This window comes from Danio aesculapii, chromosome 21, assembly GCF_903798145.1.
Source record: "Danio aesculapii chromosome 21, fDanAes4.1, whole genome shotgun sequence".
Lineage (NCBI taxonomy): Eukaryota > Metazoa > Chordata > Actinopteri > Cypriniformes > Danionidae > Danio > Danio aesculapii.
In genome coordinates, this window is record NC_079455.1 from 6,312,674 (window position 1) to 6,384,762 (window position 72,089).

Consider the following 72,089-nt stretch of genomic DNA (forward strand, 5'->3'; position numbering starts at 1 on the left):
CAAATAAATATTTTTTCTTGTAAAAGAACGTACAATGGTTTTAAGGAAAATGACTCAGTTTTTAACCATCCTTCTGGAGAAAAATCAACATGTTTGACTTTTTTGACAGAACTCGGGATCTTTCTTGCTTTATTGTGCTCCCTGCAGTTAAAAATACCCTCTTTGAGTTGCAAAAAGCAGTTAAATGAGATAAAGTTTATGATTTTTCATTAACGCATTCACACAAATGAGTTAACTGTGTTTTGGGATTTAACTGTGTTTTTCAATACAGTTTTGGAGCATCTTGCAATGTAAAAATAAGTTGTTTTTTATAATTTGTTAATGAGCATAGTTTATTATTAGGCTATTAGGCTCTTTTTGTAAATACAGTAATGTAAAAGCATTTTAATGTTTACGATTTATTTAGGCTATAGTAAAAAAAAAACGCTGTTTTCATAGTAACCGAATGTGTGTTTATTTAACTTTAAATACTAATATTAATACAACTAATTTAGGTGATTGACTGCTGACATAACGACTTGGATGATGTAAAGTTAACGTTAGTAGATAGGGAGTCAAAACTTTGCATTGCAGTTAATGCACTTTTAAAAGATAATTTTTCTTAGCCAGAAGAGTGGATAAAGTAGTATTGAAAACAAAAATTAACTTACAATGAAAAAGAGTTCGAGGCAAAAGCTATTTCAGATGATCAACAGCATCAATAGAACTTAAACAAATTAAAGCTCCTAATCAACAAAAGATGCTTAAAGAATCAAACTAAATATATATTTATAAAGCCTCACAAAAACAAAGCCTCCACACACACACAAAAACACACTGTTCTAGTGGAGAACTGCTGTTTAAATGCCCACTGTTTTTCTCGTCCTCCAATCACGGAGTGGTTCATAAGTGGCAGCAGGTGACGGTCAAGTTTTCCTTTTATCAATATTTCCCAAATTATGTTTAACAGAGCAAAGAATTTTATCACAGTATTTTTTTTTTCTTCTGAAGTCTTTTTTTTTTATTATTTCGGCTAAAATAAAATCAGTTTTTATTTTTAAAAAAACATTTTAAGGTCAATATTATTAGCCCCCTCAATATATAAATATTTTTATTGTCTTCTGAACAAACCTGACTTCTCTTATTAACCCAACATGCCTAATTAACATTAGGCAAGCCTTTAAATTTTCAAGCTGAATATATTAACCTAAAAAATATCTAGTAAAGTTGTACTGTCATCATAGCAAAGATAAAATAAATCAGTTATTATTAGAAATGAATAATTAAAACTATTATGTTTAGAAATGTGTTGGAAAAAATATTTCCATTAAACAGAAATTGAGGGAAAATGTATACAGGGGGCTAATAATTCTGACTTCAACTGTATATTACAGTGTTTTGTTTTGTGTTTTTTTCACATTGCATTTCTCCTTCTACATCTTCCACTTGGCCTAAATGTACAGTAACTGATCCACAAATGTGTGGCGAGTATTCCCAAAGCAACAACACGATTTCTCCCGCATGAAGCACTCACACAAACCCTCATTCAGTCTCGGCCGGTCATGTAGTTCATCACGAGGGCATCAGCAGATGACAGGCTGCAGTACATACAGTAACTTAATCCTCCGACAGCATACATTCATTCAGTCTGCAGACCAAAAGTAGCGAAGGTGGGCTAAAGTTAGCAGGAGGGGGAGGAATGAGTTTCGTTCACGGTTCAGACACTTGCCAGGAAGCAGAAGCGCAGCTCAGTATTGCAGATATGAAAGAAGAGTTTTGAGTCTGTTTGCAACTGTTTTCCTCTCCTCCCACTTCACTCCACCCATCAAAGGAGTGGGGGACGGTGAGAGGACTAGTACAGCTAGTCAGCACTATGATTAAGTCTAGTCAAGACCTGTATTGCCGGAGAGGAGGAAAGGCAAGGTAAGTCATAGTGAACTTTTATAAAATTATTGGTTTTCTGCGAATTTGTTCGTCTTTTGTTTTTCCACCCAAACATGGCCTCAAAAGCCGCGGAGGTTTAGTCATGTTGGTACACGCTCGGTGCATTTCTTTAAAAAACAAAAACAGGAACCTCTTTTGTCAACAGCCTGTTTTTAAGATTACCATAAGATAGCAGCATTCTTGAAGTAAAATATGGGCTACTAACTTTGTTTCTTTATCTTATAGTGTACGTTACTTTAAATGCTTGGTTCTGCTTTCTGCGTTATCACCAAAAGCGTAATTGTATTTGTGTCTACGTAAATACTGAAAGAAATTCAGACTGTTTAACATCAGTTCTGACTACTCCCACTTCTCTATCGAGAAAGAAGTCATGCTGGAAGAAGATAAAGTGACATTTAGCCTAATAAACAGATTATACAGTCACATATTATAGAAAAGGAACTAAATTTCATTTGTACTAAATTATAACTTTTAAAATGCTGTGTAGACTTTGTGGATAAAATAGGCAGAAATATATTAAACTGGATAGAAAATGTCATTAGCAAACATTTAAAGACACAACATGTAAGATTGTTTTTTTATTAAAATATCCAAAAAGAGCAATGTTTTATATTTTGCCAAATGTTTAGTAGAATGTTCAAATTCAGAGAAATAAGCTATATTAACTAGTGGCATAAACCGTATCCTGTGTGACAACATCCTAATAACATCACACACCCTCATTTTCCGGTTTGGTTTTATAGAGAACAGAAAAACACCACAGTCGCCTAAATATGTTGTGTATTATATTAGAGGGCACAGAGAAACATTATAACAGACCCCCAAATGTATTTAGTATGATAAAAAACATATGAGAAATATATGAGCAATTCCAGCGGTATGGAAGTAAAATTTGCAGTAAAAACTCAAAAAACATAAATTCACATAGAAAGTATACGTTAACATTAATTTGAAACATCTGTTTGTTTTCCAGAACAACTGACTACAGAGTTAAGAGATCAGAAAAATATCAATCTGTAAACATGTTTTGTACTTTAAATGAGGAAAATAAACATGCGTTATGGATGTGACCAAAAAATTATGCGAGTTTGCAGTACACAACAACTCACAACAACTCCACAACCCAAAATAAATAATGCCAAAAGGATAAAATATATGTCTCTCTATAGAACCAAAATGATTGAGTTTACTTTATTTGATATTTTTTGCATTTATGAGGAAAAAGTGTTGTCATGGATGTGACATCTCTTCGTTATGGATGTGACCGATGTGAAATTGCCGCTTGTGTGACTTTGGTAAATCAAATATAATTGTTTGAAAACATCGGCAGAGACATTTTTTTATATTTCTAAAGTGCTGTAAAATACATAATTTTTTTAAAGGCAAATGCTCATATATATATATATATATATATATATATATATATATATATATATATATATATATATATATATATGTTTATGTATGTATGTGTGTGTGGGTGTCTGTGTGTGTGTGTATATATATAAAACGTAACTAAACGTAACTTTATTACGGACTAATAATGAGTTAATGAATGCGCTTATCATGAACTAACTTGAGTTCATGTTTGAATAAGAGCTACCTTAATTACTTGGTAGTACATGGTTGTTTGTTTATTAATGTATTAGTTTATGCTTAATTTAACCATCATGAACTCATAACATGTTAATGTAAAATTATATCATGACTTTACTTAGAGGGGCACATCATCATTAACCTATTCTAAAACTACTCACAAATTCCTTATGCACATCCGTCTACTGCGTTTACACTGAATAACAAAAGAAAAGTGTTCTGTCAACATCAACATGGACAGTTTAAACACAGGAGGTCATGATGATGTGCCCCTTCAAGTAAAGTCATGACATAATTATGCATTAATAGTTTTATAGAAAATAGACAAACACCACAGTCGCTTAAATTTGTTGTGTATTTTATTACCTGATGTGTTGCTATTTTCAGACGCAACCTTAATTTTGTCACTTTCTGCCACGTTGTTTAAATAGCAGCAAATAAATCCATTTGCAGCACTTTGCGGACTCATGGGTATTTCGGTCTAGAAAAGAGGTGTGTTAAGGCGCATTGTTGGGCCATTGCTATTTCAAAGAAATTAAATGGACTGTACAATAGACCAACTGAAAGCAGGTCTAAAATTCAGCGCAGAGCGCGTTAGTTGTGCGCCTCGCTTAAACATTGCTTAAAAAAAAAATTATTATTTTCCACATAAATATAAAAGCCACTGCCTCCATGCCTTCTTCATCTCGGGGGGCTTTTCTCAGTTTATTCAGGACAACTTGCTTTTGTATTATGTCATTATTATTAGCAGTGTTATTTATTATATGCATATTTATATTTGTTTTATTAAAAACAAGATTAGATTTGTTCATTTTGTACCATATGGGGCATAGAAAGTGTGTTTGGATATATCTCAGTTTTTTGACTACACTTCGTTATTCTTGTGCATTTATTCGTTTGCATTTATTTCGTTTTTAATGCTGGAAATTAGAACTGAATTTAGAAATAGTTTTGAAACAAATCTTTGTGTTTCACAAATTAAATTAATTTTGTAGGCTAATGTATTTCTGTACGTACAACACCGTTTCCTTATCCACGAAAGAGAGAAAGTGAAAGTAAAGGCCGTTTGGAGGAGACTCCTTCTTTATCCTTGTGCTGCAGATGGTCTGTTTAACTGTTTTCTCGCTAGTGAAGCGTTCAGTTTTTACACTTACAAAGTCCGCCATGTAAAGGGCAAATGCACCATGGCTCGACGCAACTGACTCTTAAAAGGAATGGGAGATGAGACTCTGATTGGTTTTTTCTCAAAACACACTCAAAATTCATTAAGAGAATAAACACAACCCTGTTAGACCATGCGCCGTGGTGCAGAGCATATTTTTCCATCCTTAAAATAGCAAAAGTGGATTCAGACATGCCCTTAATGCTTTTGCGCACTGTGCTTTAGACTTTGTGACTAGATCGTCAAAATAGAGCCCTTTATTATAATTGTAATATTACATCACCCAAAAAATTATATACCTACAGTTGAAATTTTTGTCTTCTTCAAATATTTCACAAATTATGTTTAACAGAGCAAGTTTATTTATTTATTTTTATTTTTTTACAGTATTTCCTATATTTTTTTCTTCTGGAGAAAGTTTTTTTTTTTCAGCTAGAATAATAGCAGTTTTTACTTTTGTAAAAACATTTTAAGGTTAATATTATTACCTCTCTTAAGCAATATTTTTATTCTACTGAACAAACCACTGTTATATAATGACTTCCCTAGTTACCCTAACTTGCTTATTACCCTAATTACCATAGTTAAGCCTTTAAATTGCACTTTAAGCTGAGTACTAGTATCCTGAAAAATATCTAAAAAAATATCATGTACTGTCATCATGACAAAGATAAAAGCAATCAGTTAATCTAAGTTAGTTATTAAAACTATTATGTTTACAAATGTGTTGAAAAAAATTCTATCTGTTAAACAGAAATAGGGGGTGGGGGGTAGCTAATAATTCAGGAGGGCTAATAGTTCTGACTTCAACTGTACTTCTAATTCTTGTTGTGAGTGCTGACTTTTTATACTATCTACCATTCTAAACTGTTGCCTGCATAAAAAAGCCTCAAACTAAACCGGCCAAAAGTATAGTTGATGAAAAGAAATAATCACTTCATGACTTTAGACACTTCTTTGTTAACACAGTGGCATAATACGGTGAAATAATTTTTGTTTTGCTCCAATTCTAAACAGAATTAGTTTGGGTAAAATATAACCTCACTGGTGGTTTTAGAGTGATAAGTGTTAGATATACATTTCTAGAGTTAAACTGTGGTCACACAGCACTTTTCACCCCATTGACTTTCATTCATAAGCATCTAAACGTGGCAGACTGTAAGCAGATGCTCATGCAGCAGGTTTCACATGCCGCTGTCTTCCAGTTCAAGTTCAAGTTTGGTGAACTCTGACCTTGGATTTTGAAGGCATTTTTTTTTACACTTCTTTGTTTACATACGATTGCTTTGGGTTTAATTGTCTTGAAATGGGTTAATCCTTTGGTTAACTCTGATAATAATTTTGCAAAGCATTGTACTTTTTATATCTAATAAGATACTTCATGGGCATGCATTAGGTATGCTAAAATTGACCATAGTGTATGTGTGCGAATGGGTGTGTGTATGAATGCTTCCTAGTGATGGGTTGCAGCTGGAAAGACATTCGCTGCGTAAAACATATGCTAGATAAGTTGGCGGTTCATTCTGCTGTGGCGACCCCAGATTAATAAAAAGGACTAAGTTGAAAAGAAAATGAATGAATGAATGAATAAAGATGCTGCATTGAGTACACAGTATGATTTTTGGCTACACTTTAAAATAACAGTACATGAATAATGATGTATTAATATGTAAACTAAACGTAACTTTATTACAGACTAATAATGAGTTAATGAATGCGCTAATCATGAACTAACTTTAACTACAACATGAGTCACATGAGTTCATGTGTGAATAACAGCTACCTTAATTACTTGTTAGAACATGATTGTTTGTTATTTAATGTAGTAGTTCATGCTTTATTTAACCATCATGAACTCATGACATGTTAATGTAAAATTATATCATGACTTTACTTAGAGGGGCAAATAATCATTAACCCATTCTTAACTACTCATGAACTCCTTATGCACATTCGTCTACTGAGTTCATGTTGGCTACATTTAGCTTAAACATAAATGTTAATTAATACATTAACTAACGACATGTACTAACAAGTAATTACAGTAGCCATTATTTACAGATGAACTTATGTGACCCATGCTGTAATTAAAGTCATTCATGATTAGCACATGCCTTAATTAATCATTAATTCATAATAATGTAATGTTTACTTTACATATTAATACATCTCTATTAATGTACTGTTATTGTAAAGTGGAAACCAATTTTTGTTCTTGGAAATGTAACTAGGTAAAAGGACAAACACAAGATCTCCAAAATAACACTTTATTATATGACTGAAGTATAGTAATGCTGCAGCACTAAACAGCACTTTCTTGTTATTCTGCTTTGCAAGTGTTTAAGACTTTATTGGTGTGTGTGTGAGTGTGAGCGCACAAGTGTGTTTGTGTGTTTAATGTGCATGTGTTTCCGTGAGAGGCCTGTGTTATGTTGAATGGAAGGATGGAAGAGCAGATAACCGCCAGCTGGAGAACACATGACCGGCTGACATCCTGCTTAGATGCCGCAGGAACAGAAAAGCCCCTGAATACTACAAAAATGCTTTACTTACTAAGAGATTTTACCTTTTTTTCTAGTCAAAATATCCAAAAACTTAAACCAAGAAGCATTTTCTTGACAAGCAGAAAAAATATTGTTTTGTTTTCAGAAATAATGAGTATTAATTAAATGAGTTTTTCCTTTCAAAATAAAATCTGCCAGGGGTAAACAAAATAATCTTGTTTTTGTTTTGAAATCAGAATGTTTTATTCACCCCTGGCTAAAGCACTTTTAGCTTAGCTAAGCATAATTCATGGAATTGGATTAGACCATTAGCATCTTGCTCAAAAAAAAAAAATTGAAAATATGATTAAAATATTTCTTATTTAAAGCTCGACTCTTCTATAGTTATGATATTACACAGTACTCTTACCTAGTTGGGGCCTATTTTCAGGTGCTGTGTAAAATCATTGTTGCTGCACCATGGTTGCAACAGGCGCAAAGATCTTTGATTACTATGCCAGAATGAGAGTATAGTTCCTAGTAGGGCTGCACAATATATTGTTTTAGCATCGATATCGCAATGAGCGCATCCAAAATAGTCACATCGCAGGATCTGCAATGTTAAGGCGGGTTTATTGTTGAGCAGGAGCCATAATAGAGCAAAATTTTAAAAAAAGGTGTTTTTGAGGCCTGTGACTGTATGAACACTTTACAAGAGTCGATTCCTCGAATCTCAACGGACCCATTACTAGGCATGGGCCGGTATAAGATTCTGACGGTATGATAACCTTGCATAAAAATATCATGATCGCCACTGGCTTGCATGGTTCAGGATCTGTAGAGCTGCACATTGTTGGATTTGCTCTTCAGTGTTTGGACTCACAGTAGTGATTATTAAACCACACTGAACTGAGCTAAACTGAACTGAACTTAAACACTACAGACTGAACTACACTGTTCCTATTTACTGTGACCTTTTATGTGAAGCTGCTTTGACACAATCTACATTGTAAAAGTGATATAAAAATAAAGGTGAATTGAATTGAACTGATGGAATTTTGATTGCTGCTTTAAAATATATTATTTTTAAATATCTGGGTAAAAACAGGGTTTCTGCAGGTTTCCTCATGTCAAATTTAAGACTTTTAAGACCTTTTTAAGACCATTATCAATAAAATTTCAGACTATCACAGGGCAAAACGCTAATAATTTTCTGTAATAACCGATGAATTTTTTTTTACTTGCCCAATTAAAATTAAAATTCAGTTATTTCTTTGCCACGTATTTTAAATAATGTGTAAAACAAGCAAACTCTAGTTATATACATATATTGTTATTAGTGTAATCTGTCTTTTAAAATAAGACAAGTTTTAAAAACTATAATAAACAAAATTTATGAACAACATGAATTACATTTTTTAAATTGTAATAATTTTGTTTCCTGATGTTCAATAAAATATTTTTAGAATTTTGAGGTCTTAATCAAGGTTAATATTTATTTTGATGGTAACTACAACTTTTACTTCTAGATTATTTGAAAATGCTATATAAAAAAACAGTAATTGTTTGGTTTCATTTGTTTAATCAACACTCACAATGAGATACTAATCTAAAAGTCTTCTGAAACTCAAACCAAAACAGAATATTTTTCACAAATGCTATGTAGCATTAACAATATTAAATTAAACACAATCAGAACGACTCAAAGTTTTAAAAGCTATAATAAACAACATTTATGTACAACATTATATAAAACATCATGCATAACACATGAAAACATAGATAACTTTAAAACAAATGTTATTGTAAGGATGTAAGGAAGACAATTAAACCATATTGCTAAATAGTTAATAAATGTTAATTTTGTTAAACATTTTTTGAGATGGATTTGTTGGTTGTACTGGCAACAGCTTTACATGGACAATTAGTGAAAATTATGCCCTGTTTAAATGTATTTAAAACCCACAGCAGCATATTTCACAGAATTTTTTAAGGCCTTAAATTTAGTTTTTGAAATTTAAGACATTTTAAGACCCTGCGGACACCCTGAAAAAACTAAAACTTTTTCCCCTTTGAAAACAATATATTTCATTTTGAGAAACATTTTAAATATTTTGAAGCAGTAAACATGTCAGGCTGCTATATTCATTAGTTTAAAAAACACAGATTTCTTTACAATTTAAAATAGCATCTTTGGATATTTTTTTCTGCTGGAAATACTGTTTTCTTAAAAAGCTGACAAAAAAATGTAATAAAAAATCTTACACATACCTTAGGAACGGTTTTAAAACGTTGACTTTTCCAAACCGCGGTATACCTTAAAAACGGTTATCGTCCCATGCTCTGTTTTTTCAAACCCTCCTAAATGAAGCAGTTACATTCTACAGTTATAATGCTCATTCTCGAGCACGATGAACACCGAAGGCGCCCGTTTCAATGCATGTTCACAAGTTTTACGCTTTTGCTTTTGAATTTTGTGACGATGGACCTTCTAGGCTATTATAAACCTAGGCAAACCTTTTTGCATTTTGGTTTTAAAGATGATCGGCCTGCGATGTCAAGTTTGTTGTGTTATAAATGAAATATAGTATATGTGTGAGAATTTGGAGCACATCGGATAATATTTGCATATTGATATCTTACATTAGCACTGCAAGTAAAATTATGATGTTATGTTATTGGCTGCTGCTATATGCTCAAGTAGTTTTTATTTAGCCCATGCCAATTTCACAAATAAATGAAAAAATAAATGAGTACACACTAATCATAATGACCAAAGTAGCCAAAATCTAACAATACATGTGGTTGTGGTTTTGTTTTGGGCCTGAACGCATGCACTTTTTTCATCTCGAATATTCATTCTTCTTGTTTATTTTGTAGATCACTACATAAAATAATACCAAATGAAATTTGTTTCAAAAAGAGGATTTTTAAATAAAAATATAGCCAAGGCTTGGTATTTAAAAACAGGTCTGACTCCTTTTCTTCCGGCTTATGAGGTGCCATTAACATAACCTTATTGAATCAACGAACACATTGCACAAAACAAACAGTGATATTTTAAAGTACAGTAATAGGCTATTTAAAAGTACCCTTAAAAATAATCACATTTACTAGCAGTATGATATGTTTTGAGGCACAGTCTGTCACGCTGCTTTTATTTTTTATTTTAGGTTTGCTAATGCATAAATTATTTAAGGTAAACATTCCGTCTAGGGGGTTTAATATTTAACTGGTCATTAAATCAAATTGTTCAAAAATCAAAATCTGTTGCCGTTAAAAAAATAAAGACATGAACAACCGCAGATTTGCCTTGCATGTCCGTCCGCTACTCCAGATTATTTCGTTTTCTTTGTTAAGGAATCATTTCAATAATAAATTGATGTTTTAACTTTTAAAATATGACAGTTATATAAAATAATCTAAAATATCTAAAATAGTCTAATAGACAATTAAAAAATGCTGTTAACAAATGTAGGCTGATAACTATTTTATTTTGGCTGCTGATGATTTAAACTGCTGGTTTGTCTGACCAGAGGAGAACTGGCCGATGTAAAGCTGCAATTGACGCAGTATCATTGTGTAAAGTGCAATACGAAACAGCATGTTTAATCCTTACGCTATTTTAAATGAATGGAGTTAATTCTGGAGTCGATTCCACCAACTCCAAAATTAGGAGACGAGAATCGGACTCCAAAAAAAACCCGGAACTGAACACCCCTAATTGTACCTTTGGTAACTTTAAATGTTCTTTTGAATGTTTAATTTCATTGAAATATTTATACAATTAAGACTATGCAGTACTATTTTACATTTGATTATTCAATTACTGTACCTGAATACTGTTGGGACTCCTCAAAGCTCAGTTTATTTCATACAGTAGCTTATGCTCTTTTGTATGTATCTATGCTTGTAGATGGTTTATTACACTTTAAACATGATTGACCCCCTTACAATATAACCCTGATCAACCTAAGTTTATAAATTCTTTCCAAATTGAGCTATTCAAGTTGTCTGTTGAAATTGTATTTATATCGCAATATGTATTGCAGAAAAAAAAATATTGCAATGCTAGATTTTTCTAATATCGTGCAGCCCTAGTTCCGAGTCATATCAGCTTAGTCACTAGCAATTTTTCATTTTCCATAGATGTTAGTACACAATGTAGTTACAGAAGAGTCAAGCTTTAACACTTTAGAAATTATGAAAATGAGTGAAATGCTTATGCTAAGCTAAGCTAAAACTGCTCCAAAAAGTGGAGTGTTCCTTAAAAAGGAAATCGAATATACGACATGATGCCGTACATTTACTTGGCTAAACCATCTTTTTTTGCCTAATTGTTTTATTCTCCTTTGTCTTTGTTAGGTGTTGTGAATGTAATTCTGTTCTTGCTGACTGGTACTATGAAAGAGATGGACAGTTCTTCTGTAAGAAACATTACTTGTCTCGGTTTGGGGAGCAGTGCTTTGGCTGCAAGGAGTCCATCAACACTGGTCCCATTATGGTAAGAGTACAACACTGACAAACGATTAGTTCACCCAAAAAGTAAAACTCTGTTATGGCACATTTCCACTGAGAGGTACAGTACGGTACGGGTCGGTACGGGTCACCTTTATCAAGCTTGCATTTCCACTGCCAAATGGGTACCCTTTTGGTGGGTGGGATGTATGACAAAAAGTTTTAGACACTCATTTTTACTCGAGTAAATGTCACAGTAAAGCCATGCGGGTCCTTCACATATCATATAAGAAGCACTTCTCACAAAACAGATGCTTTATACACATAAATACTTGTGTATAAATGTTCATTACTAACCTTTCTGTAAACGTAATTTGATTAAAACTGCAGATCAATGATGTGTGAAATAGTCTACTGTAACGTGTGCAATTACATAAAATAAATAAATAAATGCAACATATATGAACACATACAGACCCTTACAGTCTCCGATATGTTACCAATTACAGAAAAACTACACACAGCGTACATTTAGTCCTTATTTGGGTTCAAAAACAACCCGGAATATAGCCCACAGCCAGTGCAAACCTCTCATATATGTCGTTAATCTTCACCAGCACATGTTGTCTCTTGTTAGAAAGTAATTTCGTCATTCCAAGTTTATAATGGTCCAAAAATGATAATAGTTAAACATGGCAATTTGTTTTAGGTTGCAGAAAGCATCATTTGCTGCTGTTTTTCCGGCTACTCCTTTGTTTTTTCGCGCTTCACTCTCGTGTTTGTTTCAGAAAGGATCGGATATCAGAGTGCTTCCATGATGACGTACACGTTATTAATATGAGCTCAAGAAGTTTGTTATTTCAAATATAGATGCGCGGCGAGCTCTCTGGAGAAAGTGAAACCGCTCGCACTTTTAGACTCGTAAAACAACAGCACGACACAGCAGATTTTGTTCTTCTTGGCTTTGTGGCTGTTCATCAAGACGACGGCAAGGTTTGTTTGAGCTTGGGTCGACCATGGCTTGTTATTATATGTATATATTATTACAGTGTAATGTCTCGGCTTTGTTTTTAAAAATGACGCTTCATTTGTTTTCATTCTCCTGCTTCTGTGAGTGACGTATCTCTGTAAACCAATAGAGTTCATCTGCGCGTCTAACTCTGCCTTTGGGTACCCTTTTTTGTGCTAGCTACCCTTTGCAAAGGGTGACTAAAAAGTGGTATGGTATGATTCGCTTTTAGGTAACCTTTGTTGTACTGTACCGTACCACTGGGACAGTGGAAATGGGCCATTATTGTCAGAACATTCCTTATGACTTTCACAAGACGCAAGTTGTTCTCTTCTGGCTGTCATTTTCAGTCTCACAAAATTTGTCTTGAAAACATCACTGTGGAGTGTTTGTTTTATTATTTGTGCAAATAGGAGAAAAATTATTTGTGGTAGGCTACTCTACCATTCACTGCTCTCTTAAATTTAACAAATAATGATGATTTCCACTGCTGAGATACCCGTAAATGTGAAAAGAAGCCATCATAACAAGCTCCATTAACACTTGTGTGCCAAAAAAATGTAAAAAAATTGCAGTTTGCTAATGTTCTCTTTTCAGCCGAGTCAGGTCACAATGTGTGTTTACAACAGGCAGTATGAAGTAGGGCTGCACAATATACAGTTGAAGTTTGAATTATTAGCCACCTTTTGATTTTTTTTTCTTTTTTTAATATTTCCCAAATTATGTTTAACAGAGCAAGGAAATTTTCACAGTATGTCTGATAATATTTCTTCTACTGGAGAAAGTCTTATTTGTTTTATTTCAGCTAGAATAAAAGTTTTTCATTTTTTAAGAACCATTTTGAGGTCAAACTTATTAGCCCCTGCAAGCTTTTTCGACAATCTGCAGAACAAACCCTCATCATATAATAACTTGCCTAATTACCCTAACCTGCCTAGTTAACCTAATTAACCTAGTTAAGCCTTTAAATGTTACTTTAAGCTGTATAGAAGTGTCTTGGAAAAATATCCAGTAAAATATTATTTACTGTCATCATGGCAAAGATAAAATAAATCAGTTATTAGAAATGAGTTATTAAAACAATTATGCTTATAAATGTGTTGAACAAATCTTCTCTCCATTAAACAGAAATTGGGGAAAAAATAAACAGGGGAGCTAATAATTCTGACTTCAACTGGATAGTTTCAGCATTGATATCGTTGTGTGAGTCCGCAATAGTCACATCGTAGGACATGCAATGTTAAGTTGGGATTGGTCCCTTCTCACCCTGCAAATGGGAGGGAGCCCAGGGCTCGAGGATCTTATGCCAAACAAGCTTTATTATCAATAATCAGCTAAGTGTGAACTCTTGAAGTGAAGTTTATTTATAATCTAATTTTGAGAGGATCACTGTTCTTTGTCTTGAAGAACCCCACCCCTACTTCCACTCCTTTCCAGATAAGTGACACGGTGGCCCAGTGATTAGCACTGTTGCCTCACTGCAAGAATGCCTCTGGTTAAAGTCCCTACTAAAACAGACAGAATTTCTGTGCAGAGTTTTGGGTGTTCTCCCCGTGCTTGCGTGGGTTTTCCCCGGGTTCTCCGGTTACCTCCCACAGTCCCACATGCACCCTAAGTAAATTGAACACAAAACTGAGACACCTCTCCTCTGTCATTCATATCCATCATTTAGCTAGAAATAAGCCGGGGGAGTTCATCGGGATCTACCTGAGCTCAAACTCCCCTCTCGCCCTGAAAACGGGAGGGAGCCCAGGGCTCGAGGATCTCATAAGCTCAGGGCTCTCTACCGGGACAGCATGTCAAACAAGCTTTATTATCAATCATCAGTAAGTGTATACTCTTGAATTAGGGTTAAAGCGAAACTGTGTTGAGCTGCCCCCCCCCCCCCCCCCCCCCCCCAGGAACTGAATTTGAAACTGTACCATAGAGTTAACCTGTTAAGTTTTACCCTTTTTATACTCTCATTCTGGCTTGATGATCAATGAACTTTGCTGCTGCTCCATGGCTGCAGCAGGCCCAATAATATTACAAATAAAGAATATTATTGATGGTATAGCTCAACTGTTTAACTTAAACGGTCCCACTGAACAGTTACACTAACAAGACTTTTCCAAAGAATCTCTTTTCCCAAAAGCAATCCAGCATTACCAGAACAAAATATGACATCTTCAGTGTGTGTCATTTAATCTTTTTGAGAAAATCCCAACAGGAACACCGAGCATGAATGCAAAGGAGCTTGAATGTAGAGGATTGCATGCATTTCTTTAGAGATTGCACACTCAAAAAGCTATTCACCCACTAAATGGAGACAGTAATGTGATCTGTGTTATCTTGGGCCGATTAGCTGGAGGTTTTGGGGTTTTTTGTCAGCGTTTCCTGCATGACCTGAGGGCAGGCGACCCTCCCACTCACAATCTCGCTTCCTTCCATTGTGCCGCTTCACTTTTATAGATGATGTCATCTGCCCATCCCGACTTTCAGATGAAATTGAATTCAACATAAAAGATTTTACAAAATATACAATAACTCTGCTTCTTCCTGTCATCTCTGCAGGTGGCTGGGAACAATAAATACCACCCGGAGTGCTTTCTCTGTGAAAGCTGTGACGTCTTTATTGGAGATGGTGATTCTTTCACTTTAGTGGATTATACCAATTTATACTGGTCAGTTCTTATGCAAATATTTGCTCATCTTGGGGTGGAAAAGCACCTTTATTTTGACTGGTTTATGATGTTCTTCTTCTCTTACAGTGGTCAATGTCATTACCAGAAGTTGTCGACACAGCATTTGGCAGCAAAAGGGTCACGGCTTCCTCATACGGTGACATCAATGTCATTCCCTCCCTCTGCAGAAAGCAGACGAGGTTTATTCTTTACTGTGGAGAAGAATGACAAAGAGCATTTGGTCACTGTGTCTCAGTGAGTCTTCATTTAGGGTGTTTTCATACATTCAGTGTGTTGTTTACCACAGACTCTCTCTGAACTGAGCATTTAAATCAGTGAATCGTTACGCTCTCTGACCAGATCATTTGAATCAGATAGACAATATATATAGACTCGCTCTGACAATATAATTTAAATCTTCGAGTTGTTAACTGAAGATTCTTTCTGAAAGGATCCTTTGAATCAATCACTTATTTTTTACTGAAGACTTGCTCTGATCAGATCATTTGAATCAGTGGTCCTGTTTACACATAGATGTCTTTACACTGTGTGACAAGTGGACAAGCTCAAATCATTTCACACCCTATTTACACCTGTACTTACCATGTCCACTTGTATCACTTGAATCAGTAAGTCATTAACTGTAGACTCACTTTTATTAGATCATTTGAATCATTGAGTCATTAACTGTTGACTCATCACTCTTAATGGATCATTTGAATCAGTACATCATCAACTGTAGACTCACTCTAAACGGATCATTTGAATCAGTGAGTCATTTACTGTAGACTCACCCTTAATAGAATTTTTGAGTTAGTGAGTCAATAACTGTAGACTCACTCTTAATATATCATTTAAATCAGTGAGTCATTAACTGTTGAATCACTCTTAATACATCATTTGAATCAGTGATTCATTACCAAAGGTGCACTCTTAATTAATCATTTGAATCAGTGCATCATTAACTGCAGATTCACTCTTAATGGATAATTTGAATCAGTGAGTCATTAAATGTTGACTCACTCTTAACAGATCATTTGAATCAGTGAGTCATTAACTGTAGACTCACTCTTAATGCATCATTTGAATCAGTGATTCATTACCAAAATAAATTATTATTTGCACGTAAATAGACGTGTGAACATTTTGAGTTTACTCGCTTCATTTGCGCGTCAAATACGCTTCATTCGGAATCGGGTCATGGGCAGGGCTTCTGTCTGCCTGGTGACTGTAGGCTTGTTGCTAAATGGCTAGCATGAATTTTATTAAGGGAATAACTGTGTTTATGGGCTTTATGAAGGCAGAAAAACAGCGTTGATATGTTTGGAGCCCTGTCTGAGTTGGTTAATGCGGCGTAAATGTCCTCTGAAGTTCAGATTTTCTAACTTGTTCAATTCGTGCGAAACGCGCGTTAAGCGCGTCAGTCGTGCAAAGTGCTCTACTTGCGCTGCGTCATTCGTGCTGCAGCATTTGCATGTATTGTGTCGCAGGATGTCTATTCGCGTCTTTGCATTGACTTAACATGTAAATCATTCACGCTTGACACTTCTTCTGCGTCTGGTGTGAACATAGCATAATAATTTCATGAATCAATGCTATTAAGTCTCTGAGCAACGGGACAATTTCTCCAGTGCAAAATACATTTATGAAAAATAATGGATCCAAAAAACTGAATTTGTTTTGGATCGTATAAAGTTTAGAAGTACATTTTTCATAAAATAAAAATACTATGATAAAGTATAGATATTTAAATAATAAATGCATTTGGTTACAATACAACCCAACAAAATAAAAATACAATCCACCACTTTTTTGTATATTTAAGTTTAATAACTTAAATAGGTTAAAACTGAATGCTAAGTGAACACATAATTAATGTATATGTTCTTTCTTTTGTTTCAATAGAAACAAATACAAACAGAAGCAAAAGCACACAGACATCATACCTAAACTAAAAACAGGAACCACCAAACAAGACTGTTTAAATAATGCTGGTTATTTTTCTTCCTAAAACTTTCCATGTGGGACAGGCTGGACTTGCATGACCTGAGTGCTGAAGTTAAACCCTTGATCCATGTTGGAGACCGGATTCTTGAGATCAATGGAATCTCTGTCCACAACATTCCACTTAATGAGGTCAGTTGACAAAGAGTAGTTTTAGCTCAGATTAGATAATAATACTGATAAACTGGACCACATTTGACCATTGCTCTTTTTGTCTCTTTATTCTTAATAGATCAATCTGGTGATTCATGATACAGAGCACTTGCTACAAATCACTATTGAACACAACCCTAAAGACCACATGAAACAGGAGGACCTGTCTGGCCTGCTGGGAGAAGAACTGGACCAGCCTGGAAAACTAGGCCTCTTTCCCCTTCCCAACAACAGACAAATAAACCATCGATCCAAAAATATTTTGTAAGTAAAATAAACATTGAACACATCATTCTTTTTCTCAGGAATTTACTTATAGATTCCGGTAACAATCAAAGTAATTCATACATATAAAGAAAACAAAACAAATTAATGTAGTTAGGAAATTAAGTTGTGTGTAATAAAATGAAATGACACAGGGTAAAAGTATTGAACACATGAAGAAAGGGAGGTGTAAAAAGGCATGGAAAGCCCAGACAGCATCTAACATTTCTCAGTAGTTAGAAAGCAACCCTGCCCCTCATCAGTGTGCTTTCAACTGGCTTCAAAAAAGAAAATAAAGCTGTAAGAATGGCCCAGCCAGTCACCTGACCTGAATCCAGTACAAAATAAGAACTAAAGAGCAATGTTTATAGATGAGATTCACAGAACCGCCAAAATTTGAAGACTCTTTCGAAGTCAGGGAAAAAAAAATCACACCTGTGGAAATGTAAATTAAATAAAAGTAAATAAATGTGTACTGTTACTTGACTGGTCAGTGGAAACAAGACATTATAGTCAATAGAATTTCCTCTGACCATCAAAATAATTTTATATTTTGATATATTACACAGCTGTCTTGAATACTTGATTCTGATTGGCCAGTCGCTACATTTCAAGATAACATACTAATACAACAGTGTTCTGCTTCATGCCATTCTGCGGATAACCATGTCAGGCTTTATTCTTTGATTACAACAGCCTGAATGTACTTTATCCCTTTAATTAACATTAAAAGGATAGTTCTGTCATCATTTACTCACCTTTAACTTGTTCCAAACCACTTTGACTTTTTCTGTTGAACAGAAGTGAGGATTTAAATTTTTTTTAAGCTGAAAATCTTTAACTATTGTTTTCCATAATCTTTGTTTTTCCTACTATGGCAGTCAATGGTCACAAGTTTTAAGCAGGGTGCGAATTTTTCATTAGCTAGTCCCTTTATTACTCAGGGGTCGATACAGCGGAATGAACCGACAACATTTTCAGCATATGTTTTACGCAGTGAATGCCCTTCCAGCTGCAACCCATCAGTGGGAAACATCAATACACATTCATTTACACGCATACACTACAGACACTTTTAACCTACCCAATTCACCTATACCGCATGTCTTTGGACTTGTGAGGAAAAGCAGAGCACCCAGAGGAAACCCACATGAACACAGGGAGAACATGCAAACTTCATACAGAAACGCCAACTGACCCAGCCGAGGCTCGAACCAGCAACCTTCTTGCTGTGAGGCGAATGTGTTACCCACTGCGCCACAGTGCTGCCCTGTTTTAATTATTAATATTTAAGATGCAGATCAGAGCAACCTATTTCTTAACTATTAAAGGGCAGGACCCCCCTCCCCCCCTACATCTAGTGTTGACATCCTTTAAGGCGAATCAAGCATTAATTAGGGGGGGTCTGTCCCCCCCAAACTCCCCTGTAATTAGCACCCTGATTTTAAGCTTTCTTCAGAAAATCTTCTTAAGTGTTCAACACAGGAAAGAAACTCATAAAGGTTTGGAACAAGTAAAGGGTGAGTAAATAATGAGTACATTTTCATTTTGAGTGAACTATCACTTTAAGCATATAGTCTCTCTTTTGTCCACTCAGTCTTCTCTATGTCTGTCTTTACAGGCGCAGTTGCAGTATTGATAAAGTTCCATGTTTGCAACGACACGCTGCACTTCTTTCCCACAGAAGAGACATTAATCGTTCAGAGTCTTTGCGTTTTGACGCTAATGACAAAACGCAACGAATCTTCCGACCTTCCGACCTAATATATGGGGAAATTTTGGGAAAAGGCTGTTTTGGACAGGCCATAAAGGTAAAGCAATGAGTTAGACTGATAAACACTTTATTTAATAAACTAATATGACAGTAAGGAAATAACTGCTTTCTTTGCACTGTGAGGTGACACATTTGGAGACAGGAGAGGTCATGGTGATTAAGGAACTTCTTCAATTCGATGAAGAGACTCAGAAAACATTCCTGAAAGAGGTTTGTTCTTTTTTCTAAATCAAAACTTTCCTAAAATAGTACATTTTCCTTTTGCATATCTGAAAGATTTCACATACAGATGACTAATCTGCCAATACAAAAAAAAGCTGTATTCTGAATGCCAGGCCAGTTGGTGGTGATGTCATTTTCCTTACCCTGTGGAGTGACCACTTAGAAGCAATCAGGGTGCATCTAACAGTCAAAATCATAGACTGTAAAAATATATGGACGTAGTATCCGTAATGTCATCCATAGGCTTCTGAACAATGCAAAAGAAGCTACAAGTAGGCGTGGCCAACCATCGCTATTTTGTTCGGCAGATTGGTAGTCTGAGTTAAATGAGCCCAACCTTAAGTCTGTATGATAGTCTGGCTCAAAGTTATGAGGTCACAAAATTTGGTCCAATGTTAAGTCAATTGGCCGTTTCTGAATTTTCCTTGTCAGTTTTCGGAAAACCGTAAGTCGGATCAGTTGGAAAAGATATAGCAACTTATTTCAGTATAGTTTGGAGGTTTGGAGTTTGTTGGTTGTAGTATGAACGCTCTAGGAGGAGATGCATTCTTAAAATAGTCTAAGAAGAAGAAGACGGAAGAATATTCAGTTTATGTAATATAACGGTATGTTGGCTTTCTCAAGCCACCATAATAAAACTTCAATAGGGCAGCCGAGATATGGAGCTTAAAATATGACAAACCCATCTGAATTGAAAATGTGTTAATTTGATTTATTGACAATTGTAATTTAATAAAACTGTACATTATAAACCTTAAAAAAAATAATTTCTTCACTTTAATATTGAACATCTGAACTTTAAGAAAAGTGACTTTTTAAGGCAGATTTTCATAGACTGCAGATATACAGTTTGTAAAAATACAGTTTCAATTCTTAAGCTGTCTCAACTTTTAAATGATTAACATTCAAGTTAAGAAATTCAAATTCAAAACAATTTTTTTTAATACCATATAATATTTAGTTTTATTAAACTACAATTGTCAATAATTCAAATTAACACAATTCAAATTCAGATTGTTTTGTCAAATTTTGAGCTCCATAGCCATGTTTGTATTCATTCTGAAATGCCCTTTAGAGGGCGATATTTGTAATGCACCACTAGTCCCATAGTCTTAACATTGTTGCTTGGCTGGAAAGTACTTGCAAATGCCTGTAGACTACATGTAAAATACAGTATGTGCATGATTTCAACATTTTCACAAATTCACATATTCACTGTAAAAAAAAAATGCTACTGTCATGTAAATAAACTTGCAAATAAAATGCAAAACCTTTACAGTGTTTTTAAGTTGAAAATGATGTTGCGTTGTTAGAATTAAATGGATTGTTTACTAATCATCACATATACTGTATTTGTCTCCAGGTCAAAGTAATGAGATGCCTTGAACATCCAAACGTCTTAAAGTTCATCGGGATTCTCTACAAAGACAAGCGGCTGAACCTCATCTCTGAGTATGTGCAAGGGGGAACGCTGAGGGACACCATCCTAAAAATGGTTTGATCATCTGTTTTTTTCCTTCATTATTACACAGTATATTATAATATTATCTATAATAGTGATATAATAGTATATATCAGGGGGTTTTAACACACTGCAGCTCGTGCGATGATTGCAAGTGGCTCACCAAAATCTACATTTCATCCAGTCAGGTTGAACCAACATACAGTAGTATACCAGTTTATCACCCACTCCAATTCTCCCAATTCATATTTAGTTTTAAATAGTATTTTTTTTTACATTTATAAACAAGCAGATATGATTATAATATAATGGATTAACACAAACAGCAGGAGAAAATCAGTACACTTTCAGCAATGAGCGTTCTTAGCCCTTGCGTTCCTCTTTTCTCTAGGGTCATTAACGTTAATTTTAATGGCAACAAACAGTAAACATCATCACTTGCCTTTTTTCCTGTACACCAAAGCCAGATTTCTAGCCCAACTACAGTACAAAACCCATCTATTTCAGCAAAATGCCAGCTTTAAATGCGTGCTGTACAGTTGAACCTTACTGTCTTTAAAAATGTAACTAACAAGCCTACGTGAGTGAATAATGTGTACATATAATATGGCAACACAAACAGGAGCATTAAAAAACAACTGCATTAGTTCAAAGTGAGCTTTTTAGATAAAGACACACACTCTACGCTCCATAAGAAATGTTTAATTATCAAATTACATGCTTTTTATGTTACAGACTTATTCCAAAATGGATTGAATTAATATATTTCCTCAAAATTCTACACAAATACCCCATAATGACAATGTGAAAAACGATTTTGTTGCAAATTTGTGAAATTGTTGCAAATTTATTACAAATAAAAAAACTGAAAAATCACATGTACATATGTATTCACAGCCTTTGCTCAATACTTTGTTGATGCACCTTTGGCAGCAATTACAGCCTCAAGTCTTTTTGAATATGATGCCACAAGCTTGGCACACCTGTCTTTGGGATTTTTTGCCCATTCCTCTTTGCAATACCTTTTAAGCTCTATCAGGTTGGATGGGAAGCGGCTGTGTACAACCATTTTGAGATTTTGCCAGAGATGTTAAATAGGATTTAGATCTGGGCTCTGGCTGGGCCACTCAAGGACATTCACCGAGTTGTTGTGAAGCTACTCCATTAATATTTTGGCGGTGTGCTTTGGGTCATTGTCCTGCTGGAAGATGAACAGTTGCCCCAGTCTGAGGTCAAGAGCACTCTGAAGCAGGTTTTCATTCAGGATGTCTCTGTACATTGCTGCATTAATTTTTCCCTCTGTCCTGACTAGTTTTCCAGTTCCTGCTGCTGAAAACCATCCCCACAGCATGATGCTGCCACCATCATGCTTCTATGGTATAAACCTGGTGTTGAGCGGTGCCTAGTTTTCTCCAAACGTAATGCCTGGCATTCACTCCAAAGAGTTTAATTTTAGTCTCATCAGAGCAGAGAATTTGGTTTCTTATGGTCTGAGAGTCCTTCAGATGCCTTTTGGCAAATTCCAGACGGGGAGTAGCTTCCGTCTGGCCACTCTACCATACAGGTCTGATTGGTGGATTGCTGCACAGATGGTTGTCCTTCTGTAAGGTTCTCCTCTCTCCACTAAAGAACGCTGAAGCTCAGACAGAGTGACCATCGGGTTATTGACACCTCCCTGACTAAGGCCCTTCTTAGCTTAGCTGGTCGGCCAGCTATAGAAATAGTCCTGGTGGTTCCAAACATCATCCACTTACGGATGATGGAGGCCACTGTGCTCATTGGATCTTTCAGAGCAGCAGAAATGTTCTGTAACCTTCCCCAGCCTTGTGCCTCGAGACCAGTCATGTCTTGGAGGTCTACAGATAATTCTTTTTTTTTTTTTTCTCTTCACCGCTAACCGCTTTTTTTTCTCTTCACCGAAGTTTTTCCCTCTCCTCTGTCGCCTCTAGTTTGCATGGTTTGGGATCGGTAGAGCTACGCATCGTTGGATTTGCTCTTCAGTGTTTGGACTCTCAGTAGTGATTTTTAAACCACACTGAACTGAACTGAACTGATCTAAACTGAACTGAACTTAAACACTACAAACTGAACTACACTGTTCCAATTTACTATGACCTTCTATGTGAAGCTACTTTGACACAATCTTCATTGTAAAAGCGCTATACAAATAAAGGTGAATTGAATTGGGTTCCTTTGTCTTTATGCTTGGTTTGTGCTTTGGCATGCACTGTCAACCCTGGGACTTTATATAGACAGGTGTATGCCTTTTCAAATCATGTCCAATCAACTAAATTTACCACAGGTGAACCCCAATTAAGTTGCTGAAACATCTCAAGAATGATCAGTGGAAACAGAATGTACCTGAGCTCAATTTAGAGCTTCACTGCAAAGGCTGTGAATACTCATGTACATGTGATTTTTCAGGTTTTTTACTTTTAATAAATTTGCAACAATTTCAAAAAATCTTTTTTCACATTGTCATTATGGGGTGTTGTGTGTAGAGTTTTGAGGAAATAAATGAATTTAATCCAATTTGGAATAAGGCTGTAACATAAAAAATGTGGAAAAAGTGAAGCGCTATGAATACTTTCCGGATGCACTGTATATAGCATTTTCACGCACAGAATCACAGAACTACAGTAATTGAGTCTTTCTTGAAATATAATAAAAAAAACTTCAGTCACAGACTTTTGTCTCCCAATCTTTTTTTTGTAGGATTATTCTTAGCCTACTTTGGAATAACAAAACCATTAATTTTAATTAATGGTTAATTTGACAGTTAAATATGTATGCAAATATATGTTTGAGCTGATAACAGTATTCTATCATGCCAAGCACTGTTTTCCATCAAAGAAATGTGTTCTTTAATTCTATTCTTTTCAAATTTAAAGAACAACATAAAAAAGAGACAATTTGAGAGATTTTATCAATTTGAAAGATTCACCAATCGTGTCCTTTTCAGTTTTTAAAAGACCCCTGATTTGTATATTATTTGGATAAAATATTTTTCTTATAATTTTGATATATGATTTCATTTCATTTGTCGAAATCTAGACCTCTGATCACCCTTGGAATCTTAGAGTGAGCTATGCTAAGGACATCGCTGCTGGAATGGTACGTAATGAAGATTGTTTGTGGCAAGCTGTTTTTACATAACTAACATATTTTCATGCTATATATTACTAGTATCAGTAGTATAAGTAGTAGTATATTTATTTATTAGCTGCTTGCTTATACTAGTAGTATTTTATAAATTGACACTAGTAGGAGAGAGCAGGAATAAAGCACCATTTTTAACAGATAATGTTTCAGATGTTTTTGCTGTGGCTACTAACTCTGGTCCCATTTTGTTTTGATGGTCCGTTTTTAAGTTACATTGCATCTACATGCCAACTAATTCTCATTAGATTATGAGTAGACTGTTAAGTTGGGGTTAGGGTTAGTGTTAGTTGACATGTACTTGCAAAGTTACTTATAGTGAGTTAAATGTCTCATTAGCAGCAGTGTACATCAGATAATAGGCAGACAGTCTACTAATACTCAAATGAACCATGAAAATAAAGTGTTACTTTAATAATAATATAATTTTTATTATTATTGGCAATATGCATCCATTTGACAAGACATCTGAATTTGAAACGCTGCAAACTCTAATGTGGAAGTGAAAATAAGGTATGGCTATTAGTAGTGGGACAAAAATAACAGTGTTACTTTCGTCCCCACAGGAACTTTTGCCATTTAAACCTCCCTTAAGACATTACAAACTTAAGGATGTGTTATGCACTTAATAACCTGTTGATTGAGCATGATTTTGACACATAAAAAGAGAAACAAAACTTGTAATAAGGAAAAAAGTACCACTACAATAATTCTGCACTTAAAAAGTCAAATTCGGACCTAAGCCCGGACACTGTCCCGAAATCAAGTTAAATCTGGCAGCTCAATCCAGGGTTGGATACAGAATGTGCTGTTATAGCCTGGAAAGCAAATATTGTCAGGGCTTTGAGAAAATTGCATTGTTAGTTTTTTTTTGTGTCCGCGATCTAATAGACACTGGTATAAATTGTATTTTATACTTATCTAATAGATAAAAGTAGCAATTATTAATTAGATACTATTTATTTTTTATGTAGCGACTAGTAACCATTCTACTTTAAACAGATCGTTTTTTTAAGGATCTGTCATTGAGATATCAACTGTCTAGTTTCGCAAGTGCAGCTGTGACTAGTACTTATACTGGTAGATATTTATCATTCAGTTTTTTTTGTGCATATTTAATTTTGTTTTGTTATAAGGGGACAGTTCACCTAAAAATGTTAATCATTTTTTAGTAATTTTTAGTTCACCTCCACTTGTTCCAAACCTGTTTGGGTTTTCTTTTCTTCCATTGAATGCCAAACATATATTGAAGAATGTAAAAAAAAATTAGGCATTGACTTTTTATCAATGTATAAATGTACTAGATACTTATTCATTTGATAAAAGTAGCAATTATTAATTAGATACTAATTATTATTTATGTAGCGACTAGTAACCGTTCTAGTATTGCTTTAAACAGATCGTTTTTTTCACATTGAATATTTTAAGATATATCAATTATTAATTAGATATTTTTAGCTTTTAAAAAGATACTGTACAAGTTTATATTTGATACACACTAGCTCTTACTCATTAAATATAGATAGATAGACAGACAGACAGACAGACAGACAGACAGACAGACAGACAGACAGACAGACAGATAGATAGATAGATAGATAGATAGATAGATAGATAGATAGATAGATAGATAGATAGATAGATAGATAGATAGATAGATAGATAGATAGATAGATAGTCACATCAATATATCACTGGAAGATTTCAGTGGCTGAAAAACACTTGTCCGTATAACCCATTCGTAACAACATCTACATCAGCTTTGTATGAAGCTAAAATAGTTTTAAACCAGAACATTACCTGTCTAAAAGAAATACTTCAGCCATGGTTTCGTCCTTCCTCCAGCATGCAAAAGTAACTCCAATGTTGATTCAGTATTTTCAAAAATTTTGATTCAGCATGTTTTTACCTCTCTCTCTCTCCCTCTCTCTCTCCCTCTCTCTCATGAATGTGCAGTGCGTGTACGCACAAACGGCGGATCTGCATTTTAAACAGCTGCGCAGTTGTTCAAATCTACCTTTGTTGACAGACAGTTTGAGCTACTAATCGGAATTACTTGTGGGAGAGGTCGGCCTGACACTATTTAATTGGATTAACTATTTTTAGTCTGATGCCTTACCCAGAATATAAAAATACATATAAATACATTTAGATCATTTACTTTAATCAATAATATTGGAATGTGAAGAGACACCCACTGCACTGTGAAGAGACACCCACTGCAGCTTTAAATCTTAAAATCGCTTGCCATGGTGTTAAATGTGAAGAAAAAGTGTTCTTTTAAATCGTTTAGAAACTAGCAGCACTTAACTTACCAGCATTCCAAGAAAAGATGTAAATCTTTTTGTGGAAGCTACACTTATCTTGTGCTTTATCACCATCTTCATGAATGTAAAGGCATGTCCAGACAGGGAACAAGAATCTGAAGCAAGGTTTTTTGTTAGAAATGAAAAAGTTGTTTTGCCATTTAAAAGAGTGCACACGTTCATTTATTCTCTTTGTAAAATACAGGCTTACCTACATTCAATGAATGTCATCCATCGGGATCTGAACTCACACAACTGCTTTGTCCGAGAGGTCAGAATACGGCTCAGTACTCATAAACGTAAAACAATTTTCCACATTTGAGAAGAGTAACAGCAATGCGTTTCCCCACAGAATCAGACTGTGGTAGTTGCTGACTTTGGTTTGGCACAACTTATGAAGGACGAAAAGACCTCTTCTCCTGGACAGATGTCCAAACTGAACAAGCTTGGGCGTAAGAAACGGTATACGGTGGTAGGAAACCCTTATTGGATGGCACCGGAAATGATTAACGGTAAGCCCTATGAACGCACTCAAATGCTGAAACATTTGTAAGAACTGTTTTAATTGAGAGATTTTACTTGCAGGTAAAATTTATGATGAACGTGTCGACATTTTCTCCTTTGGGATCGTGCTTTGTGAGGTAGAGTTAGTTTCTTATGCATTTCTCGACTTTTATAGTCGTTATTTTCATTTGAACCCAAGTGAACGTTTATGTTTATTTCTCTTGACAGATTATTGGAAGAGTATATGCCGATCCGGATTTCCTCCCTCGCACGCAGGAATATGGATTGAATGTGAAAGAATTCCTGGAGCGCTGCTGGTCCAAAGATTGTCCTGCTGCTTTCTTTCCTATTGCGGTTCTGTGTTGTGCACTGGAAGCTGAAAAACGGTGGGCGTCTCATAAAAATCTGCAAAACCTTGCTTTTAAAAGTGACATTGGATGCCCATTTTAAGTGAAAAGCTTGTAACGTACTTTGGTTTTTTTTTTTATTTCTTAGATCAGTGTTTTCCAACCCTTGTCCTTAAGGCACACCAACAGTACACATTTTCAACCTCTTCAAGCACATCTGAATCAAATCATCAGAACATTAGAAGAGACTCGAAAACCTGAAACGAATGGTTCAGATAAGGTGTGCCTCCAGGAACAGGGTTGGGAAACACTGGTGTAGGTAAACACCCTTTTTACCCTATCAAAAACACCTCAGTCTATAGTGAGTCCAAATGTCTCTTTAAATGCTAATGAGCTGCTGCTCTCCTGCCCCTGGCTGAGACTGCAGGATCACGACTGTGTTTAACTTACCAGTCCTTTCTTGAAGAATTAAATTGAAGTAAACTGACATGAAGGACTATTAGAAGATGTTTCCACATTATGATGACAAAATGTGAGATCATGCTGGGACGGATAATCTTTTGCTGCGTCCCAAATGGCACACTATACACTATGCACTCATGCACTATGTACTTATGCACTTACACACTCAACAGCATAGTATATGTATGTAGTTTTGGGTTAGGTGTCTGAATAACACAGTGTTGAGAACCAGAAAAGTAAGTTAGGAAAGTAACTGGACTATGGTGTTAGTAACTGTATTATGCACCGGGTTTTGGGAAGCCACTGCGATCGGATACTGTATCAAAGTGGGCAACCAGAAAGTGCTGAAGACTGTACCACTACACCCCCCCCCCTTTTTTTTTTTCAAAAATAAGAAAAAACGGGATGATTGCGGGAGGTCTGAAATACAGTGTTGGCAGGTATGCTTACCAGTTTAATAATGATTTGATCAGCTGTAGCTAGAAATTAAGCTGTTATAATCTTCTAAGGGCTTATTATGCGGTCCTGTCGCTATCTTGTGGATAGACAACATCAACTGTCTTTGGTCATCTCAGTATGGCAGGCTAATGGCCGCCAACGTGCTGTCTCTCAGAAATTATAAATATTTATAATAGGCACTATCCTAATAAATAAACTGCATAGTTGCAATCTAAACAACTACATTCAACACTAAAAAAGCCCCAAAAGTACATTATGTTGTTCAATACCTGCAATATTTGTCAAACTGTAGAGTGTCCTCTGCTTGTCGCTGTATGTGGGTGGAGTAATAACAACGAGTGAAGAGGCTGTACAAATGCTGTCATTGCAGAATATCGCACAGCTATCAGCCAATCAGATTCAAGAACCAGACAGAACTGTTGTATAAATAAATATATATATATATATATATATATATATATATATATATATATATATATATATATATATATATATATATATATATATATATATATATATATATATATATATATACATATATATATATACATATACAAAAGTGGATATGTAATTCCATGTCACCTCATTAGCTGAAATATGTCCTTTTTTTCATTTCTACAGTCCTGTTTTTGCCAAATTAGAGGAGTGGCTGGAGAATGTGATGATGCACTTGGAGATGGGACTTCCTCTGATGTCAGAATTGCTTAAGGTCCGACAATCCTTTTGGGAGAACCACAGCCAGCCAAGACCTTATGGGATTTCTTCAAAACACATGGAGAACTCAGCCTTTGGCAGAAGCTGAGGCTACACATATGGCCATACGGACATTTTCATAATGTTTAAATTCTCAGACTATTATTTACAGGGACTCTCATAAAAAAGGTGTATGATTGTTATTACACACTTTTCTCAGCGAATTCACTTTTCTGAGCCATTTTTGCTTTTTGTCTTATTTTGGATGAGAATATACACTTATTTTTATGAAATCTTTTGCTTGAAAATATTGTTTGTGGTATCTTTCATAATGCATTACAGAACATAATTTGTTTTGTAATGCAAAAAAACATTTGCACATTTTAAAATGCCACGATTACATTTATGACCATAGACCACAAAATCAGTCTTATGTTGCATGAGTTTATATTTGGGAATAGTGAGTCAAAATTATATATATGTATATATATATATATAATTATTATTTTTTTTTTCTGCCATGAATCATTCTCATGAATCATTCTCTCTCTATATCAACATGTATTGCTAACAACTTAATTGAGACCATGTTGATGGCAATTTTCTCAGTGTTTTGATATTTTTTCAAATATCCTGATCCTAAAAAAGACATACATCAATTAAAAGCAAAATTAATCAGATTATATCTCAATTAAAACTATGCTTATGGCTGATTGTGTGGTGCTGGGTCACACTTTTGGGGCAAAGTATATTTTACAAGCTATTTGTTCAACAATCTGATTAGTGATCTTAGAAACAAAGGCTTCAGATTGATCTTGAGGACAGTATTATAAATTTATAAGCAACAAAGGAGTTTATAAAAATGTATATTATCAACAATTAAGTGTATCTGTTACGTTTTAATTATATTTTATTTGTAAGAATGATTAGACATTTATTTTTTATCAGGATTATGTTTTATACATGTATGAACCATTTACACAAGACACAATCTGTGAAACTGGAAAAAGCGCCATCTGACGGCACAAATAAACGTCATGTTGTCATTTGATAATTCGACAGTTTAACGGTTTATTCAGTCACCGAATCAACAAATCCTCGTTTCACTTCGGAAATTACAATCTTGAACCCACTACAAATTTACCCTGGACAAAAAGTCATAAGCATATTATCGGTATTCTGAGCTGTACGTACTTTATAACGTTAAAGTTGAATGGATGAATTGATTTATTGACGGGAGTTCGCTTAATTTTTATGTTTAAGCTAAAATAGGATTTCAACAGTTGATGAGCAATAATGGAAGAGCACAGTGAGTAACTTGTTAGCTAATTCCAGAATGATTAATATTACTGAAATCCATCAGTATTGTAAAGATGCTTTCAAGTTATTCTCATAAAATCAACGAATGTTTGGTCTAAATGAAAATGTATCCAAACATTTGGATATCACGTTGTGACCTTATCTATTGTTTGAAACAAAATTACTATATATTTAGGTAGGGTAAGATATATAGGAAAATATCAAATGTAACGTTAGTAAAAAGACACATCCGTTTTAAGGTTCATTAGGGTTGGACTAAATCAGATGTAATTAACGTTACATTGAATATTTTGTGTCGGCCCGACCATTTTGAGGGATGTAGACAAAAACAATGGTCAACGTATTTCATGGTTTACATTTTTAATTTCTATAGCTTCTGAGAGTCCAAAAAGAGCCACAAATGTTATGATAGATGTTTTAACATTAAGTTATGATTGAATTGCCTCTTGTTACAGTTATGAAATAGTTTGATAACAAGTAGGAAATGTTCATGGGCCAATGACATGACCACATTGAAATGGTCTGACCACTGCACGTTTTAAATTAAATAAAGGTTTTACGTGGGTTTTAATATAAATGTATTTTTTTTAATGGCCGTTAAAATTAAGTTTTTTTTTCTGTGATGTCTGGCATAGAGCTGCTTTGATTATATATTAACCGTTACTGGGGAAACCTCTATTTCTGACGCTGCGGAAGCGCCTCCTGCTGGCAGAGAGTCCATTTACATTTACAATCAGCTTGTCTGCCAAAGTCTCCGGTGATAAACATTGATATTTAAACAGCATCTATTAAACACCCACTATTTTTACAAATTAAGGATATTGAACTTAAAAGGTAATATTGCATCAATAAATCAATTTTATGCACAATTTAAGTCAGAATTATTAGCCCTTCTGTTGCTATACCCCCCCCCCCTAATTTCTGTTTACGGAAAAAAATTTCAACACATTTCTAAACATAATAGTTTTAATAACTCATTTCTAATAACTGATTTAATTTATCTTTGCCATGATGACAGTAAATAATATTTGACTAGATATTTTTCAAGACACTTCTATACAGCTTAAAGTGACATTTAAAGGCTTAACTAGGTTAATTAGGTTAACTAGGCTGGGTAGGGTAAATAGGCAAGTTATTGTATAACGATGGTTTTTTCTGTAGACTATCAAAAAATATAGAGCTTAAGGGGGATAATTTTGACCTTAAAATGGTTTTTAAAAAATTAAAAACTGCTTTTATTCTAGCCGAAATAAAACAAACAAGACTTTCTCTATTAGAAAAATATTATCAGACATAATGTGAAAATTTCATTGCTCTGTTAAACATCATTTGGCAAATATTTTAAAAAGAAAAAACAATTCAAAGGGGGCCTAATAATTTTGACTTCAACTATATATAAATTAAAACTCTAGTGAATCCTTACAGTTATTTTTCTCTTTTCAATTTTGTTGATGGCTGTTAATGTAGTGTTCTTATTGCTCTTTTAATTGTTTATAATAATAATAATAATTGGTGATGTGGTGGCGCAGTGGGTAGCACGATCACCTCACAGCAAGAAGGTCGCTAGTTCGAGACTCGAGCCATTGCATGTTCTCCCCATGTTCGCGTGGGTTTCCTCCGGGTGCTCCGGTTTCCCCCACAAGTCCAAAGACATCCGCTATAGGTGAATTGGGTAAGCTAAATTGTCCGTAGTGTATGTGTGTGAATGAGTGTGTCTGGATGTTTCCCAGTGATGGGTTGCGGCTGGAAGTCATTCCACTGTGGCGACGTCAGATTAATAAAGGGACTAAGCAGAAAAAAGAAAATGAATGAATGAATAATAATAACAATAGCTTCCTTTCATAGCCCTATTTTACAGTAGGTACAAAAGTAGTTACACTGGGAACTTCAGGTCAATAACATTCCCATGTTAACCTATTAAAACTGCCATGAAATATTTTCATGCCATTCAAGCAAAAAAAGTAATTTATTACATGTAAACATGCTTCCATTTAGTTGCCAAGTGTTTAAAATATAAACTTAATATAACTTTTAAAACTTAATATAACTTTTAAAAATATATTTCTTATAATATTTTGGAAATATTAATCAAACATAAAATCACTTTGTGAATTAATTAAATTATATACTTTATAATTTATATACTATATAATTTTAATTGTATATACAGTGCATCTGAAAAGTATTCATAGCGCTTCATATTTTTCATATTTTTTGTTTCAGCCTTATTCCAAAATGGATTAAACTCATTTTATTCCTCAAAATTCTACACACAATACCCCATAATGACAATGTAAAAAAAGATTTTTTGAAATTGTTGCAAATTTATTAAAAATAAAAAAGCTGTAAAATCACATGTACATGAGTATTCACAGCCTTTGCTCAATACTTTGTTGATGCACCTTTGGCAGCAATTACAGCCTCAAGTCTTTTTGAATATGATGTCACAAGCTTGGCACACCTGTCTTTGGGGATTTTTGCCCATTCCTCTTTGCAGTACCTCTCAAGCTCTATCAGGTTGGATGGGAAGTGGCGTTGTACAGCCATTTTCAAATCTCTCCAGAGATGTTCAATGGGATTTAGGTCTGGTCTCTGGCTGGGCCACTCAAGGACATTCACCAAGTTGTTGTGAAGCCACTCCATTGATATTTTGGTGGTGTGTTTTGGGTCATTGTCCTGCTGGAAGATGAACTGTTGCCCCATTCTGAGGTAGGTGAACTCTAAAGCAGGTTTTCATTCAGGATCTCTGTGCTTTGCTGCATTCATCTTTCCCTCTATCCTGACTAGTCTTACATTTCCTGCTGCTGAAAAACATCCCCACAGCATGATGCTGCCACCACTATGCTTCACTGTAGGGATGGTTTTAGCCTGGTGATGAGCGGTGCCTGGTTTTCTCCAAACATAACGCCTGGCATTCACTCCAAAGAGTTCAACTGTAGTCTCATCAGATGAGAGAATTTTGTTTCTTGTGGTCTGAGAGTCCTTCAGATGCCTTTTGGCAAATTTCAGACTGGGAGTGGCTTCCGTCTGGCCACTCTACCAGATTGGTGGATTGCTGCACAGGACATTCTCCTCTCTCCACAGAAGAATGCTGGAGCTCAGATAGAGGGATCATCGGGTTATTGATCACCTCCCTGACTAAGGCCCTTCTCTCCCGATCACTCAGCTTAGATGACCGGCCAGCTCTAGAAAGAGTCCTGGTGGTTCCAATCATCTTCCACTTACGGATGATGAACGCTACTGTGCTCATTGGAACTTTCAGAGCAGCAGAAATTGTTCTGTAACCTTCCCCAGCCTTGTGCCTCAAGACAATCCTGTCTCTGAGGTCTACAGGCAATTCCTTTGTCCTCATGCTTGGTTTGTGCTTTGACATGCAGTCAACCCTGGGACCTTATATAGACAGGTGTATGCCTTTTCAAATAATGTTCAATCAACTGAATTTACCACAGGTGAACTCTAATTAAGCTGCTGAAACATCTCAAGAATGATCAGTGGAAACAAAACCTACCTGAGCTCAATTTAGAGCTTCATGGCAAAGGCTGTAAATACTTATGTACACATGATTTTTCAGGGTTTTTATTTTTAATAAATTTGCAACAATTTAAACAAATCTTTTTTTCATATTGTCATTATGGGGTATTGTGTGTAGAAATTTGTGCAAATAAATGATTTTAATCAATTTTGGAATAAGGCTGTAACATGAACAAATGTGGAAGAAGTGAAGCGCTATGAATACTTTCCAGATGCACTGTATTTGGATATCAGTGTGTTTTGTATATACAACAAAAAAAATAAAAAATACTTTTTTGTGTGATTGGTAAATACGTTTTTTAAAAATGTGATTTAATGTGTGCACAAAAAATAATGCATCAAAACAGATGTCGCTTCGAGACATTGAAGACTTTAATTATGATTTTTGACATCACATGCTTGTCCTCTATGGACCTATATGTATCTTTTTTTAAAGCAGTGCATCACTGATTAATTTTACAGTAACTTACTGCTGTGTTAGGACTATAAAATATTTACAATTCATTTCTATGATCTGTTTTTTTTTTGCCGCATCACCTGTCCATGAATATCTGCCCTAGCAGAGGAGGTAGGTTATACAGAATTTCTTATACATAAGATAAAAAGTACAAATTCACTATACACAAGCTGTCTGTACTCACATTCAGTTCTGTTCTTTTATAGTTTTCCATAGGTCTGCCTGACTCTGGAATGGAGAGTCTCCTCAGGGATTCAGACACTTCTCTTGAATCCACTCAGGCAGAGGACAAAGACAAAAACATCTTTCCCTCGGATGCTCTTTCCTCATCTTCACCTCTGGCTGAACACAAAACTCATTCTGCTGATGACCACAGATCACCTGTCAGAGGCAAGAGCCATTGGGGTCACTTTGACTCTTATGACGACTCAGAGGTACACATGTTGATCTTCAATAGATAGAATAAAAATTGTCAAATTGTGATATTAATGTATACATTAAAAAAACAGATGACATGATGAACTGGATTAAAAGAAAAGTGTTTTCCTCCCAGGAATGTGTTGGCATTGTGACACTGCCAAACCAAGTCAAAGATAAAGCAGTGAAAAGGGGATTTGTGTTCAATCTGATGGTTGTCGGTAAGAAACATACTGTTAACAGTTACAGACAAAAATTTTGAGATCACTTGGAAATTTAAAGTTTCTCTGGATTTATAATAATGAGTCTGAATAAAAAACACAATTTTAGTTTTTTTGTAAATTATTGATGATTTTTTTTTTGCATAAAATAAAAAAGGTGCTGTGTTTTCAGACATTTTTAGTGTTTTCAAGTGGTATCTTAATGTATTTCATATCAGTGTATATTGTTATATACTACTCTAAAAGAAGTCTCATAACTTGTGAAATAATGTACATTTTAAATCTTTTTTCAGTTTGAATGTATTTAAATGTACAGTGCATCCGGAAAGTATTCATAGCGCTTCACTTTTTCCACACTTTTTTTTATTGTACAGCCTTATTCCTAAATGGATTAAATTAATTTATTTCCTGATAATTATACACACAATACCCCATAATTTTTTTTATTAAATCACATGCACGTAAGTATTCACAGCCTTTGCTCAATACTTTGTTGATGCACCTTTGGCAGCAATTACAGCCTCAAGTCTTTTTTAATATGATACCACAAGCTTGGCACACCTGTCTTTGGGAATTTTTGACCATTTCTCTTTGCAATACCTCTTAAGCTCTATCAGGTTGGATGGGAAGCAATGGTGTACAGCCATTTTCAGATCTCTCCAGAGATGTTCAATAGGATTTAGGTCTGGGCTCTGGTTGAGCCACTTAAGGTCATTCACCGAGTAGTTGTGAAGCCACTCCATTGATATTTTGGCGGTGTGCTTTGGTCATTGTCCTGCTGGAAGATTAACCATTGCCCCAGTCTGAGGTCAAGAGCACTCTGAAGCAGGTTTTCATTCAGGATGTCTCTGTACATTGCTGCATTCATCTTTCCCTCTATCCTCACTAGTCGTCCAGTTCCTGCTGCTGAAAAACATCCCCACATCAATTTTGAGCTTTACGGCAAAGGCTGTGAATACTCATGTACATGTCATTTTTCAGGTTTTTTATTTTTTATTTATTTGCAACAGTTTCAAAAAATCTTTTTTCACATTGTCATTATGGGGTATTGTATGTAGAATTTTAAGGAAATAAATTAAGTAAATCCATTTTGGAATAAGGCTGCATCATAAAAAATGTGGAAAAAGTGAAGTGCTATGAATACTTTCAGGATACACTGTATGTTTTGGTAATACTTATGTGTATTTAAATGTCTGAAACCTAAAATAAATATTATTTGTTTGAAAACAGTGATAAATTGTGAATTACATCTTATTCTGGCTCAGGGCGAGACATATTGGGAAAGCAGACATATTGGGAAAGACAAATTGGGAAAGCTGATTATGTGATGCTCTGAACATTCTAATCACACCGGTACGATCATATGCTTCAGGGCCCAGCCTAGACTGATCACACTGGTGTGATTGTACACATCAAAGGGTTAATATTCTAATCGATCATTTGTGTTTTTAGGTGAGTCAGGCTTAGGCAAGTCCACTCTGGTTGACAGCCTTTTCCTCACAAACCTCTATATAGACAGACGCATACCAGTTGCTTCAGGTACATTATTAAAAAAATAAAAATTGTATTTATATTTATTATAAAAAAGCACTGCTGAACTGGTTAAGGAAAAGTATTCAAGAACCATGCAGAGATCTATTGTAAACTGTATTCATTTCTATGTTACAGAAAAAATAGCTCGGACTGTATCGATAACGAAAAGCACTGTAGACATTGTTGAAGAGGGTGTAAATCTAAGACTCACTGTAATCGACACTCCTGGTTTTGGTGACGCTCTTGATAACTGTGAAAGGTACTTAAGTGGAAACTGCTTACTATTTGGTAGTTATATTTATGTCTTGCTAGGACACAAATTTTTGAGTAATATGTTAAAATGGTGTTCCAAATTAAGCATATTAGCCAACCCTAACTTATGAGTTTAAAAAGTTCACTCAGGATATGTTTGAAATTGCATACTCACTTAGGTGTCATGTACACTATTTTGTTTTTGTTTTAAAACAGGTACATTAGCCCCTTTCACACATACAGACGTATATGTGGTCTATATGTGTGAACAGGCCCTTTTTGAAAATACCGGTAAATTCGTTCGGGCAATTTTCCGGAAAGAGAAGTTGTAACTGGCAATTTGCCGGAATCACATCTAGAGCATGCTGGCGTGAGACGTCTACTTTAGCTAATCAGAACACTCAGACGCATTCACATCTATGCGGTATATGAAAATTTGATTATTTTTCCTGACACATTTAGCTGCTAGATGTTAGTCAGATAACTTTTTTATGTTCTTTCTTAATGCCAACTGTGTAAAAATTAAGATAAAATGCTTATGATAAACCGCTGTTTGTTTACCTTCAAGCTTTGACGCTTGTGCACATGAAGCAGCCGGTGAGCGCTAGCACACACACACACATATTATGAACATCTCGACATGCGAAAGTGTTTCTCTATGTTTTATTCAAAGTTGTTCACTATACTTTTCCATCCACAGAGTTTGTAATGTAGTCAAATGTTTACAAATACAAGCGCAGCCATTTGGAGGTCATTTCTGGTTAATGATGTCAGAATTTACCGGTATTTTGGAATGGATATGTCAATGGTCTTTTCCAGAAAAAATCTGTAACGTCCATGCCTGTGTGAACATCGCTTTTTTGAATATACCAAATAAATTTGTTCCGGAGATTTTCCAGATATTTACTTGTATCACTGTGTGAAAGGGGCTATTGTGTTACAGTTGTTGTCTACACTACTCCAGCATCTTCGACCTGTGAAAACCAACGCAATCTCACGGCAATTTGTAACTTTTTGATTTAGTGGCTAATTCTTATGAATTCGTACAATCTAATTTGTGCAATTTAGTACGATTTGCTCATCACCCAACGATGGTTGGGTTTAGGGCCGGGGTTGAGGGCCTCGTCTCTTTTTTTTAAATTGTACATTTTCGTAAGACTGAACTCATACAAATTCGTACAAATTAGCCACTAAACTGACAGAATGTAAAATACTTACGATCTCTCATGAGATCAGGCTGGTGAAAATAGTGGAGAGATTAGAGCTGCTGGATTTACAACATGTTAATTCATCAACTTCTCCCAACATACATGAAATTATTTCAACTAGGAGTAACCGTTCTAGCAACCTATACAGTGTGTATCTGATGTAAATAAAGCACATCTTCCAGTTATGTTTAAGCAATAATTATCTCCATAGTCATCGCTTGTGTTTTAGAAACCATAAATGTTATGTTTTGCTACTACTTATGTCTATTTAAATGTCTGAAACCTAAAATAATCAATGTCATTTGTTTGAAAACAGTGATAAATTGTGATTTACATCCTATTCTTAAGCGCTTTTAATCTTAAGTGTTTAAAAATACTGAAGACTCCCTTGAAATTAAAAATGCTAACATTCCGTTTCAGATAAGACGAGAGCCAAAACATGACTTTTTTTTTTTTTAAATGGAGGTGTGGCTATCTGCAATACCTCTCTGACTGGTCTTTTGGACCAGTGTTTCTCAACTACGTTCCCGAAGGGCCACCAATACTGCATTTTTTGGATGTCCCCTTTGGTAAGAGGGGTGTGATTAAGAATATTGTGGCTAAAGCCACCTCTGTTTAAAAACCGTACATTTTTGTATAACTGTATGCCACTACACTGACAAAACGTAAAATAGTAACATTTCCTTGTGAGATCAGAAGGACCGCCACTCCAAACTTGTAAGCAAATGGTCAGACTTTGATTGAAGCAAACAAATATTTTATAGGGAATGAAGGCCCAATCCCAATTTTTGTACCCCTACTCCTTCCCCTTGGCCCTTGAAACAGAGTGTGAATAAGAATTTTAAGAAATGGGACAGCACCTGCACGTGTCATTGTGTTCAATAGATGTCTTTCAGTCTCTGCTAATGAGCTGATGATCTTAATCAGGTGTGTTTGGTAAAGGAGAAAATGTGCAGAGCTGGTGGTCCTTCAGGAATGTGATTGAGAAACACTGTTCTGGACCATTGCGTTGTGTTCTCTGATTTGTCAAGCTCCCCTTTCCATGACCATTATGCAACCAAGACAATGTAAAAATGGATGCCAGCAAAATAGTGTATGCTCAGTGATATAATAGCTATAGTTTCATATCATTTACTGCATTCATTAGATATGGGTTGAGTAAAGTGTTAATATTTGTTTTGAAAATTTTCTTTTTTTTGTGATTGAAAGTCAGGGTTATTACATCATATTGGTTTCTTAACTCGATGTCTGAAAAACAACACATTTTAGCATTTAATATAAGGTTGAGGAAATGTTACCAGTAGTTTAACAAAATACATTATTTCTGTATTTATTAATGAGGAAGCAGTTCATTATATATTTTGACTTTATATATTGTGAACTAAAATGCTAAAACTTATTTGCACATGGTTTTGATAAAAGCTGGAAGGCGGCACTTCATTATGTAAACCAGCAGATGGTGAAGTACTACAAAGATGAGGTCGGGGTGAACCGTCAGAACATCAGGGACAACCGAGTTCACTGCTGCCTGTACTTCATCTCTCCTCACGGTCATGGGTAAGATCTTACCAGGATTTTTCCTTTATGATAATTCCATGATTTCAGTAACCATGAAAAGGGAGCTTACAGTAGGCTACATTAACATTAACAAATTTGCTTTGTGCTTTCTCAGTCTCAGACCAATTGATGTGAAGTTTATGAAGGCTCTAGAGCAGAAGGTCAACATTGTGCCTGTGTTGGCCAAAGCAGACAGTCTCACTCCGAAAGAGACCCGCAACATGAAAGCCAAGGTGAGAATGAGCTTTACTAAGAAGCTAAGAACAAGCACGTACAGTATAACAGGCCCGTTGGCAGCCTGGTGAATAGGGTGGTTCTTTTTTTCTCAAAAGGTGGATATTTTACAGATATTTGCCTCATTTTCTAATTATGAGGTTTAAACACTGCATTTTTGCAATAGTATCTGGATGCAGCCTTTATGATGCAAGCTAAGATTGCATCACTCAGCGATGCAATGTCTGACACAATGCACTCAAATGGAGTGAGTGATGTCACTGTGACGGTTGGGGTTAGGGGTGGGGTTAGGTGAGCTATTTAAAAAGCATTGAATGATGCTCAGATTGCACTGCACCAGGTCTGCATCCAGACCCATCTCCATTTTAGGGACATTTTAAGCACCATTTTTTGCCAGATTAGCTTGTCGGTGGTTTTGATATACCAAAAACATTTTCTAAAGATTAAGAATAAAGAAATATGAAAACGATAGCCTACTTATATTTAAATACAAATTTATCACATCATATATCATTAGAACAAAAAATAGGGATTTGTTAAAGTTTTAAATTAAAAACTGTAGCCTAATGTCATTTAATAGGCAAATAACAAACTGGTCAGCACATTCAATTTAACTGTCCCTCTGTCAGAATTTGGGATGTCGAATTTGGTAAGTCACACTGACGCAACAGCTGACACAGGATTCCACTTGGTCTTAAAGCCTTATTCGATGGATTATTTTCTTAGGTATTGTTTTTTACAATTTATAATGGAATAGCAGTCAAAATAGGACAAATGAGCTCATGTATGGGACAAATTCTGGACCTTTGTCAGTGAGGGGTGGGTCTTTTGAACCACCCGAATCCTCTTTGCTATGGGTCTGTATAATGAACTATATTTCAAACAATTAGATATCATATCCACACTTTTCTGAATGTGTCAACTCTGTTTCACATTTTGGGTCACACTTTCGGTTTTAGGAAGCTCTATTAAACCAAATCATAACAATATGGTTGACAGGGTTCCCACGCTAAGCCAGATAAGACAGAAAGCTGAATTTCCAAGACCTATAATGAATAGAAAAACAGGCAGATGTTGAGTGTAAATTTTTGCAGCAAAACACCACAAGAAATGCCGCAAATATAAAATGGAAAAACAAAAATCTCATATTGATTGATTTGTACAAAAATATGTAATTCTTGAATTTCAATGTCTGATATATATATATATATATATATATATATATATATATATATATATATATATATATATATATATATATATATATATATATATTTATATATATATATATATATATATATATATATATATATATATATATATATATATATATATATAAAAAAAAATATATATATATATATATATATATATATCAGACATTGAAATTAATTTTTTTCTGAATTATATGGGTTAACTAGGCAGGTTAGGGTAATTAGGCAAGTTTTTGTATAATGATGGTTTGTTCTATAGACTATCGAAAATAAATATAGCTTAAAGTGGCTAATAATATTGACCTTAATATGGTTTTTAAACTTTTAATATGGTTTTGATAATTCTGACTTCAACTGTAGATGTTTTAAAATTACCTGGTGTTAACCAATCACTAATCTGTCATATGAACTAATGTATTGCATGTTTTTCTACAGATTTTAAGTGAGATACACAAACACAAAATCAAGATCTTTCAGGTCCCAGCATGTGACCCGGATGATAATCATCTCCACAGACAGCAGGATTTAGAGCTAAAGGTCAGGACTACTGCTCACAATTTACACATGACTATTTTCTTTTGGAAATAAGTCACTTATTTCTTTCTGTAGTTACAGATTTTTAGGATCTTTAAACTTCAGCTATGATACAGTATATCTAAGTGTGATTTTAATTCTCTGGTAGAAATTTATGAAACACTGAGGTGTAAACCTCTTTAAAGGGATCCACTTCACCCAAAATGTAAAGTTTACAGTTATTTACACAGCCTCAGGCTATCCAAGATGAATGAGTCTTTTTTTTCTTTAACAGAACGTTAAAGAAAAAAGTTAAAAAAAAGTTTACTTAAAAATATTTTACCAAAGTTTCCCAGTACTGGGTTGCAGCTGGAAGGGCATCCACTGTGTAAATCATATGCTGGAATAGATTAATTCCGCTGTCGCGACCTTTGATAATCAGAAACTAAGCCGAAGGAAAGTGAATGAATGAATTTTATTGTAGTCACCAACACTGAAAAAAATTATTTCTGCAAAATTGTTGCAAACAACTTATATGGGTTGAATTTCATGTATTCATTCATTTTCTTTTCGACTTAGTCCCTTTATTAATCTGGTGTGTCCACAGCGGAATGAACCGCCAACTCATCCAGCATTTGCTTTACACAGCGGATGCTCTTCCAGCTGCATCCCTTTCACTGGCAAAATGGGTTGAATTTAAACAAGCTAATTAAATTTAGTAATGTTTTACACAAACATAATTTGTTTGTGTAAATTCCCAAATAAATTGTTTACAACCAAATAACTTTTTTGTAAATCCAAGGAATAATCTTTGATTGTTTTTTTTTTTTTTCAATGACACTGTTCTTGCTTCGGATGGCCTGAAAGAGAGTAAATTAACAGCAAATTTCAGGGTGAATTATTCCTTTATGAGGTGTATTATTTCATGGATATTAGGTTACATATGAGTACAGTTATTTTACAGAATATACTTATAATTAGGGCAGTGTAATATGAAAACCTAACCCTATACTTTAAAATGTAAAAAAAGAAATAGTCCTTTTAGTGAGATCAATATATGAAGAGTTCAGATGCAAAAGCCGCTAAATGCCACTTCCGCTAAAAATGAGATAATGACATTGAGTGAATGCTTTAGGCATGTAGTACACCATCAACAAATAGATTTGTTTCTAATCATCCAAATCCCAGTGTCAGCGCATTCAGAAATGACAGTTTGTTGGCAAAAGCCGCTAAAAGCCACTTGCCTTTAACAGCAAAAGCAGCTATATCCCGAGAACCATTCAGAAGCATAAATCGAATCATATGTGTTTAATGTAAAGTTTGATGAACTGGATGAGCCTGTCTGACTGTCAGTGAACGGCAAATGAAAACATCCCTTACCTCAAAACTCTGTGCATTATAAGACAAAGAAAACACACTGTACAGTCGGAAGTGTAGCATGCATTCATAATGATTTTCTGCGCATCCACGCTACTTTGAATAATTCCAATTTAGTATACATTAAATGACACATCCGTTTCACGAAAGACAGAGTTAAGATGCCGTTCTTTTATCCCACATGGATGCTATGAAGATAAATAAGAGACCAAGACCTTAAGTCTGATGAGAATGAATGAACTACAGCTTCTAAGAGTGTCTGATTGAAGTCCCCTTTTTGCTCAGTAGGCCTACCTAGTTATTTGCTAATTTCGGTTTTTTAAAAGATAAATATATAGTATAAAAATTTACATTATTTATATTACCTCATAATACCTATACGCCTGATAAGCTTTTTATATTAATGGACAATGCACAGATATTGATGTTGCACGATGTTTTTACACCACATTATTTGAATCTACCAAGCTTATCTTACAAGTTTGCAATGTTTACATTGCTGTACTTACATTAAATCGAAATCCCAAATATCAGAAATGACAACAGAATGTTAAGATTTAATTAATGTCAGTTTTATTGTTATTGATTAATGCACTTGACAGATTTCATTCATTCATTTTCCTTCTGCTTTTTCCACAGCAGAATGAACCGCCACTTACTTGACAGATTTATATATTTTAATTTCAGGTGGTTTGTGTAATGTGTTTTATGTTCATTAAAATAATTTGTAATTGCATCTTTAGTGATTTTCAACTAATAACTACTTAGTCTTTTCCCAATAGGTGATTTTAGAGGCTTTTTGCATAAAAAGCAGAAGTGGATTTAGCTGGTTTTGACTCAAAAGAAAATCTACCTTGTTAAAAAACAAAGAATTGTCTAATGTGACATTTTAGGGAAAAAATTGTATTTTATTTACTAGCTAATAACCTTATCATTACCTATAAAATGAAACTTCTAAACCTAATTATAGGAGCCTGACAGAAAATGCTCATTTACAAGAAAAGAGGTCTAATGGATTTAGAGGGTTTTGCATCTGAACTCTTCATATATAAACTATAAACGGATTGAATTTACAGAAAAGATACTGTATCACGATACATATCATTATCAAGATATGAGATGACTTATGACAAAAATATTATTTCATGATATATCGCCCAACCTTACAAGAACACTAATGCTTTTGTGAAAACTCAGCACTGTTTTTGTGTTCTCTGACAGAGAAGCATTCCCTTTGCTGTTGTTGGGAGTAACACAGTAATCGATGTTAACAGCAGGAGGGTTCGAGCCCGTGTCTATCCATGGGGAACAGTAGAAGGTCTGTTTATTTACTTTAGTCTTACACTTTCAATGAAAATCTTGGAATAAATCTTGCAGATTGATCATACTTGCTGTGTATAAACAGCTCTTTTTTTGCTCTCCAACAGTGGAGAATCCAGCTCACAGTGATTTTGTGCATCTGAGGAACATGTTGATCCGCACACACATGCAGGACCTGAAACACACCACCCACCACGTGCTGTATGAGAATTATCGCATAAACCACCTGTGCGAGAATTTGGTAAAAAAAAAAGGAATTTATTTATCATTTGACACGTAGAACTTGATGTGCTTGTTAATAATAATAATAATTTATGTTTCATTTTCACTAATAGGGGAATGTGTGAGGATCTGGCAACTGGATAACAGACAGAAACATTGAATACTAGGAAAGAAATACAGCATATATAAAATGGAGTTTAAATGTCGAAAAAAAATATATTTTTATTTATTCAAGCACAGCTTTGTAACATGTATGTAACATTATTTGAAGTTTAAAATTTGTTCTTGGGTAGGCCATTAAAAATCTTCCCAAATAAAATAGTGACTAAAATATAATCAGCCTCTTTATGCTGCTTTTGGTGTAAAATATGGTGACTTGTATCTTATGACTAGGCCCACACGAAATCTGCGTGCGCAGATTTCCGCCGATTTTTAGCCCATTATTGAGTTTATAGGCAGGGCTTCTGTTACTCTAGCTTCGTTGCTAAATGGCTAACATGGATTTTATTGAGAGAATAGCTGTGTTTATGTGCTTTAGGAATACTGAAAAACAGCCTTGATTCATTTGGCGCCGAGTCCACTAGATCCATTCCGAGGTGCAGCCAGCTCTGTGAGCTCATAAACTCCTCCAGAAACTATACCTGGATGATGGAAGCTTTCAGCGGTGCTTCAGACTGAGCTGAGCCCAGTTTGATGAGCTGTGGTCCAGTGTCGGTAGGAGGATTTTCCCCACAGAACAGTCAATATTTTTTTACTCTGTTGATATCTGGGGGTCAAAATCACATATGAGCAATGCATGCGACTCCATTCTCCATAGAAGATGTGTCTTGAAGTGTCACTAATATTCTTAATATATAACAATAAACTTAAATATATATAAGTTATATAATATAAATATAATAATAAACTTAATATTTACATTTTTTTTACATCGAGAACTCAACAAATGTCATTTCCACCACATCTCAATATACAGCTTTTTTTTCAAAATGGAATAAATTATTGCAGTCAAACATTGTCTTAAGATCATTTTTGTATCTAATTTAACCAATCTTTCCACAATATATGCAATAATTATACATTTGTCAATGAAATAAATTAGTCCCTTAGGAACAAATGCTGAATTGTTGACCTGTCACACTCTAAAATGTAATATTAATTTGGTTAAGAGCTTATTAGAAAATAAATAAATTGAATTTGTATATTGAATAGAGCATAAACTCATAAATTGTGAATACACTTTTAATGTGTGATAAGAACTTTTTAAATAATTTAAAAAAATGTGTGTGGTGATTAAAATCCTGATGAACCCCTGATGAATAAAGAGACCAAGACGAAAATAAAATGAACGGATGAATAATTCATTAGTTTGGTGTCGAACAATATACCATCAGTTCATCTCAGGAATGACAGATACAAGTCCTGCACAGTGGCCAGAGGTATTTTGAGCCCTTCTTTTTGCTGCTGACATGTCATGTAGCTGAAGGAAAACATCTCCTGACTCATTTCCCCTCAATACCCCATAGTGCTCAATAATATTTAGGTCAGGTGACTGTGGACACCATGGGAGATGTTCAACTTCACTTTCATGTTCATCAACCTACTCTGTCACCAGTCTTGCTGTGTGTATTGGTGCATAATCATCCTAATACACATCACCGCCTTCAGGATAAAATGTTTGAACCACTGGGTGCACATGGTCCTTCAGAATGTGTCGGTAGTCCTTGGCAGTGATGCTCCATCTAGCACCAGTATTGGGCCTAGGGAATGCGATGAAATTGCAGCCCAAACCATCACTGATTCCCCCCATGTTTTACTCTGGGCATCAATAGTCTTGGTGGGATGCTTCTTTGGGGCTCCACACCGTAACTCTCCCGGATGTGGGAAAGACAGTAAAGGTGGATTTATCAGAGAACAATACATGTTTCACAGTACCCACAGCAAAAGATTTTGGCTGCTGCATCATTGAACCAGGCATTTGGCATTGGCACGAGTGAGGGCCATGACGTCCCTTTCAGACAGCTTCCTTTGCGTGGTTCTTCTTCTTGGTGGTTTTCTGACATTACTCTGGAGACCTTGGCTCTTGATACATTACGAAGACTTGCTGTCTTAGTCACAGATGTGCCAGTGAGACGCACATTATCAATCTCCTTATCCTCTTTTGAACTTTGATATGTCACCATATAACATAATGTTGCGTGCATTGCAATATTTTTAGCAAAACTGTGCTGTTACTCTGCTAATCAGACCTTCACACTCTGCTCTTTCTGGTGGTATGTGAAATCAATGAAGATTGGCCACCAGCTCCTCAGATTTAGCCATGAAACCTCCATCACTAAATTGGGCAGTGTTTCAGTGTCATTGTCCAACCCCTGTACTTTTGCAATCCATATTAACTGTGTTTTGAAACAATAAATGTCATTTCCACCACATGCTGTTTTTTCCACCACAGTGGGCAGCGTTCCATGACAGTGGTAGAAATGACATTTCTACAGTTTATTGTTAAAATGTTAGAGATAGCTTCACTGATTAGCTTTGAATTGATACTAGCCTTGCATGTATACAAAATACACTCCTTTACATCAATTTAGTTTGTTTTTAAAAAACACCTTTGAAGGTACAGCATGTTTGGAAATGGCTTAGAATAAATGTATTTTTTTTACCCATCTCCCACCATGCAAGTACATACACACTTTAAAACACAAAAATGCACACCTTTATTTGTTGTCATTATTTCTTGCTTTGTCAATATATAATAGTGTATACTGTTTAATAATCTATTTAAATTATTTAGTAAATAATTAAATAAAAAAGCGGCATTAATTCCTGCCCTCTCATGGTAGGTAAACACAGTGCGTACAACCATATGGCTGCAGGCGCTACTGTTCACCAACGTCGTTTTGGTTGCACATAGACAATAACAAACTTGCACATGAAAAATACGCCAAATGTAAATGGCCTCTAACGTCTTTATTCTGGGATTACTACTTTAAATGAATACACTTGCATAAAGTAAATTGTATCTCAAAGCTTTTACTGGGGCTCACTTTTTTTTTCACGTCTCCCCGTGCCACCCCTAGAAAGATACGGCCTTGGGCATCTACCATATTGCCCATGCCTAAATACGCCACTGCTCACACTTCTTTACATGTTTACTGTGTTAACCAATATTGATGGTGATTTTTAATAACCCAAAAGCGTTGATTTAATTGTTTTCTGAATCCTGTCATAGTTTTATTACCAACAATTTTAACAGGGCTTTAAATTATATATATATATATATATATATATATATATATATATATATATATATATATATATATATATATATATATATATATATATATACATACATATATATATATATATATATATACGTATATATATATACATACATATATATATATATATATATATATATATATACATATATATATATACATACATATATATATATATATATATATATACATATATATATATACATATATATACATATATATATATATATATACATATATACATATATATATATATACATATATATATATATATATATATATATATATATATATATATATATATATATATACATATATATATATATATATACACATATATATATATATATACATATATATATATATATATATACACATATATATATATATACACATATATATATATACACATATATATATATACACATATATATATATATATATATATATATATATATATATATATATATATATATATATATATATATATATACATACATACATACATAATTTTTTTATTAAATGTTATTTACTTGTTGCTACCCTGATTAATCGAGTACTCGTTTGTCAAACCTGTGGATTAATCGAAATGATCAAAACTGTCTTTTTTTGGAATAAAGAAACAAAAATCACAAATAAGTTCACCATTTATTGAGAATCTAATCTCTGCTCCACACAGTATCTTCTTTTTGAAGAACCTTTATGATAATCTTAACTGGGAGAGAATCTGGTCACTACAACAAAAATTCTTTCTCACAAATAAGTTAAAAGAGGTCTCTTTTAAACTGATCCATAGATTTTATCCTGTCAAGAAGTTTATACAAAAGTTTAGAGTTGAAACTGACGAACTGTTCTTTTTGTGTGAATGCTGAGGAAACAGAAGTACATTTGTTCTGGTCATGTCATTACATTCAGGAGTGTTGGTATAATCTAGATTTCTTTGTTAGGGTGAAGATTCTAGCAGGATTTTCTATACAAATGAAAATGATTATTTTTGGGTATTTTAACTCAGACCCCACAAAAGAAAATAATGTTTTTTTAATCAATTTAATTATCTTCTTAAGTAAATTTTACATTCACAAATGCAAATTCACAAATAGTATACCTGCCTTTTTGGTCTTCATTAAGGATATTGAGAATTATATAAAGTTGATTTCTGGATCATCTTATAAGAAAGCTTTTAAAACTGTCAAAATATGCTCTGCTTTTAAGATCTTCATATAAGTACCTTAAGTTAACCATTGTTTTTGAAAAAAATCTTTAATGTTTTTTTTGTTCTCTTTCTTTCTTTTGATATTTTTTCATTGTTTCATACTGTACTTTTTGTCAATGCCATTTGTTGATTGATACTGTAATTTTTGTTTTATGTACTGTTGTTATGTATGTATGTATGTATGTATGTATGTATGTATGTATGTATGTATGGTCTTGGTTTCAGCAATAAAAAAAGAAAAAAAAATTCAAAAAAGAAAAGAAAAATGTTGAGGAATTCTTCTTCTTCTTTGGGTTTTACTGGCGGTTGGCAACCAAACTTGTAGGTGCAAACTTGTGTACGTGTGCGCAACGTATCTAAAGAGCGGTGAGGGCGTGTGCGTGCGATGTACCTGAAGAGCGGTGGGGGTGAGTTGCATGCTGAAGAGCGGTGGGGTTGAGTTGCGCCCAACCTGAAGAGCTAGGAGGGATGCGGTGGAGACTATTTAAGGACCGGGCGGGAGACGCCCAATTTCCGGGAGATTATCATTTGTTTGCGGGCATCCGGGAGTCTCTGCATTTGTGGGAGATTCCCGGAACTTCCGGGAGACTTGGGATGTCCGCTAACACAAACTCAAGATACTTTACTGTTTTATTCTAGGACATAAAACACATCAGTTACATCACACTCTTAAATTTTTTAATTGGTTACGCTTCTTTAAAAAGACTGTTGCTATCAAGTTGCTAAATGGGACTACAGGCGGTCGGTTGGAGACATTATACATCATCGAGCTGAACTGGTCTGAAACGCATCTCGCTTGTGTTGGGAATTTGTATTTGTCTGTTGTTTAAGTATTTTCATAAATAGTAATTTATAGTTTGTAGAACTTTTCTAATTGGGAATTCATATTATGTGTAGATAATGCCTTCATTTGTAAAGACAATCAAGACAGATTCATTTGTTGATCATTTTTTTTATTAAACGATTTTATAAAGATACTACCAGTGCAGCCTGTCTCTTTCCTGCTCTCAATAATGCAAACATGTGAATAAAAGCGGGAAAAAATACATACAGATTAAATGTCATTTTAACGTCATGAAGTGATTTTTCATTGTTTTTTTCTCTTCATCGAACACATTTAACTCCTGCAATATTTACACTCCTTAAAATGTATAGCATATGTGACTGTATGGGCTGCTTTTCGAATGTTCTATCCATAATGGAACTTGCATGCAAATAGACGCGTCCCTCATCCCTCATTTCTGTCGTGTTACTAAGGTAAGTGGGCTGTGTGCACGCGAGCGATATACTTATTTTAATGTCTTGTGATAATACTATGTAGGCACATTTATACATAGTTTTTAAGCTTTTACAACAACCGTAAAGCAAAACAAAAGTATTCCCCATCTAAAAAACGATCTAAAATGCAAGCAGGTCTATGTGTTTTTGCGTATTTATTTGTTTATAATATATAGCGTGGATTATAATATGATAAACCAAGAGATTAAATCTTTGCCATATTTCTAAAAATAAGCTTGAAAAGTTGTCTGTAGCAGGGTGCTGTTGACGTCACAGGTGAGCACCCCGAGGCCATTATAGTCCGTTTATAGCCTAATGTTAGCTTTTCAACTCTTGCGTTTGCATTTATGATCTACAAGTGCTAAAAGTTGTATTTTCATGTGAGGATTATCCGGCTGGACAAAACGCATAGGTGCAATGAACAATGTTTGAACACGGAGCTTATTATTTGCAATCTTCTAAAAGCCTATGATTTTATCGAGGGAACCAGTTTTATGCTAGCAATCAATTAGCCTAGAAGGTGACGTCATAGTTCCTACACTATAACGAAAATACAACTTTTAGCACTTTTAGATCTTAAATGCAAACGCAAGAATTGAAAAGCTAAACATTAGGCTATAAACGGACTACAATGCCCACATGGCGCTTACCTGTGACGTCAACAGCACCCTGCTAGAGACAACATTTCAAGCTTAATTTTGTATTTGTACAAAAAATTTAAAACATACATTGAGTGACAAATGGGGCCCTAGAGGAAAACCTTTTCAAAGCCATGGCAGTGGAGAGAGGCACATGTGTGGCGGGCAGAGCTGTGGCAGTGGAGGGAAGCACATATGTGGCAGGCAGAGCTGTGGCAGTGGAGAGAGGCACATGTGTCAAGGGCAGAACTGTGGCAGTGGCAGGAGGCACATGTGTGGCAGGCAGAGCTGTGGAAGTGGAAGGAAGCACATGTGTGATGGGCAGAGCCGTGGCAGTGGAGGGAGGCACATGTGTAGCAGACAAAGCTGTGGCAGTGGAGGGAGGCACATGTGTGGTCGGCAGAGCCGTGGCAGTGGAGAGAGGCACATATGTGACGGCAAAGCCATATCGGTGGAGAGAGGGACGTGCGTGACGGGCAGAGCCGTGGCAGTGGAGGGAGGCACATATGTGTTGAGCGGAGCCGTGGTAGTGGAGGGAAGCACATGTGTGGCAGACAGAGCAGTGACAGTAGACAAAGGCACATGTGTGGGAGGCAAAGCAGTGGCAGTAAAGGGAGGTACATGTGTGGTGGGCAGAGCCGTGGCAGTGGAGGGAAGCACATGTGTGGCAGACAGAGCCGTAGCAGTGGAGAGAGGCACAAGTGTGGCAGGCAGAGCTGTGGCATTGAAAGGAGGTACATGTGTGGCAGGCAGAGCCATGGTATTGGAGGGAGGCACATGTGTGGAAGGCAGAGCCGTGCCAGTGGAAGGAAGCACATGTGTGGCAGGCAGAGCCGTGGCAGTCGAAAAAAGCACATGTGTGGCAGTGGTGTAGTCCTTGCTATATGCACGTATACTCCGTATGCCTACTTTCACGAGCTGTTTGGGTATTACGACTTCTGAGGATCAATAATTGCGCATACCCTCGGTATACTCACTTGTTTTTCTAATTAGACCTCCCTAATTTACATGTATTTGCATCCCCTTTAACTGTATACCAAATGTTTTTTTTAACTCGCATCTTAATTTGTTACAATTGGTGCATTTTGAATAAATTGTGCCATTCTCCGCCCCCCTGACCAGCGCAACAGCTGCGAAAAAATTTAGTGAGTTTTCGAAGACCACGACAAGTCAACTAAATGATTATGTCTCGCTGAAACACTCAGGGAAAATTATAAAACAGCATGCATGGGCGTCGCTTTAGCCCTCCTTTATTTTGATTCAGCCCCCTAAAAGTTTTGCGATTAGCTCATGGGCTGTACACAGCTAAATGATCACCTCAGTCCCCTTTGACTTTGATATGAAACCGGCGGCAGACTTCGGCCGCTCCGTTTTCAGCTAGTTTTACATTACATTACTGCTGTGCAGTGCGAGAACACAAGGTGTGTGTTTATCGAAAGGCTGTTATAATATCTGCATATACAGAAACACTTGTATCACTTGTGCCCCAATGGGTCATGGAGGAGCATTCGGGTTTCCCCATCTACTGTTTCCTCGGCGCTCCCCTCCTTATCACAGCTGCTTCCTCCAGCGAAAATGCAGCACTTAACAAACATTTCGCTATGTTTATTTAAAAATTATTATGAAAATAAAACACATTACAGTGCATGTGGCATTAACTATAGCATACATTCATGCACAGGATTAAACACAGTGACATAACCCCTCAGTAAATGTACTCGTTTTAACTGCATATCAGAGTGAAACATCACGTGTTGTATCTTTTTATTTATTTTTCCTATTATAACTTATATTATGATAGTGAAATATGTAAAATATCCTGTACATTGTTATATGTTCATATTTATGCCATTTTGAATTTAAAAAGTAGCCGTTTTATTTATTTAATATGTGGAAACATTTATTGAATATAGAAAATGATTTGTACTACGGTAAACAGGTATGTTGAGCCTATTTGGCTCATCCAGAACTCAAATGCCTATGCTTGTCTATGAAATACAGTGGAATACTGCTAGTTTAGTTTACAACCCTACCATATTAGTCAAACATTTTTAAGTGTATCATTTTAAATTCTTACTTAAACGCGTAACAATATGCGATTTAAAAGAGAAACTACTAGTATAGCGACAGCAGACTCCTAATAGCTTGGTTTAAAACATGCATGCACAAATGTGACAATCAAACATAATGGCTGATCGATGTTTAAAGGAACATATTAAATGTAAAGTAATAAGCCAGTAAAGAAAGTAAGTTTCAATAATAAAATGATTAAATAAGCTACATACTGTATTTTATTTGAATCTTATTTGAAAGTGTGCTTTGCTTTTGTTTTTCTGATTTTATTTTTTTATTTTAAATGTACAGTTTATGTTAACAACATACAGTACTTGATATAGTTGTCTTGAAACATGATTTTTTGTACAGTATTTTAATTTTCTACAAGTCCCTTTAGAGTTAAACAGTTTGGTTTTACCACAGCGTTATATATTCAGCCAATCTTTGGGTCTGCTGGGGGCACTGTTAGCTAAACATAAATCATTGAATAGGATTAGACTATTAGCATCTACCTTTAAAATGAAAAAAATTGTTTATTTATTTTTTTTCTTTTTAAATGGATAGTTTTCTCAAAAAATGAAAATTTTCATCCTTTACTCAACCTTGACTTATTCTAAACTGGTTTGTCTTTTTTCCTTCTGTTGAACACAAAAGAAGATATTTGAAGAAAGCTGGAAACCTGTAACCATTGACAACATTGACACAGTATTTGTTTTTCCCTTCGTGGTAGTTAATTGTTATATATATAAATATAGCTAATGAATCAAAGAAACATTGACTTTTGTCATTTATTTGCCTACTTTCATTTAAAATTTGGGTTGGGTGCAATAGTACATCACCTTTTTTTTAGGACGACACCACTGATGTGTGGCAAGCAGAGCTGTGGCAGTTGAGAAAGACACATGTGTGGGAGGCAGAGCTGTTGCAGTGGAGAAAGGCACATGTGTGGCATTGGAGGGAAGCACTTGTGTGGCAGGCAGAGCAGTGGCAGTGGAAGGAGGCACATGTGTGGCAGGCAGAGCTGTGGCAGGGGAGAGAGGCACATGTGTGGCAGACAGCACCATGGCAGTGGAGAGAGACACATGTGTGACAGGCAGAGCTGTGGCAGTGGAAGGAGGCACATGTGTGACGGGCAGAGCCGTGGCAGTGGTGGGAGGCACATGTGTGGAGGGCAGAACCATGGCAGTGGAGGGAAGCGCATGTGTGACAGGCAGAGCCGTGGCATTGGAGGGAAGCACATGTGTGCCAGGCAAAGCTGTGGCAGTGGAGGGATGCACATGTGTCATGGGCATAGCCTTGGCAGTGGAGGGAAGCACGTGTGTGGCAGGCAGAGTCATGGCAGTGGAGAGAGGCACATGTATAGCAGGCAGAGCCGTGGCATTGGAGGGAAGCACATGTGTGGCAGACAGAGCCGTGGCAGTGGAGAGTGTAAGAGGCTAAATTATTATATGCGTTTGTTTACTTGACAAAACATGTATTTTTGACTCAAGAAGGTCCATACTGACTCCAAAGGCAGATACTGATAAGATCAGGGCCTGGTGTGTGGACTTTGGGGGTTTTACGATGTGGTCACATGTTGATTGGTCAGTTTGAATGTCTCAGCATTTGGGCTTTAGTCACATGGTCAAGAAAGATACAAAATAGGTGGTAAAATGCTGCTCTGTCTCTTTTCTTTTCCTGGCCTGTCTTTTCCTGGTCTGCTTTCCTCCTCTGCTCCTCTCCTCCTCTGGAGTCTATCTTCTCTGACTCTACTGCATTCGGGCTAACTTCTGGGCCTGCTATCTTTGTCTCTCTCTCCCTCCCCCTGTGTCTCTTCTTCTACCTCTGGTAACTTTAATTATACATTTAAGCTGGGTACAATTCATATAATATGCTTTATCATTCCATATTTTATCATTTTATACAGTTATTTTGTAATTAATTCAGTTGTAACCATACAGAATTATTGTCATTAAATAATTTCATTTTCAAGTATTTGTGAATTACTTTTGATTTAACATCAACACTTAACTGTTCCATATTGCAATACAATACAATCACATAATATCAACGCTCTCCCACATTTATAGCTATTAATACTGCCCTTATTTCCGTTTTTGGTATAAGATTGCAGAAGGATGGTTTGACTAAAATGTACAGTTTTTTACCATCAATACTGATAATTTTTTAGTCATTCGGCAGAACTACAGTTCGAACTGCTGTGCTTTTAAAACCCATTCTTACAAGAGAGACACATGTGTGGCAGGCAGAGCTGTGGTGGTGGAGGGAGGCACATGTGTGATGGGCAGAGCAGTGGCAGTGGAGGGAGGCACATGTGTGGCGGGCAGAGCAATGGCAGTGGAGGGAAACACATTTGTGACTGACAGAGCCATGGTAGTGGAGAAAGGCACATGTGTGGCAGGCAGAGCTGTGGCAGTGGAAGGAGTCACATGTGTAGTGGGCAGAGCCGTGGCAGTGGAGGGAAGCACGTGTGTGGCAGGAAAAGCCATGGCAGTAGAGAAAGGCACATGTGTGGCAGGCAGAGACGTGTCAGTGGAGGGAGGCACATATGTGGCAGGCAGAGCCGTGAAATTGGAAAGAAGCACGTGTGGCAGGCAGAGCCGTGACAGCGGAGAGAGACACATGTGTGGCAGGCAGAGCCGTGGCAGTGGAGGGAGGCACATGTGTGGAGGGCAGTGCTGTGGAAGTGGTGATAAAGGAGGGAGGCACATGTGTAGCAGGCAGAGCTGTGGCTGTGGAGTTAAGCACATGTGTGGTGGGAAAAGCCGTGACAGTGGAGAGAGGCATATGTGTGGCAGGCAGAGCCGTGTCAGTGAAGGGAGACACATGTGTGGCTGGCAGAGCTGTGAGAGTGGAAAGAAGCACATGTGTGGCAGGCAGAGCCATAGCAATGTAAATGTAGCAGTGGAGAGAGGCACATGTGTGCCAGGCAGAGCCGTGGCAGAGGAGAGCGACTCATATGTGGCGAGCAAAACCAAGACAGTGAAGAGAGACACATGTGTGACAGGCAGAGCTGTGGCAGTGGAGAGAAGCACATGTGTGGCAGGCAGATCTGTGGCAGTGGGGAGAATCACATGTGTGGCAGGCAGAGCCGTGGCATTGGAGAGTGGCACATGTGTGGCAGGCAGAGCTGAGTCAGTGGAGGGAAGCATATGTGTGGTCAGTAGAGCCGTGGCAGTCAAGGGAGACACATGTGTGGCGGACAGAACCGAGGCATTGGAAGGAGGCACAAGTGTGTTGCGCAGAGCCATGGTAGTGGACGGCAGTACATGTCTGGCAGGCAGAATCGTGTCATTGGTGGGAAGCACATGTGTGACACGCAGAGCTGTGACAGTAGACAGAGGCACATGTGTGGGAGGCAAAGCTGTGGCAGTGGAGAGAGGCACAGGTGTGGCAGGCAGACCCCTGGCACTGGAGGGAGCCAAATGTGTGGCAGGCAGAGCTGTGGCACTGGAGGGAGGGACATGTATGGGAGGCAGAGCCATGTCAGTCGAGAAAGACACATATGTGGCAGGCAGAGCTGTGGCAGTGGAGAAAGACACGTGTGGCAGGCAGAACCGTGGTAGTGGAAGAAGGCACATGTGTGGCAGGCAGAGCCATGGCAGTGGAGAGATGCATATGTGTGGAGGGCAGAGCCATGACAGTGGAGAGAGGCACATGTGTGGCAGGCAAAGGCGTGGCAGTGGAGGGAAACAGATGTGTGGCAGACAGAGCAGTGGCAGTGGAGAGAAGCATATGTGTGGCAGGTAGAGCCGTGGCAATGGAGAGAGACACATGTGAGGCAGGCAGAGCCGTGGCATTGGAGGGAAGCACATGTGAGGAAGGCAGAGCTGTGGAAGTGGAGAAAGGTGCATGTGTGGCAGGCAGAACCGTAGCAGTAGAGGGAGGCACATGTTTGACCATCAGAGCCGTGGCAGTGGAGGGAGACACATGTGTGGCGGGCAGATGCTTGGCAGTGGAGAGAGGCACATGTGTGGCAGGCAGAGCTGTGGCCGTGGAAGTAGGCACATTTGTTGCAGGCAGAGCTGTGGCAGTGGAGGGAGGACGTTTGACCAGCGAAGAAATTAAAATGATCGAGCCCAACTGAGCCTGGTTTCTCTCAAGGTTTTTTTTTCTTCACTTCTGCCATTAGTGAAGTTTTTTTTCCCTCTCCGCTGTCGCCACTGGCTTGCATGGTTCGGGATCTATAGAGCTGCGCATCGTTGGATTTGCTCTTCAATATTTGGACTCTCAGTAGTGATTATTAAACCACACTGAACTGAGCTAAAATTAACTGAACTTAAACACTACAAACTAAACTACACTGTTCCAATTTACTATGACCTTTTATGTGAAGCTGCTTTGACACAATCTACATTGTATAAGCGCTATACAAATAAAGGTGAATTGAATTGAATTGAATTGAGGCACGTGTCGAGGGCAGAGCAGTGGCAGTGAAGGGAAGCACATGTGTGGCTGGCAGAGCCCTGGCATTTGAGGGAAACACGTGTTGCAGGTAAAACTTGGAAGGAGGCACATGTGTGGCGGGCAGAGCAGTGGCAGTGGAGAGAGGCACATGTGTGACGGGCTGAGCCGTGGCAGTGGAGGGAAGCACATGTGTGTTGAGCAGAGCAGTGGTAGTGGAGGGAAGCACATGTGTGGCCGGCAGATTCGTGGAATTGGAGAGAAGCACATTTGTAGCAGGCAAAGGGCTAGGGGCTCTTAGTAGCCCAAACTGCAAGCCCAGGGAGAAAGGCTGGCCCCTGGGACAACCCGCTGGGGTCAGAGAACCTGCAGCTGGAGGGCTAGGGGCCCTCTAAAGCCTAAACTGCAAATCCAGGGTGAGTGGCTGGCCCCAGGGACAGCTCGCTGGGCCAGAGAGCCTTGAGGTGGAGGGCAAGGGGCCCTCTTGAGCCTAGACTGCAAGCCTAGAGAGAGTGACTGGCCCTCAGGAAAGCTTGCTGTAGTGAGAGGACCTGTAGGTGGAAGGCAAGGGGCCCTCAGGAGCCCAGACTGCAAGCCCAGGGAGAATGGCTGGCCCCTGGGGTAAGAGACCCTGGAGCTGGAGGGCAAGGGGCCATCAAGAGCCCAAACTGCCAGAGAGCCTTGAGGTGGAGGGCAAGTGGCACTCAAGAACCCAGAATGCAAGCCCAAGGAGAGTGTCTGGCCCATGGGAAAACTTGCTGAGGTCAGAGGCCCTGTAGGTGGAATGCAAGGGGCCCTCAGGAGCCCAGACAGCAAGCCCAGGGAGAGTGGCTGGCCCACGGGGCAGCTCACTAGGCCAGAGACCCTTGAGATGGAGGACAAGGGGCCATCTTGAGCCTAGACTGCAAGCGTAGAGAGAGTGAATGGCTCCCGGGAAAGTTTGCTGGGGTTAGAGAACCTGTAGGAGGAAGGCAAAGGGCCCTCAGTAGCCCAAACTGCAAGCCCAGGGAGAGCGTCTGCCCCCAGGGACAGCTTGCTTGGCCAGAGAGCCTTGAGGTGGAGGGCAAGTGGACATCAAGAGCCCAAACTGCAGGCCTAGGGAGAGTGGCTGGCCCCTGGGACAGCTCGATGGACCAGAGCCTTGTGGTGGAGGACAAGGCACACTCAAGAGCCCAGACTGCAAGCCCAGGAAAAGTGCCTGACCCCTAGTGAGGTTAGAGACCCTGGAGCTGGAGGTCAATGGGCCCTCAGTAGCCCAAACTGCAATCCCAGGGAGAATGGCTGGCCCCAGGGGCAGCTTGCTGGGCCAGAAAGCCTTGGGGTGTAGGGCAAGAGACCCTCAAGAGCCTAGACTGCAAGCCCAGTGAGAGTGACTGGCCACTAGGGAAGCCCGCTTGGGTCAGAGACCATGGAGCTGGAGTACAAGGGTGTCTCAGGGACAGCTCCCTGGGCCAGAGAGCCTTGGGATGAAGGGCAAGGGGCACTCAAGAGCCCCAGACTGCAAGCCCAGGGAGAGTGTTTGACCCAAGGGGCTACTTGCTGGGCCAGAGAGCCTTGAGGTGGAGGGCAAGTGGAACTCAAGAGCTTGGACTGCAAGCCCAGGGAGAGTGTCTGGCCCATGGGACAACTTGCTGAGGTCAGAGACCCTGGAACTGCAGGGCAAGGAGCCCTCAAGTGCCCAAACGGCAATCCAAGGATGAGTGAGTGGCCAGGGGCAGCTCACTAGGCCAGAGACCCTTGAGATCGAGGGCAAGGGGCCCTCTTGAGCCTAGACTGCAAGCGCAGAGAGAGTGAATGGCCCCTGGGAAAGCTTGCTGGGGTTAAAGAACCTGTAGGTGGAAGGCAAGGGGCCCTCAGGAACCCAAACTGCAAGTCCAGGGTGAGCGTCTGCCCCCAGGGACAGCTTGCTTGGCCAGAGAGCCATGAGGTGGAGGGCAAGTGGCACTCAAGAGCCCAGACTGCAAGCCCAGAAAGAGTGTCTGGTACCAGGGACAGCTTGCTGGGGTCAGAGGCCCTGTAGGTGTAAGGCAAGGGGCCCTCAGGGCCCAGACTGCAAGCACACGGAGAGTGGCTGGCCCCTGGGGCAGCCAGCTGGGGTCAAAGACCCTGGAGCTGGAGGGAAAGGGGCCCTCATTTCCCCAAACTGCAAGTCCAGGGAGAGTGGATGGCCCCTGGGACAGCTCGCTGGGGTTAGAGAACCTGTAGGTGGAGGGAAAGGGGCCATCAGGAGCCCAAACTGCAAGCCCAGGGACAGCGTCTGCCCACAGGAACAGCTTGCTTGGCCAGAGAGCCTTGAGGTGGAGGGCAAGTAGCACTCAAGAGCCCAGACTGCAAGCCCAGGGAGAATGTCTGGCCCTAGGGACAGCTTGCTTAGCCAGAGTAAAAAAGCCCAGACTGCAAGCCCAGGGAGAGTGGCTGGCCCCAGGGACAGCTCTTTGGGCCAGACAGCCTTGAGGGGGAGGGCAAGGAGCCCTCTTGAGCCTAGACTGCAAGCACAGAGAGAGTGACTGGCACCCGGGAGAGCTTGCTGGGGTCAGAGAACTTTGAAGGTAGAAGGCATGGGGCCCTCTGTAGCCTAGACTGCAAGTCCAGGGAGAGTGGCTGGCCCCTTGGGCAGCCTGCTAGGGTCAGAGACCCTGGAGCTGGAGGGCAAGGGGTCCTCAAGACCCCAAACTGAAAGCCCATGGATAGTGGTTGGCCCCTGAGGCAGCCCGCTGGCATCCAAGACCCTGCAGCTGGAGGGCTAGGGTCCCTCTAAAGTCTAGAGTGCAAGCCCAGAGTGAGTGGCTGTCCCCACGGACAGCTCGCTGGGCCAGAGAGCCTTGAATTGGAGGACAAGGGGGGCTCTTGAGCATAGACTGCAAGCCCAGAGAGAATGACTGCCCCCTGGGAAAGTTTGCTGGGGTTACAGGACCTGTAGGTGGAAGGCAAAGGGGCCCTCAGGAGCCCAGACTGCAAGCCCAGGGATAGTGTTTGGCCCCTGGTACAACTTGCTTGGCCAGAGTCCCTGGAGCTGGAGGGAAAGGGGCACTCATTAGCCCAAACTGCAAACCCAGGGAGAGTGGATGGCCCCTGGGACAGCTCGCTGGGGTTAGAGTACCTGTGGGTGGAAGGCAAGTAGAACTCAAGAGCCCAGACTGCAAGCCCAAGGAGAATGTCTGGCCCAAGGGACAGCTTGCTTGGCCAGAGGAAAAAAAGCCCAGACTGCAAGCCCAGGGAGAGTGGCTGGCCGCAGGGACACCTTGCTGGGCCAGACAGCCTTGAACCTTGAGCCTACACTGAAATCACAGAGAGAGTTACTGTCACCTGGGAAAGCTTACTGTGGTCAGAGAACCTGTAAGGTGGAAGGCAAGGGGGCCTCAGTAGCCCAGACTGCAAGCCCAGGGAGAGTGGCTGGCCCCTTGGGCAGCCCGCTTGAGTCAGAGACCCTGGAACTGGAGGGCAAGGGGTCCTCAAGAGCCCAAACTGCAAGCCCACGGAAAGTGGCTGACCTGTGGGGCAGCCCGCTGGGGTCCGAAACCCTGCAGGTGGAGGGCTAGGGGCCCTCTAAAGTCCAGAGTGCAAGTCCAGAGAGAGTGGCTGTCCCCAGGGACAGCTCGCTGGGTCAGAGAGCCGTGAGGTGGAGGGCAAGGGGCACCTTAAGAGCCCAAACTGCAAGCCTAGGGAGAGTTGCTTTTCCCAGGGACAGCTCGCTGGGGCAGAGAGCCTTGAGGTGGAAGGCAAGGAGCACTCAAGAAGAGTGTCTGGCCATAGGGACAGCTTGCTGGGGTCAGAGGCCCATAGGTGGAAGGCAAGGGGCCCTCAGGAGCCCAGAATGCAAGCCCAGGGAAAATGCCTAGCTCCAGGGACAGCCCGCTTGGGTCAGAAACCCTGAAGCTGGAGTGCAAGGGGACCTCAAGAGCCCAAACTGCGAGCCCAGGGAGAGTGGATTGCCCTGAGGCATCCCACTGTGTTACGGGACCTTGCAACTGGAAGGCAAGGGGCCCTCAAGAGCCCAAACTGCAAGCCCAGAGAGAGTGGCTGGTCCATGCGTCAGATAGCTGGGCAAGAGAGCCTTGACGTGAAGGGCAAGGAGCACTCAGGAACCCAGACTGCAAGCCCAGGGAGAGTGGCTGGCCCCTGGGGCAGATTGCTGGGCCAGAGACCATTGAGGTGGAGGGCAAGGGGCCCTAAGGAGCCCAAACTGCAACCCACGGAGAGTTTCTGGCCCCTGGGGCAACTCGCTGGGCCAGAGATCATTTTGGTGGAATACATGGGGCACTCAAGAGCCTAGACTGCAAGCCTAGACAGAATGGCTGGCCCCAGGGACAGCTCACTGGGCCAGAGAGCCTTTACATGAAGGGCAAGGAGCACTCAAGGGCCAAGACTGCAAGCCCCAGGGACAGGTTGCTGGGGTCAGAGTCCCTGTAGGTGGAAGGTAAGGGGCTCTAAAGAGCACAGACTGCAGGCCGAAGGGGATTGGCTGGCCCATAAGGCAGCCCACTGGGTTCAGAGACCATTGAGCTGGAGGGCAAGAGGCCCTCAAGAGCCCAAACTGCAAGCCCAGGGAGAGTGGCTGACTCCTGGGGTAAGCTGCTGGGGTCAGAGACCCTGCAGCTAGAGAACAAGGGGCCCCCAAGAGCCCAAACTGCATCCCAGGGAGAGTGGCTGGCCCCTGGAACAGCTTGCTTGGCCAGAGAGCCTTGAGGTGGAGGGCAAGTAGCACTCAAGAGCAAAACTGCAAGCCTAGGGAGAATGTCTGGCCCTAGGGACAGCTTGCTTGGCCAGAGAAAAAAAGCCCAGACTGCAAGCCCAGGGAGAGTGGCTGGCCCCAGGGACAGCTCTCTGGGCCAGACAGCCTTGAGGTGGAGGGCAAGGGGCCCTCTTGAGCATAGACTGCAAGCACAGAGAGAGTGACTGGCACCCGGGAAAGCTTGCTGGGGTCAGAGGACTTTGTAGGTGGAAGGCAAGGAGCCCTCAGTAGCCCAGACTGCAAGTCCAGAGAGAGTTGGCCCCTTGGGGAGCCTGCTTGGGTCAGAGACCCTGGAGCTGGAGGGAAAGGGGCCCTCATTAGCCCAAACTGCAAACCCAGGGAGAGTGGATGGCCCCTGGGACAGCTCGCTGGGGTTAGAGAACCTGTAGGTGGAAGGCAAGTAGAACTCAAGAGCCCAGACTGCTAGTCCGAGGAGAATGTCTGGCCCAAGGGACAGCTTGCTTGGTCAGAGCAAAAAAAAAAAGCCCAGACTGCAAGCCCAATGAGAGTGGCTGGCCCCAGGGACAGCTTGCTGGGCCAGACAGCCTTGAGGTGGAGGGCAAGGGGCCCTCTTGAGCCTAGACTGCAATCAGAGAGAGTGACTGTCACCCGGGAAAGCTTGCTGGGGTCAGAGGACCTGTAAGGTTGAAGGCAAGGGGCCCTCAGTAGCCCAGACTGCAAGCCCAGGGAGAGTGGCTGGCCCCCTGGGCAGCCTGCTTGGGTCAGAGTCCCTGGCACTGGAGGGCAAGGGGTCCTCAAGAGCCCAAACTACAAGCCCAGGGAAAGTGGCTGGCCCCTTGGGCAGCCCGCTTGGGTCAGAGACCCTGGCACTGGAGGGCAAGGGGTCCTCAAGAGCCCAAACTACAAGCCCAGGGAAAGTGGCTGGCCCCTGGGGCAGCCCGCTGGGGTCCGAGACCCTGCAGGTGGAGGGCTAGGGGCCCTCTAAAGTCCAGAGTGCAAGTCCAGAGAGAGTGGCTGTCCCCAGGGACAGCTTGCTGGGCCAGAGAGCCTAGACTGCAAGCCCAGAGGGAATGACTGCCCCCTGGGAAAGCTTGCTGGGGTTACAGGACCTGTAGGTGGAAGGCAAGGGGCCCTCAGGAGTCCAGACTGCCAGGCCAGGGATAGTGTCTGTCCCCTGGCACAGCTTGCTTGGCCAGAGAGCCTTGAAGTGGAGGGCAAGAGGCCATCAAGAGCCCAAACTGCAAGCCTAGGGAGAGTGGCTTTCCCCACAGACAGCTCGCTGGGTCAGAGAGCAGTGAGGTAGAGGGCAAGGGGCACCTTAAGAGCCCAAACTGCAAGCCTAGGGAGAGTGGCTTTCCCCAGGGACAGCTCGCTGGGGCAGAGAGCCTTGAAGTGGATGGCAAGGGGTCCTCAAGATCAAAAACTGCAAGCCCAGAGACAGTGTCTAGCCCTAGGGACAGCTTGCTGGGCCAGAGAGCCTTGAGGTGGAAGGCAAGGAGCACTCAACAACCCAGACTGCAAGCCCACGGAGAGTGTCTGGCCATAGGGACAGCTTGCTGGGGTCAGAGGCCCATAGGTGGAAGGCAAGGGGCCCTCAGGAGCCCAGAATGCAAGCCTAGGGAGAGTGGCTTGCCACTGGGGCAGCCCGCTGGTGTCAGAGACCCTGGAGCTGGAGTGCAAGGGTTCCTCAAGAGCCCAAACTGCAACCCAGGGAGAGTACCTGGCCCCTGGGGCAGAATGCTGGGCCAGAGAGCATTGAGGTAGAGGCCAAGGGGCTCTAAGGAGCCCAAACTGCAACCCACAGAGAGTTGATGGCCCCTGGGGCAACTCGCTGGGCCAGAGATCCTTGAGGTGGATTACAAGGGGCACTCAAGAGCCCAGACTGCAAGCCTAGGCAGAATGGCTGGCCCCAGGGACAGCTCGCTGGGCCAGAGAACCTTTACGTGAAAGGCAAGGGGCTTTCAAGGGCCAATACTGCAAGCCCAGGGAGAGTGTCTGGCCCCAGGGACAGGTTTCTGGGGTCAGAGTCCCTGTAGGTGGAAGGTAAGGGGCTCTTAAGAGCACAGACTGCAAGCCCAAGGGGATTGGCTGGCCCATAAGGCAGCCCGCTGGGTTCAGAGACCATTGAGCTGGAGGGCAAGAGGCCCTCGAGAGCCCAAACTGCAAGCCTAGGGAGAGTGGCTTACCCCTGGGGTAACCCGCTGGGGTCAGAGACCCTGCAGCTAGAGAACAAGGGGCCCCCAAGAGCCCAAACTGCATCCCAGGGAGAGTGGCTGGCCCCTGGGGCAGCTTGCTGGGCAAGAGAGCCTTCAGGTGGAGGGCAAGGGGCCCTCTTGAGCCTAGACTGCAAGCCTAGAGAGAGTGACTGGCCCTCAGGAAAGCTTGCTGTAGTGAGAGGACCTGTAGGTGGAAGGCAAGGGGCCCTCAGGAGCCCAGACTGCAAGCCCAGGGAGAATGGCTGGCCCCTGGGGTAAGAGACCCTGGAGCTGGAGGGCAAGGGGCCATCAAGAGCCCAAACTGCCAGAGAGCCTTGAGGTGGAGGGCAAGTGGCACTCAAGAACCCAGAATGCAAGCCCAAGGAGAGTGTCTGGCCCATGGGAAAACTTGCTGAGGTCAGAGGCCCTGTAGGTGGAATGCAAGGGGCCCTCAGGAGCCCAGACAGCAAGCCCAGGGAAAGTGGCTGGCCCACGGGGCAGCTCACTAGGCCAGAGACCCTTGAGATGGAGGACAAGGGGCCATCTTGAGCCTAGACTGCAAGCGTAGAGAGAGTGAATGGCTCCCGGGAAAGTTTGCTGGGGTTAGAGAACCTGTAGGAGGAAGGCAAAGGGCCCTCAGTAGCCCAAACTGCAAGCCCAGGGAGAGCGTCTGCCCCCAGGGACAGCTTGCTTGGCCAGAGAGCCTTGAGGTGGAGGGCAAGTGGACATCAAGAGCCCAAACTGCAGGCCTAGGGAGAGTGGCTGGCCCCTGGGACAGCTCGATGGACCAGAGCCTTGTGGTGGAGGACAAGGCACACTCAAGAGCCCAGACTGCAAGCCCAGGAAAAGTGCCTGACCCCTAGTGAGGTTAGAGACCCTGGAGCTGGAGGTCAATGGGCCCTCAGTAGCCCAAACTGCAATCCCAGGGAGAATGGCTGGCCCCAGGGGCAGCTTGCTGGGCCAGAAAGCCTTGGGGTGTAGGGCAAGAGACCCTCAAGAGCCTAGACTGCAAGCCCAGTGAGAGTGACTGGCCACTAGGGAAGCCCGCTTGGGTCAGAGACCATGGAGCTGGAGTACAAGGGTGTCTCAGGGACAGCTCCCTGGGCCAGAGAGCCTTGGGATGAAGGGCAAGGGGCACTCAAGAGCCCCAGACTGCAAGCCCAGGGAGAGTGTTTGACCCAAGGGGCTACTTGCTGGGCCAGAGAGCCTTGAGGTGGAGGGCAAGTGGAACTCAAGAGCTTGGACTGCAAGCCCAGGGAGAGTGTCTGGCCCATGGGACAACTTGCTGAGGTCAGAGACCCTGGAACTGCAGGGCAAGGAGCCCTCAAGTGCCCAAACGGCAATCCAAGGATGAGTGAGTGGCCAGGGGCAGCTCACTAGGCCAGAGACCCTTGAGATCGAGGGCAAGGGGCCCTCTTGAGCCTAGACTGCAAGCGCAGAGAGAGTGAATGGCCCCTGGGAAAGCTTGCTGGGGTTAAAGAACCTGTAGGTGGAAGGCAAGGGGCCCTCAGGAACCCAAACTGCAAGTCCAGGGTGAGCGTCTGCCCCCAGGGACAGCTTGCTTGGCCAGAGAGCCATGAGGTGGAGGGCAAGTGGCACTCAAGAGCCCAGACTGCAAGCCCAGAAAGAGTGTCTGGTACCAGGGACAGCTTGCTGGGGTCAGAGGCCCTGTAGGTGTAAGGCAAGGGGCCCTCAGGGCCCAGACTGCAAGCACACGGAGAGTGGCTGGCCCCTGGGGCAGCCAGCTGGGGTCAAAGACCCTGGAGCTGGAGGGAAAGGGGCCCTCATTTCCCCAAACTGCAAGTCCAGGGAGAGTGGATGGCCCCTGGGACAGCTCGCTGGGGTTAGAGAACCTGTAGGTGGAGGGAAAGGGGCCATCAGGAGCCCAAACTGCAAGCCCAGGGACAGCGTCTGCCCACAGGAACAGCTTGCTTGGCCAGAGAGCCTTGAGGTGGAGGGCAAGTAGCACTCAAGAGCCCAGACTGCAAGCCCAGGGAGAATGTCTGGCCCTAGGGACAGCTTGCTTAGCCAGAGTAAAAAAGCCCAGACTGCAAGCCCAGGGAGAGTGGCTGGCCCCAGGGACAGCTCTTTGGGCCAGACAGCCTTGAGGGGGAGGGCAAGGAGCCCTCTTGAGCCTAGACTGCAAGCACAGAGAGAGTGACTGGCACCCGGGAGAGCTTGCTGGGGTCAGAGAACTTTGAAGGTAGAAGGCATGGGGCCCTCTGTAGCCTAGACTGCAAGTCCAGGGAGAGTGGCTGGCCCCTTGGGCAGCCTGCTAGGGTCAGAGACCCTGGAGCTGGAGGGCAAGGGGTCCTCAAGACCCCAAACTGAAAGCCCATGGATAGTGGTTGGCCCCTGAGGCAGCCCGCTGGCATCCAAGACCCTGCAGCTGGAGGGCTAGGGTCCCTCTAAAGTCTAGAGTGCAAGCCCAGAGTGAGTGGCTGTCCCCACGGACAGCTCGCTGGGCCAGAGAGCCTTGAATTGGAGGACAAGGGGGGCTCTTGAGCATAGACTGCAAGCCCAGAGAGAATGACTGCCCCCTGGGAAAGTTTGCTGGGGTTACAGGACCTGTAGGTGGAAGGCAAAGGGGCCCTCAGGAGCCCAGACTGCAAGCCCAGGGATAGTGTTTGGCCCCTGGTACAACTTGCTTGGCCAGAGTCCCTGGAGCTGGAGGGAAAGGGGCACTCATTAGCCCAAACTGCAAACCCAGGGAGAGTGGATGGCCCCTGGGACAGCTCGCTGGGGTTAGAGTACCTGTGGGTGGAAGGCAAGTAGAACTCAAGAGCCCAGACTGCAAGCCCAAGGAGAATGTCTGGCCCAAGGGACAGCTTGCTTGGCCAGAGGAAAAAAAGCCCAGACTGCAAGCCCAGGGAGAGTGGCTGGCCGCAGGGACACCTTGCTGGGCCAGACAGCCTTGAACCTTGAGCCTACACTGAAATCACAGAGAGAGTTACTGTCACCTGGGAAAGCTTACTGTGGTCAGAGAACCTGTAAGGTGGAAGGCAAGGGGGCCTCAGTAGCCCAGACTGCAAGCCCAGGGAGAGTGGCTGGCCCCTTGGGCAGCCCGCTTGAGTCAGAGACCCTGGAACTGGAGGGCAAGGGGTCCTCAAGAGCCCAAACTGCAAGCCCACGGAAAGTGGCTGACCTGTGGGGCAGCCCGCTGGGGTCCGAAACCCTGCAGGTGGAGGGCTAGGGGCCCTCTAAAGTCCAGAGTGCAAGTCCAGAGAGAGTGGCTGTCCCCAGGGACAGCTCGCTGGGTCAGAGAGCCGTGAGGTGGAGGGCAAGGGGCACCTTAAGAGCCCAAACTGCAAGCCTAGGGAGAGTTGCTTTTCCCAGGGACAGCTCGCTGGGGCAGAGAGCCTTGAGGTGGAAGGCAAGGAGCACTCAAGAAGAGTGTCTGGCCATAGGGACAGCTTGCTGGGGTCAGAGGCCCATAGGTGGAAGGCAAGGGGCCCTCAGGAGCCCAGAATGCAAGCCCAGGGAAAATGCCTAGCTCCAGGGACAGCCCGCTTGGGTCAGAAACCCTGAAGCTGGAGTGCAAGGGGACCTCAAGAGCCCAAACTGCGAGCCCAGGGAGAGTGGATTGCCCTGAGGCATCCCACTGTGTTACGGGACCTTGCAACTGGAAGGCAAGGGGCCCTCAAGAGCCCAAACTGCAAGCCCAGAGAGAGTGGCTGGTCCATGCGTCAGATAGCTGGGCAAGAGAGCCTTGACGTGAAGGGCAAGGAGCACTCAGGAACCCAGACTGCAAGCCCAGGGAGAGTGGCTGGCCCCTGGGGCAGATTGCTGGGCCAGAGACCATTGAGGTGGAGGGCAAGGGGCCCTAAGGAGCCCAAACTGCAACCCACGGAGAGTTTCTGGCCCCTGGGGCAACTCGCTGGGCCAGAGATCATTTTGGTGGAATACATGGGGCACTCAAGAGCCTAGACTGCAAGCCTAGACAGAATGGCTGGCCCCAGGGACAGCTCACTGGGCCAGAGAGCCTTTACATGAAGGGCAAGGAGCACTCAAGGGCCAAGACTGCAAGCCCCAGGGACAGGTTGCTGGGGTCAGAGTCCCTGTAGGTGGAAGGTAAGGGGCTCTAAAGAGCACAGACTGCAGGCCGAAGGGGATTGGCTGGCCCATAAGGCAGCCCACTGGGTTCAGAGACCATTGAGCTGGAGGGCAAGAGGCCCTCAAGAGCCCAAACTGCAAGCCCAGGGAGAGTGGCTGACTCCTGGGGTAAGCTGCTGGGGTCAGAGACCCTGCAGCTAGAGAACAAGGGGCCCCCAAGAGCCCAAACTGCATCCCAGGGAGAGTGGCTGGCCCCTGGAACAGCTTGCTTGGCCAGAGAGCCTTGAGGTGGAGGGCAAGTAGCACTCAAGAGCAAAACTGCAAGCCTAGGGAGAATGTCTGGCCCTAGGGACAGCTTGCTTGGCCAGAGAAAAAAAGCCCAGACTGCAAGCCCAGGGAGAGTGGCTGGCCCCAGGGACAGCTCTCTGGGCCAGACAGCCTTGAGGTGGAGGGCAAGGGGCCCTCTTGAGCATAGACTGCAAGCACAGAGAGAGTGACTGGCACCCGGGAAAGCTTGCTGGGGTCAGAGGACTTTGTAGGTGGAAGGCAAGGAGCCCTCAGTAGCCCAGACTGCAAGTCCAGAGAGAGTTGGCCCCTTGGGGAGCCTGCTTGGGTCAGAGACCCTGGAGCTGGAGGGAAAGGGGCCCTCATTAGCCCAAACTGCAAACCCAGGGAGAGTGGATGGCCCCTGGGACAGCTCGCTGGGGTTAGAGAACCTGTAGGTGGAAGGCAAGTAGAACTCAAGAGCCCAGACTGCTAGTCCGAGGAGAATGTCTGGCCCAAGGGACAGCTTGCTTGGTCAGAGCAAAAAAAAAAAGCCCAGACTGCAAGCCCAATGAGAGTGGCTGGCCCCAGGGACAGCTTGCTGGGCCAGACAGCCTTGAGGTGGAGGGCAAGGGGCCCTCTTGAGCCTAGACTGCAATCAGAGAGAGTGACTGTCACCCGGGAAAGCTTGCTGGGGTCAGAGGACCTGTAAGGTTGAAGGCAAGGGGCCCTCAGTAGCCCAGACTGCAAGCCCAGGGAGAGTGGCTGGCCCCCTGGGCAGCCTGCTTGGGTCAGAGTCCCTGGCACTGGAGGGCAAGGGGTCCTCAAGAGCCCAAACTACAAGCCCAGGGAAAGTGGCTGGCCCCTTGGGCAGCCCGCTTGGGTCAGAGACCCTGGCACTGGAGGGCAAGGGGTCCTCAAGAGCCCAAACTACAAGCCCAGGGAAAGTGGCTGGCCCCTGGGGCAGCCCGCTGGGGTCCGAGACCCTGCAGGTGGAGGGCTAGGGGCCCTCTAAAGTCCAGAGTGCAAGTCCAGAGAGAGTGGCTGTCCCCAGGGACAGCTTGCTGGGCCAGAGAGCCTAGACTGCAAGCCCAGAGGGAATGACTGCCCCCTGGGAAAGCTTGCTGGGGTTACAGGACCTGTAGGTGGAAGGCAAGGGGCCCTCAGGAGTCCAGACTGCCAGGCCAGGGATAGTGTCTGTCCCCTGGCACAGCTTGCTTGGCCAGAGAGCCTTGAAGTGGAGGGCAAGAGGCCATCAAGAGCCCAAACTGCAAGCCTAGGGAGAGTGGCTTTCCCCACAGACAGCTCGCTGGGTCAGAGAGCAGTGAGGTAGAGGGCAAGGGGCACCTTAAGAGCCCAAACTGCAAGCCTAGGGAGAGTGGCTTTCCCCAGGGACAGCTCGCTGGGGCAGAGAGCCTTGAAGTGGATGGCAAGGGGTCCTCAAGATCAAAAACTGCAAGCCCAGAGACAGTGTCTAGCCCTAGGGACAGCTTGCTGGGCCAGAGAGCCTTGAGGTGGAAGGCAAGGAGCACTCAACAACCCAGACTGCAAGCCCACGGAGAGTGTCTGGCCATAGGGACAGCTTGCTGGGGTCAGAGGCCCATAGGTGGAAGGCAAGGGGCCCTCAGGAGCCCAGAATGCAAGCCTAGGGAGAGTGGCTTGCCACTGGGGCAGCCCGCTGGTGTCAGAGACCCTGGAGCTGGAGTGCAAGGGTTCCTCAAGAGCCCAAACTGCAACCCAGGGAGAGTACCTGGCCCCTGGGGCAGAATGCTGGGCCAGAGAGCATTGAGGTAGAGGCCAAGGGGCTCTAAGGAGCCCAAACTGCAACCCACAGAGAGTTGATGGCCCCTGGGGCAACTCGCTGGGCCAGAGATCCTTGAGGTGGATTACAAGGGGCACTCAAGAGCCCAGACTGCAAGCCTAGGCAGAATGGCTGGCCCCAGGGACAGCTCGCTGGGCCAGAGAACCTTTACGTGAAAGGCAAGGGGGCTTTCAAGGGCCAATACTGCAAGCCCAGGGAGAGTGTCTGGCCCCAGGGACAGGTTTCTGGGGTCAGAGTCCCTGTAGGTGGAAGGTAAGGGGCTCTTAAGAGCACAGACTGCAAGCCCAAGGGGATTGGCTGGCCCATAAGGCAGCCCGCTGGGTTCAGAGACCATTGAGCTGGAGGGCAAGAGGCCCTCGAGAGCCCAAACTGCAAGCCTAGGGAGAGTGGCTTACCCCTGGGGTAACCCGCTGGGGTCAGAGACCCTGCAGCTAGAGAACAAGGGGCCCCCAAGAGCCCAAACTGCATCCCAGGGAGAGTGGCTGGCCCCTGGGGCAGCTTGCTGGGCAAGAGAGCCTTCAGGTGGAGGGCAAGGAGCACTCAAGGGCCCAGACTGCAAGCCCAGGGAGAGCATCTGCCCCCAGGGACAGCTTGCTTGGCCAGAGAGCCTTGAGGTGGAGGGCAAGTGGCACTCAAGAGCCCAGACTGCAAGCCCAGGGAGAATGTCTGGCCCTAGGGACAGCGTGCTTGGCCAGAGAAAAAAAGCCCAGACTGCAAGCCCAGGAAGAGTGGCTGGCCCCAGGGACAGCTCTCTGGGCCAGACAGCCTTGAGGTGGAGGGCAAGGGGCCCTCTTGAGCCTAGACTGCAAGCACAGAGAGAGTGACTGGCACCCGGGAAAGCTTGCTGGGGTCAGAGGACTTTGTAGGTGGAAGGCAAGGGACCCTCAGTAGCCCAGACTGCAAGTCCAGGAAGAGTGGCTGGATCAGAGACCCAGGGGCTGGAGGGCAAGGGGTCCTCAAGAACCCAAACTGCAAACCCAGGGATAGTGGCTGTGCCTTGAGGCAGCCCACTGGGGTGCGAGACCCTGCAGCTGGAGGGCTAGGTGCCCTCTAAAGTCTAGAGTGCAAGCCCAGAGAGAGTGAATGTCCCCAGGGACAGCTCGCTGGGCCAGAGACCCTTAAATTGTATGACAAGTGGTGGGGGGGGGGGCTCTTGAGCATAGACTGCAAGCCCCAGGATAATGTCTGGCCCAAGGGACAGCTTGCTTAGCCAGAGCAAAAAAAAAAAAAAAAGCCCAGACTGCAAGCCCAGGGAGAGTGGCTGGCTGGGCCAGACAGCCTTGAGGTGGAGGGCAAGGGGGCCCTCTGGGGCCCAGACTGCAAGTCTAGGGAGAGAGGATTGCCCCTGTGTAGCTTGCTGGGGTCAGGGACCCATCAGGTGGAAGGCCCCATGGCCCTCTGGGGCCCACACTGCAAGTCCAGGGAGAGAGGTTGGCCCCTGGGTAGCTTGCTGGGGAAACGGACCGTTTAGGTGGAGGGAAAGGGGGCCCTCTGGGGCCCAGACTGCAAGTCCAGGGAGAGAGGTTGGCCCCTGGGTAGCTTGTTGGGGTCAGGGACTCCTTAGTTGAAGGGCAAGGGGGTCCTCTGGGGCCCAGACTGCAAGTCAGGGAGAGAGGTTGGCCCCTGGGTAGCTTGCTAGGGTCAGGGGCCCCTTAGGTGAAGGGTAAGTTGGCCCTAAGGAGCCCAGACTACACGTCCAGCGAGAGAGAATGACCCC

General features: G+C 41.0%; 2 protein-coding genes across 2 annotated transcripts; both read left to right on the top strand.

Annotated features, from left to right (window-relative positions):
• The first annotated feature begins 1,691 nt into the window (after nucleotides 1-1,691).
• On the top strand, nucleotides 1,692-29,442 carry limk1b (LIM domain kinase 1b). The gene is made up of 15 exons (XM_056446697.1): nucleotides 1,692-1,902; nucleotides 11,530-11,668; nucleotides 15,185-15,294; nucleotides 15,382-15,549; nucleotides 17,325-17,430; nucleotides 17,531-17,715; nucleotides 19,337-19,526; nucleotides 19,613-19,699; nucleotides 21,075-21,206; nucleotides 24,228-24,287; nucleotides 26,844-26,909; nucleotides 26,991-27,150; nucleotides 27,224-27,279; nucleotides 27,371-27,528; nucleotides 29,032-29,442. Exons 1-15 carry the CDS (start codon nucleotides 1,853-1,855, stop codon nucleotides 29,210-29,212), a joined length of 1,848 nt encoding a protein of 615 aa, XP_056302672.1. The 5' UTR covers nucleotides 1,692-1,852; the 3' UTR covers nucleotides 29,213-29,442.
• Nucleotides 29,443-34,362: 4,920 nt separating this feature from the next.
• Nucleotides 34,363-44,703, top strand: zgc:162239 (uncharacterized protein LOC558037 homolog). Its single transcript, XM_056446853.1, has 11 exons — nucleotides 34,363-34,374; nucleotides 34,618-34,845; nucleotides 34,965-35,049; nucleotides 36,502-36,588; nucleotides 36,718-36,841; nucleotides 39,465-39,599; nucleotides 39,715-39,832; nucleotides 41,480-41,581; nucleotides 44,156-44,252; nucleotides 44,362-44,495; nucleotides 44,590-44,703. The coding sequence occupies exons 1-11, from the start codon at nucleotides 34,363-34,365 to the stop codon at nucleotides 44,599-44,601; spliced, it is 1,134 nt and encodes a 377-aa protein (XP_056302828.1). The 3' UTR covers nucleotides 44,602-44,703.
• The last annotated feature ends 27,386 nt before the right edge of the window (nucleotides 44,704-72,089 follow it).

Bases quoted from the DNA above. Each gene is read 5' to 3' on its own strand.
- zgc:162239 (XM_056446853.1), top strand. The intron at 36,842-39,464 runs GTACTTAAGTGG...TTTTGATAAAAG, and splicing joins GCTCTTGATAACTGTGAAAG to CTGGAAGGCGGCACTTCATT. The intron at 41,582-44,155 runs GTCAGGACTACT...GTTCTCTGACAG, and splicing joins AGCAGGATTTAGAGCTAAAG to AGAAGCATTCCCTTTGCTGT.
- limk1b (XM_056446697.1), top strand. From the start codon at position 1,853: ATGATTAAGTCTAGTCAAGACCTGTATTGCCGGAGAGGAGGAAAGGCA. The intron at 17,431-17,530 runs GTCAGTTGACAA...TATTCTTAATAG, and splicing joins ACAACATTCCACTTAATGAG to ATCAATCTGGTGATTCATGA. The intron at 21,207-24,227 runs GTTTGATCATCT...GTCGAAATCTAG, and splicing joins GGGACACCATCCTAAAAATG to ACCTCTGATCACCCTTGGAA.